This window comes from Oncorhynchus masou, chromosome 10 (genome assembly GCF_036934945.1).
Source record: "Oncorhynchus masou masou isolate Uvic2021 chromosome 10, UVic_Omas_1.1, whole genome shotgun sequence".
Classification (NCBI taxonomy): Eukaryota; Metazoa; Chordata; class Actinopteri; order Salmoniformes; family Salmonidae; genus Oncorhynchus; species Oncorhynchus masou.
Window position 1 is genome coordinate 51,368,415 of NC_088221.1, and position 72,089 is coordinate 51,440,503.

At 44.9% G+C, this 72,089-nt stretch overlaps 2 protein-coding genes across 2 annotated transcripts in view; one reads left to right on the forward strand and one right to left on the reverse strand.

Annotated features, from left to right (window-relative positions):
- Positions 1 to 33,359: 33,359 nt before the first annotated feature.
- On the reverse strand, positions 33,360 to 50,712 carry prkag3b (protein kinase, AMP-activated, gamma 3b non-catalytic subunit). Its single transcript, XM_064975459.1, has 13 exons — positions 50,560 to 50,712; positions 48,465 to 48,501; positions 47,279 to 47,391; positions 46,923 to 47,004; positions 45,360 to 45,418; positions 44,885 to 44,909; positions 44,041 to 44,095; positions 43,796 to 43,922; positions 43,418 to 43,583; positions 42,515 to 42,552; positions 42,245 to 42,391; positions 38,417 to 38,510; positions 33,360 to 33,600 (listed from the first exon to the last, which is right to left on the reverse strand). Exons 1-13 carry the CDS (start codon positions 50,575 to 50,577, stop codon positions 33,548 to 33,550), a joined length of 1,014 nt encoding a protein of 337 aa, XP_064831531.1. The 5' UTR covers positions 50,578 to 50,712; the 3' UTR covers positions 33,360 to 33,547.
- A 21,234-nt stretch (positions 50,713 to 71,946) lies between these two features.
- The window catches only part of si:ch211-67e16.11 (uncharacterized), a 37,971-nt gene continuing 37,828 nt past the window's right edge, over positions 71,947 to 72,089 (forward strand). The window contains exon 1 of the mRNA XM_064976977.1: positions 71,947 to 72,089. This exon is cut by the window's right edge and continues 593 nt beyond it. The gene's annotated coding sequence lies outside the window, so the exon portion shown is untranslated.

Consider the following 72,089-nt stretch of genomic DNA (forward strand, 5'->3'; position numbering starts at 1 on the left):
TATGGACCATTAGAATCTGGAGTCAGGCATGGATTCAGTTCACTATGGACCATTAGAATCTGGAGTCAGACATGGATTCAGTTCACTATGGACCATTATAACCTGGAGTCAGGCATGGATTCAGTTCACTATGGACCAATAGAATCTGGAGTCAGACATGGATTCAGTTCACTCTGGACCATTAGAATCTGGAGTCAGGCATGGATTCAGTTCACTATGGACCATTCGAATCTGGAGTCAGGCAGGTATTCAGTTCACTATGGACCATTCGAATCTGGAGTCAGACATGGATTCAGTTCACTATGGACCATTATAATCTGGAGTCAGGCATGGATTCAGTTCACTATGGACCATTAGAATCTGGAGTCAGACATGGATTCAGTTCACTATGGACCATTAGAATCTGGAGTCAGGCATGGATTCAGTTCACTATGGACCATTCGAATCTGGAGTCAGACATGGATTCAGTTCACTATGGACCATTAGAATCTGGAGTCAGACATTGATTCAGTTCACTATGGACCATTAGAATCTGGAGTCAGGCATGGATTCAGTTCACTCTGGACCATTAGAATCTGGAGTCAGACATGGATTCAGTTCACTATGGACCATTATAATCTGGAGTCAGGCATGGATTCAGTTCACTATGGACCATTAGAATCTGGAGTCAGACATGGATTCAGTTCACTATGGACCATTAGAATCTGGAGTCAGGCATGGATTCAGTTCACTATGGACCATTAGAATCTGTAGTCAGACATGGATTCAGTTCACTATGGACCATTAGAATCTGGAGTCAGGCATGGATTCAGTTCACTCTGGACCATTAGAATCTGGAGTCAGGCATGGATTCAGTTCACTATGGACCATTGAATCTGAGTCAGACATGGATTCAGTTCACTATGGACCATTAGAATCTGGAGTCAGGCATGGATTCAGTTCACTATGGACCATTCGAATCTGTAGTCAGACATGAATTCAGTTCACTATGGACCAATAGAGTCTGGAGTCAGACATGGATTCAGTTCACTCTGGACCATTAGAATCTGGAGTCAGGCATGGATTCAGTTCACTATGGACCATTAGAATCTGGAGTCAGGCATGGATTCAGTTCACTATGGACCATTAGAATCTGGAGTCAGCATGGATTCAGTTCACTATGGACCATTAGAATCTGGAGTCAGACATGGATTCAGTTCACTATGGACCATTAGAATCTGGAGTCAGGCATGGATTCAGTTCACTATGGACCATTCGAATCTGTAGTCAGACATGGATTCAGTTCACTATGGACCATTAGAATCTGGAGTCAGGCATGGATTCAGTTCACTATGGACCATTAGAATCTGGAGTCAGACATGGATTCAGTTCACTATGGACCATTAGAATCTGGAGTCAGGCATGGATTCAGTTCACTCTGGACCATTAGAATCTGGAGTCAGGCATGGATTCAGTTCACTCTGGACCATTAGAATCTGGAGTCAGGCATGGATTCAGTTCACTATGGACCATTAGAATCTGGAGTCAGACATGGATTCAGTTCACTATGGACCATTAGAATCTGGAGTCAGGCATGGATTCAGTTCACTCTGGACCATTAGAATCTGGAGTCAGACATGGATTCAGTTCACAATGGACCATTAGAATCTGGAGTCAGACATGGATTCAGTTCACTATGGACCATTAGAATCTGGAGTCAGGCATGGATTCAGTTCACTCTGGACCATTAGAATCTGGAGTCAGGCATGGATTCAGTTCACTCTGGACCATTAGAATCTGGAGTCAGTCATGGATTCAGTTCACTATGGACCATTAGAATCTGGAGTCATGGATTCAGTTCACTATGGACCATTAGAATCTGGAGTCATGGATTCAGTTCACTATGGACCATTAGAATCTGGAGTCAGACATGGATTCAGTTCACTATGGACCATTAGAATCTGGAGTCAGGCATGGATTCAGTTCACTATGGACCATTAGAATCTGGAGTCAGACATGGATTCAGTTCACTATGGACCATTATAATCTGGAGTCAATCATGGATTCAGTTCACTATGGACCATTAGAATCTGTAATCAGACATGGATTCAGTTCACTCTGGACCATTAGAATCTGGATTCAGGCATGGATTCAGTTCACTATGGACCATTAGAATCTGGAGTCAGACATGTATTCAGTTCACAAAGGCCCATTAAAATCTGGAGTCAGGCATGGATTCAGTTCACTATGGACCATTCGAATCTGTAGTCAGACATGGATTCAGTTCACTATGGACCATTATAATCTGGAGTCAGGCATGGATTCAGTTCACTATGGACCATTAGAATCTGGAGTCAGACATGGATTCAGTTCACTATGGCCCATTAGAATCTGAGACCATGGATTCAGTTCAATCTGAATCTGGAGTCAGACATGGATTCAGTTCACTATGGACCATTAGAATCTGGAGTCAGGCATGGATTCAGTTCACTATGGACCAATAGAATCTGGAGTCAGACATGGATTCAGTTCACTATGGACCATTATAATCTGGAGTCAGGCATGGATTCAGTTCACTATGGACCATTAGAATCTGGAGTCAGACATGGATTCAGTTCACTATGGACCATTAGAATCTGGAGTCAGACATGGATTCAGTTCACTATGGACCATTAGAATCTGGAGTCAGGCATGGATTCAGTTCACTCTGGACCATTAGAATCTGGAGTCAGACATGGATTCAGTTCACTCTGGACCATTAGAATCTGGAGTCAGGCATGGATTCAGTTCACTATGGACCAATAGAATCTGGAGTCAGACATGGATTCAGTTCACTATGGCCCATTAGAATCTGGAGTCAGGCATGGATTCAGTTCACTATGGACCATTCGAATCTGTAGTCAGACATGGATTCAGTTCACTATGGACCATTAGAATCTGGAGTCAGGCATGGATTCAGTTCACTATGGACCATTAGAATCTGTAGTCAGACATGGATTCAGTTCACTATGGACCATTAGAATCTGGAGTCAGGCATGGATTCAGTTCACTCTGGACCATTAGAATCTGGAGTCAAGCATGGATTCAGATCACTATGGAACATTAGAATCTGGAGTCAGTTCACTATGGACCATTAGAATCTGGAGTCAGGCATGGATTCAGTTCACTCTGGACCATTAGAATCTGGAGTCAGGCATGGATTCAGTTCACTCTGGACCATTAGAATCTGGAGTCAGGCATGGATTCAGTTCACTATGGACCATTCGAATCTGGAGTCAGACATGGATTCAGTTCACTATGGACCATTACAATCTGGAGTCAGGCATGGAATCTGGAGTCAGACATGATTCAGTTCACTATGGACCATGGAGTCAGACATGGATTCAGTTCACTCTGGACCATTATAATCTGGAGTCAGGCATGGATTCAGTTCACTATGGACCATTAGAATCTGGAGTCAGGCATGGATTCAGTTCACTATGGACCATTAGAATCTGGAGTCAGGCATGGATTCAGTTCACTATGGACCATTAGAATCTGGAGTCAGACATGGATTCAGTTCACTCTGGACCATTATAATCTGGAGTCAGACATGGATTCAGTTCACTATGGACCAATAGAATCTGGAGTCAGACATGGATTCAGGATTCAGTTCACTGGATTGGACCATTAGAATCTGGAGTCAGGCATGGATTCAGTTCACTATGGACCATTAGAATCTGGAGTCAGACATGGATTCAGTTCACTATGGACCATTAGAATCTGGAGTCAGGCATGGATTCAGTTCACTATGGACCATTAGAATCTGGAGTCAGACATGGATTTAGTTCACTATGGACCATTAGAATCTGGAGTCAGACATGGATTCAGTTCACTATGGACCATTAGAATCTGGAGTCAGACATGGATTCAGTTCACTATGGGACCATTAGAATCTGGAGTCAGTCAGACATGGATTCAGTTCACTATGGACCATTAGAATCTGGAGTCAGACATGGATTCAGTTCACTATGGACCAATAGAATCTGGAGTCAGACATGGATTCAGTTCACTATGGACCATTAGAATCTGGAGTCAGGCATGGATTCAGTTCACTATGGACCATTGGAGTCAGACATGGATTCAGTTCACTATGGACCATTAGAATCTGGAGTCAGGCATGGATTCAGTTCACTATGGACCATTAGAATCTGGAGTCAGGCATGGATTCAGTTCACTATGGACCATTAGAATCTGAGTCAGACATGGATTCAGTTCACTATGGACCATCTGGAGTCAGGCATGGAAGTTCTGGACCATTAGAATCTGGAGTCAGACATGGATTCAGTTCACTATGGACCATTAGAATCTGGAGTCAGGCATGGATTCAGTTCACTATGGCCCATTAGAATCTGGAGTCAGGCATGGATTCAGTTCACTATGGACCATTCGAATCTGTAGTCAGACATGGATTCAGTTCACTATGGACCATTAGAATCTGGAGTCAGGCATGGAAGTTCACTATGGGAATCTGTAGTCAGACATGGATTCAGTTCACTATGGACCATTAGAATCTGGAGTCAGGCATGGATTCAGTTCACTATGGACCATTAGAATCTGGAGTCAGTCATGGATTCAGTTCACTATGGACCATTAGAATCTGGAGTCAGACATGGATTTAGTTCACTATGGACCATTAGAATCTGGAGTCAGGCATGGATTCAGTTCACTATGGACCATTAGAATCTGGAGTCAGACATGGATTCAGTTCACTATGGACCATTAGAATCTGGAGTCAGGCATGGATTCAGTTCACTATGGACCATTATAATCTGGAGTCAGACATGGATTCAGTTCACTATGGACCATTAGAATCTGGAATCTGGATTCAGTTCAGACCATGAATCTGGAGTCATTCATGGATTCACTATGGACCATTAGAATCTGGAGTCAGACATGGATTCAGTTCACTCTGGACCATTAGAATCTGGAGTCAGGCATGGATTCAGTTCACTATAGACCATTATAATCTGGAGTCAGGCATGGATTCAGTTCACTATGGACCATTATAATCTGGAGTCAGGCATGGATTCAGTTCACTATGGACCATTATAATCTGGAGTCAGACATGGATTCAGTTCACTATGGACCATTAGAATCTGGAGTCAGACATTGATTCAGTTCACTATGGACCATTAGAATCTGGAGTCAGGCATGGATTCAGTTCACTCTGGACCATTAGAATCTGGAGTCAGACATGGATTCAGTTCACTATGGACCATTATAATCTGGAGTCAGGCATGGATTCAGTTCACTATGGACCAATTAGAATCTGGAGTCAGACATGGATTCAGTTCACTATGGACCATTAGAATCTGGAGTCAGGCATGGATTCAGTTCACTATGGACCATTAGAATCTGGAGTCAGACATGGATTCAGTTCACTATGGACCATTAGAATCTGGAGAGCATGGATTCAGTTCACTATGGGATCTGTAGTCAGACATGGATTCAGTTCACTATGGACCATTAGAATCTGGAGTCAGGCATGGATTCAGTTCACTATGGACCATTAGAATCTGGAGTCAGACATGGATTCAGTTCACTCTGGACCATTAGAATCTGGAGTCAGGCATGGATGTTCAGTTCACTATGGACCATTAGAATCTGGAGTCAGGCATGGATTCAGTTCACTATGGACCATTAGAATCTGGAGTCAGACATGGATTCAGTTCACTATGGACCATTAGAATCTGGAGTCAGGCATGGATTCAGTTCACTATGGACCATTAGAATCTGGAGTCAGACATGGATTCAGTTCACTATGGACCATTAGAATCTGGAGTCAGACATGGATTCAGTTCACTCTGGACCATTAGAATCTGGAGTCAGACATGGATTCAGTTCACTCTGGACCATTAGAATCTGGAGTCAGGCATGGATTCAGTTCACTATGGACCATTAGAATCTGGAGTCAGACATGGATTCAGTTCACTATGGCCCATTAGAATCTGGAGTCAGGCATGGATTCAGTTCACTATGGACCATTCGAATCTGTAGTCAGACATGGATTCAGTTCACTATGGACCATTAGAATCTGGAGTCAGGCATGGATTCAGTTCACTATGGACCATCTAGTCAGACATGAATCAGTTGGACCAATAGTCTGGAGTCAGACATGGATTCAGTTCACTCTGGACCATTAGAATCTGGAGTCAGGCATGGATTCAGTTCACTATGGACCATTAGAATCTGGAGTCAGGCATGGATTCAGTTCACTATGGACCATTAGAATCTGGAGTCAGCATGGATTCAGTTCACTATGGACCATTAGAATCTGGAGTCAGACATGGATTCAGTTCACTCTGGACCATTAGAATCTGGAGTCAGGCATGGATTCAGTTCACTATGGACCATTCGAATCTGTAGTCAGACATGGATTCAGTTCACTATGGACCATTAGAATCTGGAGTCAGGCATGGATTCAGTTCACTATGGACCATTCGAATCTGGAGTCAGACATGGATTCAGTTCACTATGGACCATTAGAATCTGGAGTCAGGCATGGATTCAGTTCACTCTGGACCATTAGAATCTGGAGTCAGGCATGGATTCAGTTCACTCTGGACCATTAGAATCTGGAGTCAGGCATGGATTCAGTTCACTATGGCCCATTAGAATCTGGAGTCAGACATGGATTCAGTTCACATGGCCCATTAGAATCTGGAGTCAGCAATGGATTCAGTTCAATCTGTATTCAGACATGGATTCAGTTCACTATGGACCAATAGAATCTGGAGTCAGACATGGATTCAGTTCACTCTGGACCATTAGAATCTGGAGTCAGGCATGGATTCAGTTCACTATGGCCCATTAGAATCTGGAGTCAGGCATGGATTCAGTTCACTATGGACCATTCGAATCTGGAGTCAGACATGGATTCAGTTCACTATGGACCATTATAATCTGGAGTCAGGCATGGATTCAGTTCACTATGGACCATTAGAATCTGGAGTCAGACATGGATTCAGTTCACTATGGACCATTAGAATCTGGAGTCAGACATTGATTCAGTTCACTATGGACCATTAGAATCTGGAGTCAGGCATGGATTCAGTTCACTCTGGACCATTAGAATCTGGAGTCAGACATGGATTCAGTTCACTGGACCATTAGAATCTGGAGTCAGGCATGGATTCAGTTCACTATGGACCAATAGAATCTGGAGACAGACATGGATTCAGTTCACTATGGCCCATTAGAATCTGGAGTCAGACATGGATTCAGTTCACTATGGACCATTAGAATCTGGAGTCAGGCATGGATTCAGTTCACTATGGACCATTAGAATCTGGAGTCAGACATGGATTCAGTTCACTATGGACCATTAGAATCTGGAGTCAGACCATGGATTCAGTTCACTATGGACCATTAGAATCTGGAGTCAGGCATGGATTCAGTTCACTCTGGACCATTAGAATCTGGAGTCAGACATGGATTCAGTTCACTCTGGACCATTAGAATCTGGAGTCAGGCATGGATTCAGTTCACTATGGACCAATAGAATCTGGAGTCAGACATGGATTCAGTTCACATGGCCCATTAGAATCTGGAGTCAGGCATGGATTCAGTTCAATGGACCATTGAATCTGTAGTCAGACATGGATTCAGTTCACTATGGACCATTAGAATCTGAGTCAGACATGGATTCAGTTCACTATGGACCATTAGAATCTGGAGTCAGGCATGGATTCAGTTCACTATGGACCATTAGAATCTGGAGTCAGGCATGGATTCAGTTCACTATGGCCCATTAGAATCTGGAGTCAGACATGGATTCAGTTCACTATGGCCCATTAGAATCTGGAGTCAGGCATGGATTCAGTTCACTATGGACCATTAGAATCTGGAGTCAGGCATGGATTCAGTTCACTCTGGACCATTAGAATCTGGAGTCAGGCATGGATTCAGTTCACTATGGACCATTAGAATCTGGAGTCAGGCATGGATTCAGTTCACTATGGACCATTAGAATCTGGAGTCAGACATGGATTCAGTTCACTATGGACCATTAGAATCTGGAGTCAGGCATGGATTCAGTTCACTATGGACCATTAGAATCTGGAGTCAGACATGGATTCAGTTATGGACCATTATAATCTGGACATGGATTCAGTTCACTATGGAATCTGGAGTCAGACATGGATTCAGTTCACTATGGACCATTAGAATCTGGAGTCAGGCATGGATTCAGTTCACTATGGACCATTAGAATCTGGAGTCAGACATGGATTCAGTTCACTATGGACCATTAGAATCTCAGGCATGGATTCAGTTCACTATGGACCAATAGAATCTGGAGTCAGACATGGATTCAGTTCACTATGGCCCATTAGAATCTGGAGTCAGGCATGGATTCAGTTCACTATGGACCATTCGAATCTGGAGTCAGACATGGATTCAGTTCACTATGGACCATTAGAATCTGGAGTCAGGCATGGATTCAGTTCACTATGGACCATTCGAATCTGTAGTCAGACATGGATTCAGTTCACTATGGACCATTAGAATCTGGAGTCAGGCATGGATTCAGTTCACTATGGACCATTAGAATCTGGAGTCAGACATGGATTCAGTTCACTCTGGACCATTAGAATCTGGAGTCAGGCATGGATTCAGTTCACTATGGCCCATTAGAATCTGGAGTCAGGCATGGATTCAGTTCACTATGGACCATTCGAATCTGTAGTCAGACATGGATTCAGTTCACTATGGACCATTAGAATCTGGAGTCAGGCATGGATTCAGTTCACTATGGACCATTCGAATCTGGAGTCAGACATGGATTCAGTTCACTATGGACCATAATCTGGAGTCAGGCATGGATTCAGTTCACTATGGGAGTCAGACATGGATTCAGTTCACTATGGACCATTAGAATCTGGAGTCAGGCATGGATTCAGTTCACTATGGACCATTAGAATCTGGAGTCAGGCATGGATTCAGTTCACTCTGGACCATTAGAATCTGGAGTCAGTCATGGATTCAGTTCACTATGGACCATTAGAATCTGGAGTCAGACATGGATTCAGTTCACTATGGACCATTAGAATCTGGAGTCAGGCATGGATATGGACCATTAGAATCTGGAGTCAGGCATGGATTCAGTTCACTATGGACCATTAGAATCTGGAGTCAGACATGGATTCAGTTCACTATGGACCATTAGAATCTGGAGTCAGACATGGATTCAGTTCACTATGGACCATTAGAATCTGGAGTCAGGCATGGATTCAGTTCACTCTGGACCATTAGAATCTGGAGTCAGGCATGGATTCAGTTCACTATGGACCATTAGAATCTGGAGTCAGACATGGATTCAGTTCACTATGGACCATTAGAATCTGGAGTCAGGCATGGATTCAGTTCACTATGGACCATTCGAATCTGTAGTCAGACATGGATTCAGTTCACTATGGACCATTAGAATCTGGAGTCAGGCATGGATTCAGTTCACTATGGACCATTCGAATCTGTAGTCAGACATGGATTCAGTTCACTATGGACCATTATAATCTGGAGTCAGGCATGGATTCAGTTCACTATGGACCATTAGAATCTGGAGTCAGACATGGATTCAGTTCACTCTGGACCATTAGAATCTGGAGTCAGGCATGGATTCAGATCACTATGGCCCATTAGAATCTGGAGTCAGGCATGGATTCAGTTCACTATGGACGAATCTGGAGTCAGACATGGATTCAGTTCACTATGGACCATTAGAATCTGGAGGCATGGATTCAGTTCTATGGACCATTAGAATCTGGAGTCAGGACAGTTCATTGGACCATTAGAATCTGGAGTCAGGCATGGATTCAGTTCACTATGGACCATTAGAATCTGGAGTCAGACATGGATTCAGTTCACTCTGGACCATTAGAATCTGGAGTCAGGCATGGATTCAGTTCACTATGGACCAATAGAATCTGGAGTCAGACATGGATTCAGTTCACTATGGCCCATTAGAATCTGGAGTCAGGCATGGATTCAGTTCACTATGGACCAGAATCTGTAGTCAGACATGGATTCAGTTCACTATGGACCATTAGAATCTGGAGTCAGGCATGGATTCAGTTCACATGGACCATTCGAGTTCACATGAATTCAGTTCACCATTAGAATCTGGAGTCAGACATGGATTCAGTTCACTCTGGACCATTAGAATCTGGAGTCAGGCATGGATTCAGTTCACTATGGACCATTAGAATCTGGAGTCAGGCATGGATTCAGTTCACTATGGACCATTAGAATCTGGAGTCAGCATGGATTCAGTTCACTATGGACCATTAGAATCTGGAGTCAGACATGGATTCAGTTCACTATGGACCATTAGAATCTTCAGGCAATTCAGTTCTGTGGACCATTCGAATCTGTAGTCAGACATGGATTCAGTTCACTATGGACCATTAGAATCTGGAGTCAGGCATGGATTCAGTTCACTATGGACCATTCGAATCTGGAGTCAGACATGGATTCAGTTCACTATGGACCATTAGAATCTGGAGTCAGACATGGATTCAGTTCACTCTGGACCATTAGAATCTGGAGTCAGGCATGGATTCAGTTCACTCTGGACCATTAGAATCTGGAGTCAGGCATGGATTCAGTTCACTATGGACCATTAGAATCTGGAGTCAGACATGGATTCAGTTCACTATGGCCCATTAGAATCTGGAGTCAGGCATGGATTCAGTTCACTATGGACCATTCGAATCTGTAGTCAGACATGGATTCAGTTCACTATGGACCAATAGAATCTGGAGTCAGACATGGATTCAGTTCACTCTGGACCATTAGAATCTGGAGTCAGGCATGGATTCAGTTCACTATGGCCCATTAGAATCTGGAGTCAGGCATGGATTCAGTTCACTATGGACCATTCGAATCTGGAGTCAGACATGGATTCAGTTCACTATGGACCATTATAATCTGGAGTCAGGCATGGATTCAGTTCACTATGGACCATTAGAATCTGGAGTCAGACATGGATTCAGTTCACTATGGACCATTAGAATCTGGAGTCAGACATTGATTCAGTTCACTATGGACCATTAGAATCTGGAGTCAGTCATGGATTCAGTTCACTATGGACCATTAGAATCTGGAGTCAGACATGGATTCAGTTCACTATGGACCATTAGAATCTGGAGTCAGGCATGGATTCAGTTCACTATGGACCATGGATTCAGAATGGACCATTAGAATCTGGAGTCAGACATGGATTCAGTTCACTATGGACCATTAGAATCTGGAGTCAGGCATGGATTCAGTTCACTATGGACCATTCGAATCTGTAGTCAGACATGGATTCAGTTCACTATGGACCATTAGAATCTGGAGTCAGGCATGGATTCAGTTCACTATGGACCATTAGAATCTGGAGTCAGACATTGATTCAGTTCACTATGGACCATTAGAATCTGGAGTCAGGCATGGATTCAGTTCACTCTGGACCATTAGAATCTGGAGTCAGACATGGATTCAGTTCACTCTGGACCATTAGAATCTGGAGTCAGGCATGGATTCAGTTCACTATGGACCAATAGAATCTGGAGTCAGACATGGATTCAGTTCACTATGGACCATTAGAATCTGGAGTCAGGCATGGATTCAGTTCACTATGGACCATTCGAATCTGTAGTCAGACATGGATTCAGTTCACTATGGACCATTAGAATCTGGAGTCAGACATGGATTCAGTTCACTATGGACCATTAGAATCTGGAGTCAGACATGGATTCAGTTCACTATGGACCATTATAATCTGGAGTCAGGCATGGATTCAGTTCACTATGGACCATTAGAATCTGGAGTCAGACATGGATTCAGTTCACTATGGACCATTAGAATCTGGAGTCAGGCATGGATTCAGTTCACTATGGACCATTCGAATCTGGAGTTAGGCATGGATTCAGTTCACTATGGACCATTAGAATCTGTAATCAGACATGGATTCAGTTCACTCTGGACCATTAGAATCTGGAGTCAGGCATGGATTCAGTTCACTATGGACCATTAGAATCTGGAGTCAGACATGGATTCAGTTCACTCTGGACCATTAGAATCTGGAGTCAGGCATGGATTCAGTTCACTATGGACCATTCGAATCTGTAGTCAGACATGGATTCAGTTCACTATGGACCATAGAATCTGGAGTCATGGATTCAGTTCACTCTGGACCATTAGAATCTGGAGTCAGGCATGGATTCAGTTCACTCTGGACCATTAGAATCTGGAGTCAGACATGGATTCAGTTCACTATGGACCATTAGAATCTGGAGTCAGACATGGATTCAGTTCACTATGGACCATTAGAATCTGGAGTCAGGCATGGATTCAGTTCACTATGGACCATTCGAATCTGTAGTCAGACATGGATTCAGTTCACTATGGACCATTAGAATCTGTAGTCAGACATGGATTCAGTTCACTCTGGACCATTAGAATCTGGAGTCAGGCATGGATTCAGTTCACTATGGACCATTAGAATCTGGAGTCAGGCATGGATTCAGTTCACTATGGACCATTCGAATCTGGAGTCAGACATGGATTCAGTTCACTCTGGACCATTAGAATCTGGAGTCAGACATGGATTCAGTTCACTCTGGACCATTAGAATCTGGAGTCAGGCATGGATTCAGTTCACTATGGACCAATAGAATCTGGAGTCAGACATGGATTCAGTTCACTATGGCCCATTAGAATCTGGAGTCAGGCATGGATTCAGTTCACTATGGACCATTCGAATCTGTAGTCAGACATGGATTCAGTTCACTATGGACCATTAGAATCTGGAGTCAGGCATGGATTCAGTTCACTATGGACCATTCGAATCTGTAGACAGACATGGATTCAGTTCACTATGGACCAATAGAATCTGGAGTCAGACATGGATTCAGTTCACTCTGGACCATTAGAATCTGGAGTCAGGCATGGATTCAGTTCACTATGGCCCATTAGAATCTGGAGTCAGGCATGGATTCAGTTCACTATGGACCATTCGAATCTGGAGTCAGACATGGATTCAGTTCACTATGGACCATTAGAATCTGGAGTCAGGCATGGATTCAGTTCACTCTGGACCATTAGAATCTGGAGTCAGACATGGATTCAGTTCACTATGGCCCATTAGAATCTGGAGTCAGGCATGGATTCAGTTCACTGGCCCATTATGGACATGGATTCATTATGGAATCTGGAGTCAGACATGGATTCAGTTCACTATGGACCATTGGAATCTGGAGTCAGGCATGGATTCAGTTCACTATGGACCATTAGAATCTGGAGTCAGACATGGATTCAGTTCACTATGGACCATTAGAATCTGGAGTCAGACATGGATTCAGTTCACTCTGGACCATTAGAATGGAGTCAGGCATGGATTCAGTTCACTCTGGACCATTAGAATCTGGAGTCAGGCATGGATTCAGTTCACTATGGACCATTAGAATCTGGAGTCAGACATGGATTCAGTTCACTATGGACCATTAGAATCTGGAGTCAGACATGGATTCATTCATTAGTTCACATGGATTCAGTTCAATCTGGACCATTAGAATCTGGAGTCAGGCATGGATTCAGTTCACTATGGACCATTAGAATCTGGAGTCAGGCATGGATTCAGTTCACTATGGACCATTAGAATCTGGAGTCAGACATGGATTCAGTTCACTATGGACCATTAGAATCTGGAGTCAGACATGGATTCAGTTCACTCTGGACCATTAGAATCTGGAGTCAGGCATGGATTCAGTTCACTATGGACCATTAGAATCTGGAGTCAGACATGGATTCAGTTCACTATGGACCATTAGAATCTGGAGTCAGGCATGGATTCAGTTCACTCTGGACCATTAGAATCTGGAGTCAGACATGGATTCAGTTCACTCTGGACCATTAGAATCTGGAGTCAGGCATGGATTCAGTTCACTATGGACCATTAGAATCTGGAGTCAGACATGGATTCAGTTCACTATGGACCATTAGAATCTGGAGTCAGGCATGGATTCAGTTCACTATGGACCATTAGAATCTGGAGTCATGGATTCAGTGGACCATTAGAATCTGGATGACATGGATTCAGTTCACTATGGACCATTAGAATCTGGAGTCAGGCATGGATTCAGTTCATGGATTCAGTTCACTATGGACCATTCGAATCTGTAGTCAGACATGGATTCAGTTCACTATGGACCATTAGAATCTGGATCAGGCATGGATTCAGTTCACTGGACCAGAATCTGTAGTCAGACATGGATTCAGTTCACTCTGGACCATTAGAATCTGGAGTCAGGCATGGATTCAGTTCACTATGGCCCATTAGAATCTGGAGTCAGGCATGGATTCAGTTCACTATGGACCATTCGAATCTGGAGTCAGACATGGATTCAGTTCACTATGGACCATTAGAAGAGTCATGGATTCAGTTCAGGAATCTGTATTCAGACATGGATTCAGTTCACTATGGACCATTAGAATCTGGAGTCAGACATGGATTCAGTTCACTATGGACCATTAGAATCTGGAGTCAGGCATGGATTCAGTTCACTATGGACCATTAGAATCTGGAGTCAGACATGGATTCAGTTCACTATGGACCATTAGAATCTGGAGTCAGGCATGGATTCAGTTCACTCTGGACCATTAGAATCTGGAGTCAGACATGGATTCAGTTCACTATGGACCATTAGAATCTGGAGTCAGACATGGATTCAGTTCACTATGGACCATTAGAATCTGGAGTCAGGCATGGATTCAGTTCACTCTGGACCATTAGAATCTGGAGTCAGGCATGGATTCAGTTCACTATGGCCCATTAGAATCTGGAGTCAGGCATGGATTCAGTTCACTATGGACCATTCGAATCTGTAGTCAGACATGGATTCAGTTCACTATGGACCAATAGAATCTGGAGTCAGACATGGATTCAGTTCACTCTGGACCATTAGAATCTGGAGTCAGGCATGGATTCAGTTCACTATGGCCCATTAGAATCTGGAGTCAGGCATGGATTCAGTTCACTATGGACCATTCGAATCTGGAGTCAGGCTGGACCATTAGAATCTGGAGTCAGACATGGATTCAGTTCACTATGGACCATTATAATCTGGAGTCAGGCATGGATTCAGTTCACTATGGACCATTAGAATCTGGAGTCAGACATGGATTCAGTTCACTATGGCCCATTAGAATCTGGAGTCAGACATGGATTCAGTTCACTATGGACCATTCGAATCTGTAGTCAGACATGGATTCAGTTCACTATGGACCATTAGAATCTGGAGTCAGGCATGGATTCAGTTCACTATGGACCATTCGAATCTGTAGTCAGACATGGATTCAGTTCACTATGGACCATTAGAATCTGGAGTCAGACATGGATTCAGTTCACTCTGGACCATTAGAATCTGGAGTCAGGCATGGATTCAGTTCACTATGGCCCATTAGAATCTGGAGTCAGGCATGGATTCAGTTCACTATGGACCATTCGAATCTGGAGTCAGACATGGATTCAGTTCACTATGGACCAATAGAATCTGGAGTCAGACATGGATTCAGTTCACTATGGACCATTAGAATCTGGAGTCAGGCATGGATTCAGTTCACTCTGGACCATTAGAATCTGGAGTCAGACATGGATTCAGTTCAATCTGGAATCTGGAGTCAGGCATGGATTCAGTTCACTATGGACCATTAGAATCTGGAGTCAGGCATGGATTCAGTTCACTATGGACCATTCGAATCTGGAGTCAGACATGGATTCAGTTCACTCTGGACCATTAGAATCTGGAGTCAGACATGGATTCAGTTCACTCTGGACCATTAGAATCTGGAGTCAGGCATGGATTCAGTTCACTATGGACCATTCGAATCTGTAGTCAGACATGGATTCAGTTCACTATGGACCATTAGAACTGGAGTCAGGCATGGATTCCATTGGACCAGAATCTGGAGTCAGACATGGATTCAGTTCACTATGGACCATTCAGACGAATCTGGACTATTAGTCAGACATGGATTCAGTTCATTAGAACTATGGATCTGTTCAGACATGGATTCAGTTCACTCTGGACCATTAGAATCTGGAGTCAGACATGGATTCAGTTCACTCTGGACCATTAGAATCTGGAGTCAGGCATGGATTCAGTTCACTATGGCCCATTAGAATCTGGAGTCAGGCATGGATTCAGTTCACTATGGACCATTCGAATCTGGAGTCAGACATGGATTCAGTTCACTATGGACCATTAGAATCTGGAGTCAGGCATGGATTCAGTTCACTATGGACCATTCGAATCTGTAGTCAGACATGGATTCAGTTCACTATGGACCATTAGAATCTGGAGTCAGGCATGGATTCAGTTCACTATGGACCATTAGAATCTGGAGTCAGGCATGGATTCAGTTCACTATGGACCATTAGAATCTGGAGTCAGGCATGGATTCAGTTCACTCTGGACCATTGGAATCTGGAGTCAGACATGGATTCAGTTCACTATGGACCATTAGAATCTGGAGTCAGGCATGGATTCAGTTCACTCTGGACCATTAGAATCTGGAGTCAGACATGGATTCAGTTCACTCTGGACCATTAGAATCTGGAGTCAGGCATGGATTCAGTTCACTATGGACCATTCGAATCTGGAGTCAGACATGGATTCAGTTCACTATGGACCATTCGAATCTGTAGTCAGACATGGATTCAGTTCACTATGGACCAATAGAATCTGGAGTCAGACATGGATTCAGTTCACTCTGGACCATTAGAATCTGGAGTCAGGCATGGATTCAGTTCACTATGGACCATTCGAATCTGGAGTCAGACATGGATTCAGTTCACTCTGGACCATTAGAATCTGGAGTCAGGCATGGATTCAGTTCACTATGGACCATTCGAATCTGGAGTCAGACATGGATTCAGTTCACTATGGCCCATTAGAATCTGGAGTCAGGCATGGATTCAGTTCACTATGGACCATTCGAATCTGTAGTCAGACATGGATTCAGTTCACTATGGACCAATAGAATCTGGAGTCAGACATGGATTCAGTTCACTCTGGACCATTAGAATCTGGAGTCAGGCATGGATTCAGTTCACTATGGCCCATTAGAATCTGGAGTCAGGCATGGATTCAGTTCACTATGGACCATTCGAATCTGGAGTCAGGCATGGATTCAGTTCACTCTGGACCATTAGAATCTGGAGTCAGACATGGATTCAGTTCACTCTGGACCATTAGAATCTGGAGTCAGGCATGGATTCAGTTCACTATGGACCATTAGAATCTGGAGTCAGACATGGATTCAGTTCACTCTGGACCATTAGAATCTGGAGTCAGACATGGATTCAGTTCACTCTGGACCATTAGAATCTGGAGTCAGGCATGGATTCAGTTCACTATGGACCATTCGAATCTGTAGTCAGACATGGATTCAGTTCACTATGGACCATTCGAATCTGTAGTCAGACATGGATTCAGTTCACTATGGACCATTAGAATCTGGAGTCAGGCATGGATTCAGTTCACTATGGACCATTCGAATCTGTAGACAGACATGGATTCAGTTCACTATGGACCAATAGAATCTGGAGTCAGACATGGATTCAGTTCACTCTGGACCATTAGAATCTGGAGTCAGGCATGGATTCAGTTCACTATGGCCCATTAGAATCTGGAGTCAGGCATGGATTCAGTTCACTATGGACCATTCGAATCTGGAGTCAGACATGGATTCAGTTCACTATGGACCATTAGAATCTGGAGTCAGGCATGGATTCAGTTCACTCTGGACCATTAGAATCTGGAGTCAGACATGGATTCAGTTCACTCTGGACCATTAGAATCTGGAATCAGACATGGATTCAGTTCACTATGGCCCATTAGAATCTGGAGTCAGGCATGGATTCAGTTCACTATGGACCATTCGAATCTGTATTCAGACATGGATTCAGTTCACTATGGACCATTAGAATCTGGAGTCAGGCATGGATTCAGTTCACTATGGACCATTCGAATCTGGAGTCAGACATGGATTCAGTTCACTATGGACCATTAGAATCTGGAGTCAGACATGGATTCAATTCACTCTGGACTATTAGAATCTGGAGTCAGGCATGGATTCAGTTCACTCTGGACCATTAGAATCTGGAGTCAGGCATGGATTCAGTTCACTATGGACCATTAGAATCTGGAGTCAGGCATGGATTCAGTTCACTATGGACCATTAGAATCTGGAGTCAGACATGGATTCAGTTCACTCTGGACCATTAGAATCTGGAGTCAGACATGGATTCAGTTCACTCTGGACCATTAGAATCTGGAGTCAGGCATGGATTCAGTTCACTATGGACCATTAGAATCTGGTCAGACATGGATTCAGTTGACTATGGACCATTAGAATCTGGAGTCAGGCATGGATTCAGTTCACTATGGACCATTCGAATCTGGAGTCAGACATGGATTCAGTTCACTATGGACCATTAGAATCTGGAGTCAGACATGGATTCAATTCACTCTGGACTATTAGAATCTGGAGTCAGGCATGGATTCAGTTCACTCTGGACCATTAGAATCTGGAGTCAGGCATGGATTCAGTTCACTATGGACCATTCGAATCTGGAGTCAGACATGGATTCAGTTCACTATGGACCATTAGAATCTGTAGTCAGACATGGATTCAGTTCACTCTGGACCATTAGAATCTGGAGTCAGGCATGGATTCAGTTCACTCTGGACCATTAGAATCTGGAGTCAGGCATGGATTCAGTTCACTATGGACCATTCGAATCTGGAGTCAGACATGGATTCAGTTCACTATGGACCATTATAATCTGCAGTCAGACATGGATTCAGTTCACTCTGGACCATTAGAAACAGGAGTCAGACATGGATTCAGTTCACTAATGACCATTTGGACAAACCTTTAGACTAGATAATTTTGTCTTTGGTATGTGAAGTTTGTAAATACAAATAATTTGATGTCACAACGATGTCATCAGTCAAATATTTGACATGTGTATTAGCCAATTCACTCAGGTTACACACAACACAGATAACATGATCTAAAATTGGGGGAAACTGTCAAATGAATGTATTGAAAATGCCTCAAATGTATTTTTCTGCTCACAGGGCAGAGTGGTGCTGGTAGGTAACAACTGGGCTAAAGGCCAATTCACAGAGGGAGCAGAGCTGGTGGACTCTGTTCTGGATGTGGTGAGGAAAGAGGCCCGAGAGCTGTGTCTGTCTACAGGGATTCCAACTCACCCACTCCCTGGGTGGAAGCACAGGATCCTGCATGGTGAACTCTACTGATCAGCAACATCCATGAAGAATAACCCGACCAAAATCATGAAGACTTTTACAGTTGTGCCCTCTACCAAAGTATCGGACACTGTTGTTGAGCCTTACAATGTTACCCTCTCCGTTCACCAGCTTGTAGAGAACAGATGAACAGACTTATTGCCTAGACAATGAAGCCTACGATATCTGCTTCGTGTACCGTGAGGCTGGACGAGACGGAGTTCACTGAGGCAGAGAGCAGCACGAATGGCCTGGTGTCAAGAGTACCAGCATTACCAGGACGCCACCGCTGAGGAGGAAGGATGGTATAGGCTGAAAAGACTATCAACTATCATCTTCATTTTCCTTGGTTCTGTTGTCCAGTTCTATCAGGTTCTGTTGTCCAGTTCTATCTGGTTCTCTTGTCCACTTCTATCAGGTTCTGCTGTCCAGTTCTATCAGGTTCTGTTGTCCAGTTCTATCAGGTTCTGTTGTCCAGTTCTATCAGGTTCTGTTGTCCAGTTCTATCAACAGGGTTCTGTTGTCCAGTTCTATCAGGTTCTGTTGTCCAGTTCTATCAGGTTCTGTTGTCCAGTTCTATCTATAGGGTTATGTTGTCCAGTTCTATCAACAGGGTTATGTTGTCCAGTTCTATCAGGTTCTGTTGTCCAGTTCTATCAGGTTCTGTTTCCAGTTCTATCAACAGGGTTATGTTGTCCAGTTCTATCAGGTTCTGTTGTCCAGTTCTATCAGGTTCTGTTGTCCAGTTCTATCAGGTTCTGTTGTCCAGTTCTATCAGGTTCTGTTGTCCAGTTCTATCAACAGGGTTCTGTTGTCCAGTTCTATCAGGTTCTGTTGTCCAGTTCTATCAGGTTCTGTTGTCCAGTTCTATCTATAGGGTTATGTTGTCCAGTTCTATCAACAGGGTTATGTTGTCCAGTTCTATCAGGTTCTGTTGTCCAGTTCTATCAACAGGGTTATGTTGTCCAGTTCTATCAACAGGGTTCTGTGGTCCAGTTCTATCAGGTTCTGTTGTCCAGTTCTATCAGGTTCTGTTGTCCAGTTCTATCAGGTTCTGTTGACCAGTTCTATCAACAGGGTTATGTTGTCCAGTTCTATCAGGATCTGTTGTCCAGTTCTATCAGGTTCTGTTGTCCAGTTCTATCAACAGGGTTATGTTGTCCAGTTCTATCAGGTTCTGTTTTCCAGTTCTATCAACAGGGTTATGTTGTCCAGTTCTATCAGGTTCTGTTGTCCAGTTCTATCAGTGTTCTGTTGTCCAGTTCTATCAAGTTATGTTGTCCAGTTCTATCAGGTTATGTTGTCCAGTTCTCAGGTTCTGTTGTCCAGTTCTATCAGGTTCTGCTGTCCAGTTCTATCTATAGGGTTCTGTTGTCCAGTTCTATCTATAGGGTTCTGTTGTCCAGTTCTATCAGGTTCTGTTGTCCAGTTCTATCAGGTTCTGTTGTCCAGTTCTATCAGGTTCTGTTGTCCAGTTCTATCAACAGGGTTATGTTGTCCAGTTCTATCAGGTTCTGCTGTCCAGTTCTATCAGGTTCTGTTGTCCAGTTCTATCAGGTTCTGTTGTCCAGTTCTATCAGGTTCTGCTGTCCAGTTCTATCTATAGGGTTCTGTTGTCCAGTTCTATCTATAGGGTTCTGTTGTCCAGTTCTATCAATATCATTCTGTTGTCCAGTTCTATCTATAGGGTTCTGCTGTCCAGTTCTATCAACAGGGTTATGTTGTCCAGTTCTATCAGGTTCTGTTGTCCAGTTCTATCAACAGGGTTATGTTGTCCAGTTCTATCAGGTTCTGTTGTCCAGTTCTATCTGGTTCTCTTGTCCACTTCTATCAGGTTCTGCTGTCCAGTTCTATCAGGTTCTGTTTTCTGTTGACCAGTTCTATCAACAGGGTTATGTTGTCCAGTTCTATCAGGTTCTGTTGTCCAGTTCTATCAGGTTCTGTTTCCAGTTCTATCAACAGGGTTATGTTGTCCAGTTCCATCAGGTTCTGTTTCCAGTTCTATCAACAGGGTTATGTTGTCCAGTTCCATCAGGTTCTGTTGTCCAGTTCTATCAGGTTCTGCTGTCCAGTTCTATCAACAGGGTTATGTTGTCCAGTTCTATCAGGTTCTGCTGTCCAGTTCTATCAGGTTCTGTTGTCCAGTTCTATCAGGTTCTGTTGTCCAGTTCTATCAACAGGGTTCTGTTGTCCAGTTCTATCAACAGGGTTCTGTTGTGCAGTTCTATCAACAGGGTTATGTTGTCCAGTTCTATCAACAGGGTTATGTTGTCCAGTTCTATCAGGTTCTGTTGTCCAGTTCTATCAGGTTCTGTTGTCCAGTTCTATCAACAGGGTTATGTTGTCCAGTTCTATCAGGTTCTGTTGTCCAGTTCTATCAGGTTCTGTTGCCCACTTCTATCAGGTTCTGTTGTCCAGTTTATCAACAGGGTTATGTTGTCCAGTTCTATCAGGTTCTGTAGTCCAGTTTTATCAGGTTCTGTTGTCCAGTTCTATCAACAGGGTTCTGTTGTCCAGTTCTATCAGGTTCTGTTGTCCAGTTCTATCAGGTTCTGTTGTCCAGTTCTATCAGGTTCTGCTGTCCAGTTCTATCAGGTTCTGTTGTCCAGTTCTATCAGGTTCTGTTGTCCAGTTCTATCAGGTTCTGTTGTCCAGTTCTATCAACAGGGTTATGTTGTCCAGTTCTATCAGGTTCTGTAGTCCAGTTTTATCAGGTTCTGTTGTCCAGTTCTATCAGGTTCTGTTGTCCAGTTCTATCAACAGGGTTCTGTTGTCCAGTTCTATCAGGTTCTGTTGTCCAGTTCTATCAATTTCTGCTGTCCAGTTCTATCAGGTTCTGTTGTCCAGTTCTATCAGGTTCTGTTGTCCAGTTCTATCAGGTTCTGCTGTCCAGTTCTATCAGGTTCTGTTGTCCAGTTCTATCAGGTTCTGTTGTCCAGTTCTATCAGGTTCTGTTGTCCAGTTCTATCAACAGGGTTCTGTTGTCCAGTTCTATCAACAGGGTTCTGTTGTGCAGTTCTATCAAGTTATGTTGTCCAGTTCTATCAGGTTATGTTGTCCAGTTCTCAGGTTCTGTTGTCCAGTTCTATCAGGTTCTGTTGTCCAGTTCTATCTATAAGGTTCTGTTGTCCAGTTCTATCTATAAGGTTCTGTTGTCCAGTTCTATCAATATCATTCTGTTGTCCAGTTCTATCTATAGGGTTCTGCTGTCCAGTTCTATCTATAGGATTCTGTTGTCCAGTTCTATCAACAGGGTTCTGTTGTCCAGTTCTATCAACGGGGTTCTGTTGTCCAGTTCTATCAATAGGGTTCTGTTGTCCAGTTCTATCAATTGGGTTCTGTTGTCCAGTTCTATCAATAGGGTTCTGTTGTCCAGTTCTATCAATTGGGTTCTGTTGTCCAGTTCTATCAATAGGGTTCTGTTGTCCAGTTTGATCAACGGGTTCTGTTGTCCAGTTCTATCAATAGGGTTCTGTTGTACAGTTCTATCAATAGGGTTCTATTGTCCAGTTCTAATTCTTGGTTCTGTTTAACACCACCTGTTTTTCTGTGATATTCTGTCCATATGAGCAGCCTAATGCTTGGTGTGTTTACCAAAACACACGGTCTCAGCCTAATGCTTGGTGTGTTTACCAAAACACACGGCCTCAGCCTAATGCTTGGTGTGTTTACCAATACACACGGTCTCAGCCAAATGCTTGGTGTGTTTACCAAAACACACAGTCTCAGCCTAATGCTTGGTGTGTTTACCAAAACACACAGTCTCAGCCAAATGCTTGGTTTATCTACCAAAACACACGGTCTCAGCCTAATGCTTGGTTTATCTACCAAAACACACGGTCTCAGCCTAATGCTTGGTGTGTTTACCAAAACACACGGTCTCAGCCTAATGCTTGGTGTGTTTACCAAAACACACGGTCTCAACCTAATGCTTGGTGTGTTTACCAAAACACACGGTCTCAGCCTAATGCTTGGTGTGTTTACCAAAACACACAGCCTCAGCCTAATGCTTGGTGTGTTTACCAAAACACACGGTCTCAGCCTAATGCTTGGTGTGTTTACCAAAACACACAGTCTCAGCCTAATGCTTGGTGTGTTTACCAAAACACACAGCCTCAGCCTAATGCTTGGTGTGTTTACCAAAACACACGGTCTCAGCCTAATGCTTGGTGTGTTTACCAAAACACACGGTCTCAGCCTAATGCTTGGTGTGTTTACCAAAACACACGGTCTCAGCCTAATGCTTGGTGTGTTTACCAAAACACACGGTCTCAGCCTAATGCTTGGTGTGTTTACCAAAACACACGGTCTCAGCCTAATGCTCGGTGTGTTTACCAAAACACACGGTCTCAGCCTAATGCTCGGTGTGTTTACCAAAACACACGGTCTCAGCCTAATGCTTGGTGTGTTTACCAAAACACACGGTCTCAGCCTAATGCTTGGTGTGTTTACCAAAACACACGGTCTCAGCCTAATGCTTGGTGTGTTTACCAAAACACACGGTCTCAGCCTAATGCTTGGTGTGTTTACCAAAACACACGGTCTCAGCCTAATGCTTGGTGTGTTTACCAAAACACACAGTCTCAGCCTAATGCTTGGTGTGTTTACCAAAACACACGGTCTCAGCCTAATGCTTGGTGTGTTTACCAAAACACACAGTCTCAGCCAAATGCTTGGTTTATCTACCAAAACACACGGTCTCAGCCTAATGCTTGGTTTATCTACCAAAACACACGGTCTCAGCCTAATGCTTGGTTTATCTACCAAAACACACGGTCTCAGCCTAATGCTTGGTGTGTTTACCAAAACACACGGTCTCAGCCTAATGCTTGGTGTGTTTACCAAAACACACGGTCTCAGCCTAATGCTTGGTGTGTTTACCAAAACACACGGTCTCAGCCTAATGCTTGGTGTGTTTACCAAAACACACAGCCTCAGCCTAATGCTTGGTGTGTTTACCAAAACACACGGTCTCAGCCTAATGCTTGGTGTGTTTACCAAAACACACGGTCTCATGCTTGGTGTGTTTACCAAAACACACGGTCTCAGCCTAATGCTTGGTGTGTTTACCAAAACACACGGTCTCAGCCTAATGCTTGGTGTGTTTACCAAAACACACAGCCTCAGCCTAATGCTTGGTGTGTTTACCAAAACACACGGTCTCAGCCTAATGCTTGGTGTGTTTACCAAAACACACAGTCTCAGCCAAATGCTTGGTTTATCTACCAAAACACACGGTCTCAGCCTAATGCTTGGTTTATCTACCAAAACACACGGTCTCAGCCTAATGCTTGGTTTATCTACCAAAACACACGGTCTCAGCCTAATGCTTGGTGTGTTTACCAAAACACACGGTCTCAGCCTAATGCTTGGTGTGTTTACCAAAACACACGGTCTCAGCCTAATGCTTGGTGTGTTTACCAAAACACACGGTCTCAGCCTAATGCTTGGTGTGTTTACCAAAACACACGGCCTCAGCCTAATGCTTGGTGTGTTTACCAAAACACACGGTCTCAGCCTAATGCTTGGCGTGTTTACCAAAACACACGGTCTCAGCCTAATGCTTGGTGTGTTTACCAAAACACACGGTCTCAGCCTAATGCTTGGTTTACCAAAACACACAGCCTCAGCCTAATGCTTGGTTTATCTACCAAAACACACGGTCTCAGCCTAATGCTTGGTGTGTTTACCAAAACACACGGTCTCAGCCTAATGCTTGGTGTGTTTACCAAAACACACGGTCTCAGCCTAATGCTTGGTGTGTTTACCAAAACACACGGTCTCAGCCTAATGCTTGGTGTGTTTACCAAAACACACAGCCTCAGCCTAATGCTTGGTGTGTTTACCAAAACACACGGTCTCAGCCTAATGCTTGGTGTGTTTACCAAAACACACGGTCTCAGCCTAATGCTTGGTGTGTTTACCAAAACACACGGTCTCAGCCTAATGCTTGGTTTATCTACCAAAACACACGGATTCAGCCTAATGCTTGGTGTGTTTACCAAAACACACGGTCTCAGCCTAATGCTTGGTGTGTTTACCAAAACACACAGTCTCAGCCTAATGCTCGGTGTGTTTACCAAAACACACGGTCTCAGCCTAATGCTTGGTGTGTTTACCAAAACACACGGTCTCAGCCTAATGCTTGGTGTGTTTACCAAAACACACGGTCTCAGCCTAATGCTTGGTGTGTTTACCAAAACACACAGTCTCAGCCCAATGCTTGGTGTGTTTACCAAAACACACGGTCTCAGCCTAATGCTTGGTGTGTTTACCAAAACACACGGTCTCAGCCTAATGCTTGGTGTGTTTACCAAAACACACGGTCTCAGCCTAATGCTTGGTGTGTTTACCAAAACACACGGTCTCAGCCCAATGCTTGGTGTGTTTACCAAAACACACGGTCTCAGCCTAATGCTTGGTGTGTTTACCAAAACACACGGTCTCAGCCTAATGCTTGGTGTGTTTACCAAAACACACGGTCTCAGCCTAATGCTTGGTTTATCTACCAAAACACACGGTCTCAGCCTAATGCTTGGTGTGTTTACCAAAACACACGGTCTCAGCCTAATGCTTGGTGTGTTTACCAAAACACACAGTCTCAGCCTAATGCTCGGTGTGTTTACCAAAACACACGGTCTCAGCCTAATGCTTGGTGTGTTTACCAAAACACACGGTCTCAGCCTAATGCTTGGTTTATCTACCAAAACACACGGTCTCAGCCTAATGCTTGGTGTGTTTACCAAAACACACAGTCTCAGCCTAATGCTTGGTGTGTTTACCAAAACACACGGTCTCAGCCTAATGCTTGGTGTGTTTACCAAAACACACGGTCTCAGCCTAATGCTTGGTGTGTTTACCAAAACACACGGTCTCAGCCTAATGCTTGGTTTACCAAAACACATGGTCTCAGCCTAATGCTTGGTTTATCTACCAAAACACACGGTCTCAGCCTAATGCTTGGTTTACCAAAACACACAGCCTCAGCCTAATGCTTGGTTTATCTACCAAAACACACGGTCTCAGCCTAATGCTTGGTGTGTTTACCAAAACACACGGTCTCAGCCTAATGCTTGTAATAAACACTAGATATTCAGAGGTAATAATTTATTACATTTAATTCAGTAGAATGTGAAATCAGTATTTACCACATCAAGCTAATTTTGCACAGGTTTCCGTAAAGTCCGTAAAACCTAGAATTAATTCTCAGTTGTATGTTTTACATACGTTTTCGGCTGACTGGTTTACAATGGATGACTGCAACTGTGTAATTGAATATTGCATGAAGAACAAATAAGATGTAAAGCAGAAACAAATATCACCTAATACTAATGACTACTGCAATCGATTTGTACGCTTTACGTTCCTGAGGGAGAGAGAGACTCAACACCACTACAAACTTAAACGGTTCAATTGTTATGAATATTGCTATGACAATCCAACAATCCAATAAGGCAATTTTAATTTCAGTTTAGTTACATGTTTAATGTTTGTCTGAAAAGACTTTACATTGATCCATGTATTACACCTTTTAAAAAGTTTACATTTCAAGACAGTTATGAGGCACGGACAGTAGCATCCAGGTCAGGGGGTAGGTAGGGTCAGGGGGTAGGCAGGGTCAGGGGGTAGGTAGGGTCAGGGGGTAGGCAGGGTCAGGGGGTAGGTAGGGTCAGGGGGTAGGTAGGGTCAGGGGGTAGGCAGGGTAGGCAGGGTCAGGGGGTAGGCAGGGTCAGGGGTTAGACAGGGTCAGGGGTAGGTAGGGTCAGGGGGTAGGTAGGGTCAGGGGGTAGGGAGGGTCAGGGGGTAGGGAGGGTCAGGGGGTAGGCGGGGTCAGGGGGTAGGCGGGGTCAGGGGTAGGCAGGGTCAGGGTGTAGGTAGGGTCAGGGGGTAGGTAGGGTCAGGGGGTAGGCAGGGTCAGGGGGTAGGCAGGGTCAGGGGTTAGGCAGTGTCAGGGGTAGGTAGGGTCAGGGGGTAGGTAGGGTCATGGGGTAGGCAGGGTCAGGGGTAGGCAGGGTCAGGGGTAGGCAGGGTCAGGGGTAGGCAGGGTCAGGGGGTAGGCAGGGTCAGGGGGTAGGTAGGGTCAGGGGGTAGGCAGGGTCAGGCGGTAGGCAGGGTCAGGGGGTAGGCAGGGTCAGGGGGTAGGCAGGGTCAGGGGTTAGGCAGGGTCAGGGGTAGGCAGGGTCAGGGGGTAGGCAGGGTCAGAGGGTAGGCAGGGTCAGGGGGTAAGCAGGGTCAGGGGGTAGTTAGGGTCAGGAGGTAGGCAGGGTCAGGGATAGGTAGGGTCAGGGGTTAGGTAGGGTCAGGGGGTAGGAGGGTCAGGGGGTAGGCAGGGTCACAGGGTAGGCAGGGTCAGGGGTTAGGCTGTGTCAGGGGGTAGGCAGGGTCAGGGGTTAGGTAGGGTCAGGGGTTAGGTAGAGTCAGGGGGTAGGCAGGGTCAGGGGGTAGGCAAGGTCAAGGGGTAGGTAGGGTCAGGTGGGTAGGTAGAGTCAGGGGGTAGGCAGGGTAAGAGGGTAGGCAGGGTCAGGGGGTAGGCAGGGTCAGAAGGTAGGCAGGGTCAGGGGTAGGTAGGGTCAGGGGGTAGGTAGGGTCAGGGGGTAGGCAGGGTCAGGGGGTAGGCAGGGTCAGGGGTTAAGCAGTGTCAGGGGGTAGGCAGGGTCAGGGGTTAGGTAGGGTCAGGGGTTAGGTAGAGTCAGGGGGTAGGCAGTGTCAGGGGGTAGGCAGGGTCAGGGGGTAGGCAGGGTCAGGGGGTAGGTAGGGTCAGGGGGTATGTAGGGTCAGGGGGTAGGCAGGGTAAGGGGTTAGGCATGGTCAGGGGGTAGGTAGGCTCAGGGGGTAGGCAGGGTCAGGGGGTAGGAGGGTCAGGGGGTAGGTAGGCTCAGGGGGTAGGCAGGGTCAGGGGTTAGGCAGGGTCAGGGGGTAGAAAGGATAAAGAGGGGTATATATATCTGTGTAGCAGGCGAGGCCAGGGTCAGGGTGTAGGTAAGGTCATAGGTGAGGCTCCTTCTTCATCAAGAGACTCCTGTCCTGGCAGCCTCAAGTCCTGACAGACTGCTGTCCTTCCTGGCAGACTGCTGTCCTTCCTGGCAGACTGCTGTCCTTCCTGGCAGACTGCTGTCCTTCCTGACAGTCTCATGTCCTTCCTGGCAGACTCCCTCCCACTCATCCCCCTAACACCTTTCTGTTTCTACTGTTACCAAAGAAAATCTTCTCAGGTTGAAAATATTTGGTATCAGATCCTCAAAAAAATGTATCCAGCTGCATCATTGAGAGCATCTTGACTGACTGCATCACTGCTTGGTACGGTAAGTGCATCACCGTCATCCGCATGGCGCTACAGATGGTGGTGCGGACAGCCCAGTACAGCCCTGGGGTCGAGTTCCTTTCCATTCAGTACCTCCATATCAAAACGGTGGGAAAGGAAGACCTGGACTTAAGCAACTGTTCTCTCTGCTACCGAATGGCAAGAGGGACCGGAGTGCCAAGTCTGATACCAACAGACTGCTGAACAGCTTCTATCCCCAAGCCATCAGACTGCTGAACAGCTTCTATCCCCAAGCCATCAGACTGCTGAACAGCTTCTACCCCGAAGCCACCAGACTGCTGAACAGCTTCTATCCCCAAGCCATCAGACTGCTGAACAGCTTCTATCCCCAAGCCATCAGACTGCTGAACAGCTTCTACCCCGAAGCCACCAGACTGCTGAACAGCTTCTACCCCGAAGCCACCAGACTGCTGAACAGCTTCTACCCCAAAATCATCAGACTGCTGAACAGTTTCTACCCCCAAGCCATCAGACTGCTGAACAGCTTCTACCCCCAAGCCATCAGACTGCTGAACAGCTTCTACCCCCAAGACACCAGACCGCTGAACAGCTTCTACCCCCAAGCCATGAGACTGCTGAACAGCTTCTATACCCAAGCCATCAGACTGCTGAACAGCTTCTATCCCCAAGCCATCAGACTGCTGAACAGCTTCTATCCCCAAGCCATCAGACTGTAGAACAGCTTCTATCCCCAAGCCATCAGACTGCTGACCAGCTTCTACCCCGAAGCCACCAGACTGCTGAACAGCTTCTACCCCCAAGCCACCAGACTGCTGAACAGCTTCTACCCCCAAGCCACCAGACTGATGAACAGCTTCTACCCCCAAGCCATTAGACTGCTGAACAGCTTCTATCCCCAAGCCATCAGACTGCTGAACAGCTTCTACCCCCAAGCCATGAGACTGCTGAACAGCTTCTATCCCCAAGACACCAGACTGCTGAACAGCTTCTATCCCCAAGCCATCAGACTGCTGAACAGCTTCTACCCCCAAGCCATCAGACTGCTGAACAGCTTCTATCCCCAAGCCATCAGACTGCTGAACAGCTATTACCCCCAAGCCATCAGACTGCTGAACAGCTTCTACCCCCAAGCCATCAGACTGCTGAACAGCTTCTACCCCAAGCCATCATACTGGTGAACAGCTTCTATCCCCAAGCCATCAGACTGCTGAACAGCTTCTACCCCCAAGCCATTAGACTGCTGAACAGCTTCTACCTCCAAGCCATCAGACTGCTGAACAGCTTCTAACCCCAAGCCATCATACTGGTGAACAGCTTCTATCCCCAAGCCACCAGACTGCTGAACAGCTTCTACCCCCAAGCCATCAGACTGCTGAACAGCTTCTAACCCCAAGCCATCATACTGGTGAACAGCTTCTATCCCCAAGCCATCAGACTGCTGAACAGCTTCTACCCCCAAGCCATCAGACTGCTGAACAGCTTCTACCCCCAAGCCATCAGACTGCTGAACAGCTTCTAACCCCAAGCCATCATACTGGTGAACAGCTTCTATCCCCAAGCCATCAGACTGCTGAACAGCTTCTACCCCCAAGCCATCAGACTGCTGAACAGCTTCTACCCCCAAGCCATCAGACTGCTGAACAGCTTCTAACCCCAAGCCATCATACTGGTGAACAGCTTCTATCCCCAAGCCATCAGACTGCTGAACAGCTTCTATCCCCAAGCCATCAGACTGCTGAACAGCTTCTACCCCCAAGCCATCAGACTGCTGAACAGCTTCTACCCCCAAGCCATCAGACTGCTGAACAGCTTCTACCCCCAAGCCATCAGACTGCTGAACAGCTTCTAACCCCAAGCCATCAGACTGCTGAACAGCTTCTACCCCCAAGCCATCAGACTGCTGAACATCTAAGAAAAACTGCCTACACGGACTATATGTATTGACCCTTTTATTATTTTTTTTGCAGTGACTCAAAAGGACTCTACACACTCACACTGAGACTCCAACACACATTTGCTCACAAACACATTCATACTGACTCTACACATATGCAGGCATACACACTCCCATAGAATCATCATATACGCTGTTGCTACTCTGTCCCCTTCCCCCTATACATATCTACCTCCATCACTACAGTATCCCTGTCCCCTTCCCCCTATACATATCTACCGCCATCACTCCAGTATCCCTGTCTCCTTCCCCTCTATACATATCTACCTCCATCACTCCAGTATCCCTGTCTCCTTCCCCCTATACATATCTACCTCCATCACTCCAGTATCCCTGTCCCCTTCCCCTTATACATATCTACCTCCATCACTCCAGTATCCCTGTCTCCTTCCCCCTATACATATCTACCTCCATCACTCCAGTATCCCTGTCCCCTTCCCCATATACATATCTACCTCCATCACTCCAGTATCCCTGTCTCCTTCCCCCTATACATATCTACCTCCATCACTCCAGTATCCCTGTCTCCTTCCCCCTATACATATCTACCTCCATCACTCCAGTATCCCTGCCTCCTTGCCCCTATACATATCTACCTCCATCACTCCAGTATCCCTGTCTCCTTCCCCTTATACATATCTGCCTCCATCACTACAGTATCCCTGTCTCCTTCCCCCTATACATATCTACCTCCATCACTCCAGTATCCCTGTCTCCTTCCCCCCTATACATATCTACCTCCATCACTCCAGTATCCCTGTCTCCTTCCCCCTATACATATCTACCTCCATCACTCCAGTATCCCTGTCTCCTTGCCCCTATACATATCTACCTCCATCACTCCAGTATCCCTGCCTCCTTGCCCCTATACATATCTACCTCCATCACTCCAGTATCCCTGTCTCCTTCCCCCTATACATATCTACCTCCATCACTCCAGTATCCCTGTCTCCTTCCCCCTATACATATCTACCTCCATCACTCAAATGTCCCTGTCTCCTTCCCCCTATACATATCTACCTCCATCACTCCAGTATCCCTGTCCCCTTCCCCCTATACATATCTACCTCCATCACTCCAGTATCCCTGTCTCCTTCCCCCTATACATATCTACCTCCATCACTCCAGTATCCCTGTCTCCTTCCCCCTATACATATCTACCCCCAACACTCCAGTATCCCTGTACATTGTTAATATGGTACTGACCCTGTATATAGTGACCTTCCCCCTATACATATCTACCTCCATCACTCCAGTATCCCTGTACATTGTTAATATGGTACTGGGCCTATTAATTAAAGATGACATAATATTTATGGACAAGAAGAACATTATTTAAAGATACATAATATTTACAGTAGTGGTCAAATGTTTGGACACACCTACTCATTCAAGTTATGGTATACAGAAGATAGCCCTATTTGGTAAAAGACCAAGTCCATATTATGGTAAGAACTGCTCAAATAAGCGAAGAGAAATGACAGTCCATCATTACTTTAAGACATGGTCAGTCAATACAGAACATTTTAAGAACTTTGAAAGATTCTTCAGGTACAGTTGCAAAAACCATCCAGCGCTATGATGAAACTGGCTCTCATGAGGACCACCACAGGAAAGGAAGACCCAGAGTTACCTCTGCTGCAGAGGATAAGTTCGGTAGAGTTACCTGTCTCTCATGAGGACCCAGCCTCAGGGATGGAAGACCCAGAGTTACCTCTGCTGCAGAGGATACGTTCATTAGAGTTACCAGCATCAGATTGCAGCCCAAATAAATGCTTCACAGAGTTCAAGTAACAGACACATCTCAACATCAACTGTTCAGAGGAGACTGCATGACCGAGGCCTTCATGGTCAAATTGCTGCAAAGAAACCACTACTAAAGGACACGAATAAGAAAAATATACTTATTTGGGCCAAGAAACACAAGGAATGGACATTGGAAGGGTGGAAATTTGTCCTTTGATCTGATGGGTTCAAATTTGAGATTTTTGGTTCCCACCGCCATGTCTTTGTGAGACAGAGTAGGTGAACGGATGATCTCCGCATGTGTAGTTCCCACCGTGAAGCATGGAGGAGGAGGTGTGATGGTACTTTGCTGGTGACGCTGTCAGTGATTTATTTAGAATTCAAGGCACACTTATCCAGCATGGCTACCACAGCATTCTGTATTGATATGTCATCCCATCTGGTTTGTGCTTAGTGGGATTATCATTGGTTTTTCAACAGGACAATGACCCAAAACACACCTCGAGGCTGTGTAAGGGCTATTTGACCAAAAAGGAGAGTGATGAAGTGCTGCATCAGATGACCTGGCCTCCACAATCACCTGACCTCAACCCAATTGAGATAGTTTGGGATGAGTTGGACCGCAGAGTGAAGGAAAAGCAGCCAACAAGCGCTCAACATAAGTGGGAACTCCTTCAAGACTGTTGAAAAAGCATTCCAGGTGAAACTGGTTAAGAGAATGCCAAGAGTGTGCAAAGCTGTCATCAAGGCAAACGGTGGCTACTTTGAAGAATCTCAAAATATAAAATATATTTTGATTTGTTTAACACTTTTTTTTGGTTACTACATGATTCCATGTTGTTATTTAATAGTTTTTGATGTCTTCACTGTTATTCTACAATGTAGCAAATAGTACAAAATAAAGAAAAACCTTGAATGAGTATGTGTGTCCAAACTATTGACTGGTACTGTATATATATATATATATATATATATATATATATATATATATATATATATATATATATATATATATATATAATAGTTTTATATAGTTTTGAACGGCATAGGAGAGATTTTATAAAAATGTACATTATTTTAAAAAAAAATGTATACAAACAAGTACTAAACAAACACAAGTATGAATATAAAAATATGAATGTATTGGTGTTATCCTGCAGAAAATAATAAACATTTTAAAAAGCATTTTAAAGTTATCGAGCACAATCAAAAAAATATTTACAGAGTTTCTGTCTTCATTCATTATTAGTGTCCCAATTTGTCTTCAGTGGTCAGAGTTTGAGCTCTTCGTGAAATCTCTGTAAAAAAAGAAGCAGATCAACAAATCATTATTTTTGACAGAGACTTTACAAAAATCAAGCATGTCTGTTTTCACCTCCAATATGAAGATGTGCTGTAATAAATGGTTTCATTTTTATCCTCGTTTCATTTCATGCAGTTCGGCAGCTCAGCAAAGATCATTTTTTCATGATCAAAACAAACGCTGTGCAAACAAGAAGAAAGTGGTCAAGCAGATTGGTTTACTGCCTCCCTTACAGCCTTTACAGCCTCCCTCTCACACAGAGCTGACTGACTACAGCCTCCCTCTCACACAGAGCTGACTGACTACAGCCTCCCTCTCACACAGAGCTGACTGACTACAGCCTCCCTCTCACACAGAGCTGACTGACTACAGCCTCCCTCTCACACAGAGCTGACTGACTACAGCCTCCCTCTCACACAGAGCTGACTGACTACAGCCTCCCTCTCACACAGAGCTGACTGACTACAGCCTCCCTCTCACACAGAGCTGACTGACAACAGCCTCCCTCCATACATAGTGCACTACTTTTGACCAGGGCCCATATTTGGTCAAAAGTAGTGAAATATATAGGGAATATGGTCCAATGTAGTGCACTACATAGGGAATAGGGTGCCATTTGGGATGTAGCCGTTCAGAGATAAAATACCATGTTGACTCTACAGAGGTTATTCACAGACACGGAGACAGATATTCTGGGCTCTGGTCTCGAGGTCAACCGATTAAATCGGCATGGCCGATTAATTAGGGCAGATTTGAAGTTTTCATAACAATTGGTATGATGGCCGATTACATTGCGCTCCACAAGGAGACTGCGTGGCAGGCTGACCACCTGTTATGTGAGTCCAGCAAGGAGCCAAGGTAAGGTGCTAGCTAGCATTAAACGTATCTTATAAAAAACAATCAATCTTCACATTATCACTAGTTAACTACACATGGTTGATGATATTACTAGTTTATCTAGCGTGTGCTGCGTTGCATATAATCAATGCGATGCCTGTTAATTTATCATCGAATACTACGCCAAACGGGGGATAATTTAACAAAAACGCATTCGCGGAAAAAGCACAATCGTTGCACGACTGTACCGAACTATAAACATCAATGGCTTTCTTTAAAATCAATACACAGAAGTATGTATTTTTAAACCTGCATATTTAGTTATCCTGTTGCGACTCTAGGGGCCGTATTTTCATTTTTGGAGAAAAAAACGTTCCCGTTTTAAATGGGATATTTTGTCAGGATAAGATGCTAGAATATGCATATAATTGACAGCTTTGAATAGAAAACACTCTAACGTTTCCAAAACTGTAAAGATATTGTCTCTGAGTATAACATAACTAATGTTGCATGCGAAAGCCTGAGAAAAATCCAATCCGGAAGTGCTCCATATTTTGAAAGCGCTGCTCCAATGAGTCCCTTACACTTTCTCCGTATTCCCCAAGGTGTCTACAGCATTGTGACGTAGTTTTACGCATTTATGTTGAGGAATAGCCGTAGGCGGCTACATTGCGTAAGTGGTCACCTGATGGCTCCCAGGGTGACTCTCGGGTAAAATACAGAGGGAGCCATTACTCCAATCGGTCCTACTGAAAAACGAATTGTCCCGACGGATATATTATCGAATAGATATTAGAAAAACACCTTGAGGATTGATTATAAACAACGTTTGCCGTGTTTCTGTCGATATTATGAAACTAATTTGGAATACCTTTCGTGACTGCAATTTCCGGGCGATTTCTCAGCCAAACGTGAAGAACAAACGGAGCTATTTCGCCTACAAAAATAATATTTTGGGAAAAAATGAACTTTGGCTATCTACCTGGGAGTCTTGTGAGTGAAAACATCCGAAGCTCATCAAAGGTAAACGATTTAATTTGATTGCTTTTCTGATTTCTGTGACCAAGTTACCTGCTGCTAGCTGGACAAAATGTAAAGCATATTTTGAAAATCTGAGATGACAGGGTGATTAACAAAAGGCTAAGCTGTGTCTCAATATATTTAATTTGTGATTTTCATGAATAGGAATATTTTCTAGGGATATTTATGTCCATTGCGTTATGCTAATTAGTTTCAGGCGATGATTACGCTCCCGCATGCTGGTTTGGGAGTCACAAGAAGATTTAAAAGAAATCCAGGTTAGCAGGCAATATTAAACTAGGGAAATTGTGTCACTTCTCTTGCGTTCATTGCACGCAGAGTCAGGCTATATGCAACAGTTTGGGCCGCCTAGCTCATTGTGAACTACTTTGCCAGAATTTTACGTAATTATGACACAGCATTGAAGGTTGTGCAATGTAACAGGAATATTTAGACTTATGGATGCCACCCGTTAGATAAAATACAGAACGGTTCCGTATTTCACTGAAAGACTAAGCGTTTTGTTTTCGAGATGATAGTTTCCAGATTTGACCATATTAATGACCTAAGGCTCGAATTTCTGTGTTTATTATACTATAATTAAGTCTTTGATTTGATATTTGATAGGCTCGTAAGCATTCATTTAAACTTTCCTGTGTTTGCCAGCAGCTCTTCGCTGTGCTTAAACCACTGCGCTGTTTATGACTTCAAGCCTATCAACTCCTGAGGCAAAACTAAGGTGCCTATTAGAACATCCAATAGTCAAGGGTGTATTAAATACAAATGGTATAGAGAGAAATAGTCAACACGTCATAATTCCTACAATAACTACAACCTAAAACTTCTTAACTGGGAATATTGAACCAGCTTTCATATGTTCTCATGTTCTGAGCAAGGAACTGAAACGTTAGCTTTCTTACATGGCACATATTACACTTTTACTTTCTTCTCCAACACTTTGTTATGGCATTATTTAAACCAAATTTAACATGTTTCATTATTTATTTGAGACTAAATAGATTTTATGTATTATATCAAGTTATAATAAAAGTGTTCATTGTTCATTCAGTAATGTTGTAATTGTCATTTTTACAAAAAACACAGCCAAACTTGATTGTTTTTTTTGCGGGGTGTATTGAGCGAAGTGAACTGCTTTGAAGACAACGAGCAATGACCTCATTGCGCACCAATAATATTAGCGAAGTTTCGTTGATTGACTGTATTTCTGCCCATTGACCACTGATCTTCTTGAAATCTACCTTGGTAGATAACCAATGAGCTGAGATAGCCAATGAGCTGAGGTAAACAGCAGTATGATATATAAATACATATATATATATATATATATATATATGTATATATATGTATTTGTATATGTATTTATATATATATATATATATCAAATACAAATAAAATATATATATATATAAAATATATATAAAATACAAATAAAATATACATATATACAAATCGGCAGATTCATCAGCATTTTTTGGTCCTCCAATAAATCGGTATCGGTGAAAAATCAGAATCGATCGACCTCTACTCTGGTCAGAGACCATTGCCACTACTCTACTCTGGTCAGAGACCACTGCCGCTACTCTACTCTGGTCAGAGACCACTGCCGCTACTCTACTCTGGTCAGAGACCACTGCCACTACTCTACTCTGGTCAGAGACCACTGCCGCTACTCTACTCTGGTCAGAGACCACTGCCGCTACTCTACTCTGGTCAGAGACCACTGCCGCTACTCTACTCTGGTCAGAGACCACTGCCACTACTCTACTCTGGTCAGAGACCACTGCCGCTACTCTACTCTGGTCAGAGACCACTGCCGCTACTCTACTCTGGTCAGGCCACAGTGAGGAGCATGATGAGCCAAGGCAGATTGAGTCGATGACAGATGCTGGAAAAATGATTGACCAAGAATCATCAAGTTCTGTAGATTCTTGGGGTTGAAAGAATTGTCCCACAGGCCAACAGGGCAGCAGGTGGACAGGGCAGCAGGTGGACAGGGCAGCAGGTGGACAGGGCAGCAGGTGGACAGGGCAGCAGGTGGACAGGGCAGCAGGCGGACAACAGGACAACAAGCCAAGCAGGCAAGCAGGGAAGAAAGAAGGGAGGAGGTGAGTGGAAAGGAGTGGAGAGGAGAGGAGGTGGCAGGGAGGAGTGGAGGGGAGAAGAGGGGATGAGGTGAGAGGAGAAGGGAAAAGGAGGGAAGAGGGGAGTGGAAAGGAGGGGAGAGGAGGGGAGGAGAAGAGAAGGCAGAGAGGAGGGAAGGGAAGAGGAGAGTTATGGAGAGTGGGGGAAAGGGGAGGAGGGATGTAAGGAGAGGGCGAGAGCAGAAGAGAGGAGAGAAGGGGAGGAGGCGAGATGAGAGTGGAGAGGGAAGAGGAGAGGGGCGAAGGGGAAAGGAGGGAGGGGAGAGGAGGAAGAGGGGAGATGGGGAAAGGATGGAGGGGAGAGGAGGAAGAGGGAGAGGGGAGAGGGGAGAAGGGGCTGTGGGGAGGGGTGAAGAGGGGAATGTAGAGAGGAGGAAGGGAGAGGAGGGGAGGAAGCGAGGGGGGGAAGGTAAGGAGGGGAGGAAGCGAGAGGGAGGCGAGAGGAAAGGGGAGGAGGGGAGAGGGAAGGGGAGAGGGGAAAGGAGGGGAGGGGAAAGGGGAAAGGAGGAGAGGGGAGAGTAGAGGAGAGGGGGAAGCGAGGGGAGAGTAGAGGAGAGGGGGAAGCGAGACAAGACAGGGCAAGGCAGGAAAGGACATGGCAAGGCAGTACAGGACAGGGCAGGACAGGACAGGGCAAGGCAGTACAGGACAAGGCAGGACAGGATTAGAGGGCGACCGACAGCCAGTGGGCTTACCTGGGGTTGGGGCTGGGGAGGGGCTGGGAGGTGGTGGGTAGTGATAGATGGACCCCCCAACCCACAGTCAGGTGCTAAGAGAAAAGGGCATCAATACCTGCCGGGGTCAAGACCAGGGCCTGGAGGAGGTCAGAGAGCGAGACGATTCCCCCCACCACGTCATCTTTATCTACCAGCACAAGACGGTGGACCTGGGAGGAAGAGGAGAGAGGGTGAACCTGGGAGGAAGAGGAGAGAGGGTGGAAGAAGAGGAGAGCGGGTGGAAGAAGAGGAGAGAGGGTGGAAGAAGAGGAGAGCGGGTGGAAGAAGAGGAGAGAGGGTGGAGGAAGAGGAGAGAGGGTGAACCTGGGAGGAAGAGGAGAGAGGGTGAACCTGGGAGGAAGAGGAGAGAGGGTGGAAGAAGAGGAGAGTGGGTGGAAGAAGAGGAGCGAGGGTGGAAGAAGAGGAGAGAGGGTGGAAGAAGAGGAGAGCGGGTGGAAGAAGAGGAGAGAGGGTGGAAGAAGAGGAGCGAGGGTGGAAGAAGAGGAGCGAGGGTGGAAGAAGAGGAGAGAGGGTGAGAGAAGAGGAGCAAGGGTGGAAGAAGAGGAGAGAGGGTGGAAGAAGAGGAGCTAGGGTGGAAGAAGAGGAGAGAGGGTGGAAGAAGAGGAGGAAGGGAAGAGACACGACGAAATTGCACCCTATGTAGTTTATTACTTTGGGTCAGAGTCAATAGGTATACTACTGTACTATAATATACTACTGTACTACACTATACTACAGTACTATAATATACTACTGTACTACACTATACTACAGTACTATAATATACTACTGTACTACACTATACTACTGTACTATAATATACTACTGTACTACACTATACTACAGTACTATAATATACTACTGTACTATAATATACTACTGTACTACACTATACTACAGTACTATATTATACTACTGTACTATATTATACTACTGTGCTACACTATACTACTGTACTACACTATACTACAGTACTATAATATACTACTGTACTACAATATACTACTGTACTATAATATACTACTGTACTACACTATACTACAGTACTATAATATACTGCCGTACTATAATATACTACTGTACTACACTATACTACAGTACTATAATATACTACTGTACTCCACTATACTACAGTACTATAATATACTACTGTACTACAATATACTACTGTACTATAATATACTACTGTACTACAATATACTACAGTACTATAATATACTACTGTACCACACTATACTACAGTACTATAATATACTACTGTACTACAATATACTACAGTACTATAATATACTACTGTACTACACTATACTACAGTACTATAATATACTACTGTACTCCACTATACTACAGTACTATAATATACTACTGTACTACAAGATACTACTGTACTATAATATACTACTGTACTACACTATACTACAGTACTATATTATACTACTGTACCATACTATACTACTGTACTACACTATACTACTGTACTACACTATACTACTGTGCTATATCATACTACTGTACTATATCATACTACTGTACTATAATATACTACTGTACTACACTATACTACTGTACTACACTATACTACTGTACTATAATATACTACTGTACTACACTATACTACAGTACTACACTATACTACTGTACTACACTATACTATTGTACTACACTATACTACTGTACTATATTATACTACTGTACTATTCTATACTACTGCACTACACTATACTACTGTACTATACTATACTACTGTACTACACTATACTAATGTACTATATTATACTACTGTACTATACTATACTACTGTACTATATCATACTACTGTACTGTACTATACTACTGTACTACACTATACTACTGTACTACACTGTACTACTGTACTATATCATACTACTGTACTATACTATACTACTGTACTATATTATACTACTGTACTACACTATACTACTGTACTACACTATACTACTGTACTACACTATACTGCTGTACTATAATATACTACTGTACTATTCTATACAACTGTACTATACTATACTACTGTACTATATCATACTACTGTACTATATTATACTACTGTACTATTCTATACTACTGTACTACACTATACTACTGTACTACACTATACTGCTGTACTATAATATACTACTGTACTACACTATACTACTGTACTATATTATGCTAATGTACTATACTATACTGCTGTACTATAATATACTACTGTACTATTCTATACTACTGTACTGTACTATACTACTGTACTATATCATACTACTGTACTACACTATACTACTGTACTATAATATACTACTGTACTACACTATACTGCAATACTACACTATACTACTGTACTACACTATACTACTGTACTATATTATACTACTGTACTATTCTATACTACTGCACTACGCTATACTACTGTACTATACTATACTACTGTACTACACTATACTACTGTACTATATTATACTACTGTACTATACTATACTACTGTACTACACTATACTACTGTACTATATCATACTACTGTACTGTACTATACTACTGTACTACACTATACTACTGTACTACACTGTACTACTGTACTATATCATACTACTGTACTATACTATACTACTGTACTATATTATACTACTGTACTACACTATACTACTGTACTACACTATACTACTGTACTACACTATACTGCTGTACTATAATATACTACTGTACTACACTATACTACTGTACTATATTATACTAATGTACTATACTATACTGCTGTACTATAATATACTACTGTACTATTCTATACTACTGTACTATACTATACTACTGTACTATATCATACTACTGTACTATATTATACTACTGTACTATTCTATACTACTGTACTACACTATACTACTGTACTACACTATACTACTGTACTACAGTATACTACTGTACTATATCATACTACTGTACTATATTATACTACTGTGCTATAATATACTACTGTACTATACTATACTACTGTACTATATCATACTACTGTACTATATTATACTACTGTGCTATAATATACTACTGTACTATTCTATACTACTATACTATTCTATACTACTGTACTATAATATACTACTGTACTATACTATACTACTGTGCTATAATATACTACTGTACTATACTGCTGTACTATAATATACTACTGTACTATACTGCTGTGCTATACTATACTGTTGTACTATACTATGCTATACTACTGTACTATACTACTATAATATACTACTGTACTATACTATACTACTGTACTATCATATACTACTTTACTATACTATACTACTGTACTATGATATACTACTGTAATATACTATACTACTGTACTATAATATACGGCCGTACTCTGCTATACTACTGTACTATACTGTACTCCAATACTATACCACTGTACTCTACTATACTACTGTACTATACTGCTGTACTATACTATACTGCTGTACTATCCTATGTTATACTACTGTACTATACTACTATACTATACTACTGTACTATAATATACTACTGTACTATGCTATACTACTGTACTATGCGACACTACTGTACTATACTATACTACTATACTATAATATACTACTGTACTATACTGCTGTACTATACTATACTGCTGTACTATACTATGCTATACTGCTGTACTATACTACTATACTGTACTGCTGTACTATAATATACTACTATACTATATTATACTACTGTACTCTACTATACTACTATACTATACTACTGTACTCTACTATACTACTGTACTATACTGTACTACTATACTATACTACTGTACTATACTACTATATACAGGACGGTGACAGGAGGGACACAGCGGGGACAGTACACCACGACCAGCAGGGAAACAACTTCAGTAAAGTACCACACTAACTATAAAAAAAGCAGTCTTTACCTCTGCCTTAGCAATACGATCGATGATCGTCTCCAGAGTCTCGTGAGGGTAACACTTCAGCACCCCGTCCACACAGCAGGCCCTGCTACTGATCGCCTCCTGCATGGTCATGTTCAGGTTATTGTAGTTCTTCTGAGCGGCCAGATTCTACAGCAACACAGGGAGGTGGGGGGGGGAGGGGCGGGGCAAATCAAAGGAACATTTCCCATGTGAATCATTTGCATGCTGTTTTCCTTCTCAATGCAGAGTTATTGACATGGTGCCACTTACAATCACATCAAACCTGGAGTACAGGGCCTTGATTTTCCCTGAAAACAGAAGACATACAGATAAGGCTGGCGTTCAAACTAGGGCTAAAGGGCTAACGCTAGCATTAGGCATTTAAACTAGGGCTAAAGGGCTAACCCTAGCATTAGGCATTTAAACTAGGGCTAAAGGGCTAACCCTAGCATTAAGCATTTAAACGAGGGCTAAAGGGCTAACCCTAGCATTAGGCATTTAAACTAGGGCTAAAGGGCTAACGCTAGCATTAGGCATTTAAACTAGGGCTAAAGGGCGAACCCTAGCATTAGGCATTTAAACTAGGACTAAAGGGCTAACCCTAGCATTAGGCATTTAAACTAGGGCTAAAGGGCTAACCCTAGCATTAGGCATTTAAACTAGGGCTAAATGGCTAACGCTAGCATTAGGCATTTAAACTAGTGCTAATTGGCTAACCCTAGCATTAGGCATTCAAACTAGGGCTAAAGGGCTAACACTAGCATAAGGCATTTAAACTAGGGCTAAATGGCTAACCCTAGCATAAGGCATTTAAACTAGGGCTAAAGGGCTAACCCTAGCATTAAGTGTTCAAACTAAAGCTAAAGGGCTAACCATAGCATTTGTCATTAAAACTAAAGCTAAAGAGCTAACCCTAGCATTTGTCATTCAAACTAAAGCTAAAGAGCTAACCCTAGCATTTGTCGTTCAAACTAAAGCTAAAGAGCTAACCCTAGTATTTGTCGTTCAAACTAAAGCTAAAGAGCTAACCCTAGCATTTGTCGTTCAAACTAAAGCTAAAGAGCTAACCCTAGCATTTGGCATCGTAAAACAAAATAGCTCTAATTTTCCTAAATGTTAGTTGAAGTAAATGTTAAAGGTGTTTTCATCTCTGAGGTGAAACCAGACACATACCCTCCTCATTGACCACTGGCAGAGCGGAAACCCTCCGCTGTACGAAGATGGCCAGGGCGTCGTACACCGTGTCTGTCTCCCGGACAGTAGCAATCTGTTTAAATGTTCCAATGTCCACCTCCTCAATCCTCTTCTGGAGGTACCGAGGCTTCGGGATCATGGTGCCCTGGGAGGAAAGAATGGAGGCAGAAAAAGTTTCTAGCCTGGTCCCAGATCAGTTTGAGATGTCTTGTCAACTCCTATATGGTCCTTGTCACAATGGCCATAGAAATTGGAAAGATATGTCAAAAAACAGATCTGGGACCAGGCGATCAAGTGTCCAGAATCATTACATGTTGTTTATCAGATTTATCAGGCTAATGTGAAAGAGGTTCTCACAAAGATATGCAGGAACTTGAGGATGCGTTTGTGGGTGAGGATGTGCAGGACGTTGCCAGACTCTGGGTCGATCACAGGCAGCCGATGGATCTTATACTTCAGCAGAGAATAGATGGCATCAAAAAGGCTGTAGAGAACAAGAGACGGGTTGTCCTGACAACGGCTTAGGAGTTCGCGAGACGGCACAAAGAAATGTGGGGACTAAGCGCCCGAGAAGGTAAGGCTGCAGAGGCACCGCTAGTTACCTGGAGTCAGGTGTGATACTGATCAGAGTATGGTTGGAGTACTTCAGCAATTCCTCTGGATCATGGAGCAGGAGGAAACACACAGAGAGAGAGATTGTAAACAAGACTTTTAATCAATCAAATGGATTTCATAAAGCCTTCTTTATATTACAGAAATTGTTTCAAAGTGGTTAGATGGATACCTAGACTAAAACCCAAGGGGATTCCATGGTGCCATCTATTTCTAGGTAGCTACAGGTTAACAGTCACCTCTACAGGTCTCTAGTCACCTCTACAGGTCTACAGTCACCTCTACAGGTCTACAGTCACCTCTACAGGTCTCTAGTCACCTCTACAGGTCTACAGTCACCTCTACAGGTCTCCAGTCACCTCTACAGGTCTACAGTCACCTCCAGGTGGCAGCATCACCTCTACAGGTCTACAGTCACAGGTCTACAGTCTACAGGTCTACAGTCACCTCTACAGGTCTACAGTCACCTCTACAGGTCTACAGTCACCTCTACAGGTCTACAGTCACCTCTACAGGTCTACAGTCACCTCTACAGGTCTACAGTCACCTCTACAGGTCTACAGTCACCCTCTCACAGGTACAGTCACCTCTACAGGTCTACAGTCACCTCTACAGTCACCTCTACAGGTCTACAGTCACCTCTACAGGTTTACAGTCACCTCTACAGGTGTATAGTCACTACAGGTCTAGTCAGGTTTATAGTCACCTCTACAGGTGTCAGGTCTACAGTCACCTCTACAGTCACAGTCTCTACAGGTCTACAGTCACCTCTACAGGTCTACAGTCACCTCTACAGGTTTACAGTCACCTCTACAGGTCTTCTATCTTGTGCACCTCTACAGTTATAGTAGATCTCTACCTGGAAGACACAAGTGTACAGGTCAGCAGGAGGTTTACCTCTCAGGTCCAGGAACAGGGTTGGAGTTTAAACCTACAGGAGGGTCTACAGGTCTCTCCAGGAACAGGGTTGGAGTTTAAACCTACAGGAGGGTCTCTCTCCAGGAACAGGGTTGGAGTTTAAACCTACAGGAGGGTCTCTCTACAGGGAACAGGGTTGGAGTTTAAACCTACAGGAGGGTCACCTCTCTCCAGGAACAGGGTTAGAGAGCCCTGGTATATACAGGTGTGAGACACACATATATATACCATACAACACACTGGTATACTGTGTGAGACTAGTGTCTAGTGAGACATTAGCAGGGTCCTATATAACTTCTACTTCTGTGGTCCTGCATTACGATGAGCTTCCTGCTTTGTACTCCAGCTCCAGTAATCTGGATGCCAGGTCCAACAACAACAGATCACTCACCAGAGGAGACTGCCAATACCGGTGGAGAATGTTGATAAAGTCTGTGATGGTCAGCATACCTGGATACAAGGAAAGAACGAAGCTTTAAATGGGAATAAACTATGTTGTAGGTAGACAGACAGACAGACAGACAGACAGACAGACAGACAGACAGACAGACAGACAGACAGGCAGGCAGCAGGCAGGCAGGCAGACAGACAGACAGACAGACAGACAGACAGACAGACAGACAGACAGACAAACAGACAGACAGACAGACAGACAGACAGACAGACAGACAGACAGACAGACAGACAGACAGACAGACAGACAGACAGACAGACAGAGACAGACAGACAGACAGGTTCAATCATCTGGTGAGCTCCTGTATGAGGGCCCGGTGACATTCTCAGTGGTGTAGCTGTGTATAAATAACCACAGAAAGGGTGCAGGGGATTATAGGATTCTGTCCCAGATGACACCCTATTCCCTATATAGTACACTTCTTTGACGAGGGAACAAGGTGCCTTTTGGGATGCGGATTAGAGGACAAGTCCCACTAGACACTGGAGCTCAGGTGCTGTGCTATAGTTAGATCTCTGGCACCAAATTCTGCAGAGGGGATGGATCTGGCTCTAACCCAGAAAACAGCCCAGGGCTAAGGTCCAAATGGAATCCCATTCCCTATATAGTGTGCAGGGCCCCTGGTCAAAAGTAGTGCACTAATGTAGGGAACACGGTGTCATTTTGGGACGTAACCTAATCCAGAAACCAGACCAGCCGGGTGGGAAGGGTGGAACGGACCCGGCCCACTTGCCTTTCAAAGGTTTCTTGAAAGGCCACTCAGCAGCGACCCAGCATGGAGCCAGCATTGGTCTAGCTAATTGATGATCTGCATGTAATCATATCAACACCCCTGTTTATTACCCTCCCAGAGACAAGGCTGTTTAGTAGCCTCATAAGGGATTTATATTTTCTAGTCCTGCTAAGCATTAAATATGTAACGAGTACTTTCGGGTGTAGTAAAAAGTACATTATTTTCTTTAGGAATGTAGTGAATTAAAAGTAAAAGTTGTCTGAAATATTAATAGTAAAGTACAGATACCCTTTAAAAAACGACTTAAGTAGTACTTTAAAAGTATTTTTACTTAAGTACTTTACACCACTGCTAATCCCTATATAGTGCACTATTTCTTTTTAAAAAGTACTGCACTACTTAGGGAATAGGGTGCCATTTGAGATGCAGATATATTTATAAGATACTAATGCACAGGAAACACAGTTAGACGTGAATATACAGAGAAACCAAAACCGCACATATACAGTAACGTACACAAACCATCCGGCACTCACTTTATGGTTCAACTACCTACGGTCTAATTTCAGGGACCCTAACCTCTGAACCCAGACTGTCGCCTAGCTGATCCCCAAGCAGGGGAAGCGGAGTTGGGTTGTTGGGGTTTGAGAGGAATGCTGCATTGATATTACAGGGTGTCTGTCTGTAATCTAAACTCATAGCTGACCCATTGGACTTTAAAGGTTAGATGCCGGATTGGGAAATGCTCGGGTTCCAGGTTACCTTACCTACAAAACACTGCAGCTTGTTATCCCACAGAGGCGCCGCCCGAACACCGTTCGCCACCAGAGCAAAGAAAGCTTTTTTTACCTGAAACACACACAAAAAAAACACAGAAACTCTGATACGTCGTGTCGTGTGTCTGGTCGCTCAAAGACATTTCACCGCTTCCTATTTAAGACAAAAAAAAAGGTTTTATGACCCATTAAATAAACAATTTATAAAAATATCTGCCATTTAGCAGACGATTCTATCCAATGTAACTCACAGACATACGTGCGTACGGGGTGGTGCCTCTGGGAATTAAACCCACGAAAAAACATTGCAGTGTTGAAGTAGAGCTTTTGGGGGAGCTTGAATGTACCTGCAAGGTGGTGTCGAAGACGACGAGTTTGGAGCTGGTTGGAATGGCGTCGTAGCAGCAGTGGTCCCTCATGAACTTGGTGTAGACGTTGGCATCTGGGGCCGAGGCTGGGGCTGCAGGGAGGAACAGGGGTGGAGCACCCTGCCACAGGTCCGTCAGTGTCCTGACACAGGGCTTCTCTAACCTCACCCAGGAAAAACCTTAACCCCCCCACCCCCCATGGATTTGATCCATTCCAGAGCCAGTATGTCAACAAATCGTCAAGCCCTTTATAAGTTAATCAGGTAGTTCAGGGTTAGAACAAAAAACTGTGCAACCTTGGTTGGTCCCAGCCCTTTATAAGTTAATCAGGTAGTTCAGGGTTAGAACAAAAAACTGTGCAACCTTGGTTGGTCCCAGAGAAGAGGATTCAGAACCACTGTCCTAACACACTCTCAGAGAGGCTTTTTCACACTACCGAGTCAAACCAAACCTGGCCAAGCCAAACCGAACCAGGCCAAGCCAAACCAAGGTGTACTGAACTGGCCTGGTTGGTTCCACATCCACCGTAGCAGCTGGATCCGTGCTGAAGAAGGACAATGTGAAATTTGAGTGGAGCCAGGACAGGTTGGTTCTGTCGGCACGGTAGAGCCAGGACAGGTTGGTGCTGTCGGCACGGTAGAGCCAGGACAGGTTGGTTCTGTCGGCACGGTAGAGCCAGGATAGGTTGGTTCTGTCGGCACGGTAGAGCCAGGACAGGTTGGTTCTGTCGGCACGGTAGAGCCAGGACAGGTTGGTGCTGTCGGCAGGGGATTATAGGATGTCGGCACGGTAGAGCCAGGACGGGTTGGTGCTGTCGGCACGGTAGAGCCAGGACGGGTTGGTTCTGTCAGCACGGTAGAGCCAGGACAGGTTGGTGCTGTCGGCACAGTAGAGCCAGGACAGGTTGGTTTGTTTCCACGGTAGAACCAGGACGTGTTGGTTCTGTCAGCACGGTAGTGTGAAAAGGTCTGTCTGGTATAGCAGCAATACAACAGTATGGATACAACACACACACACACACGCACACACACACACACACACACACACACACACACACACACACACACACACACACACACACACACACACACACACACACACACACACACACACACACTAAACACACACACACTAAACACACACACACTAAACACATGAGAGTTACCTATCTCCTTCATAGTGAGACCATCCATGAAGGGGACCTGCACAAAGACAGAAGATTCTATAATTACTTGTTCTTCAACTCCCTATGCGTGTCTGTGTGAATTTCATGTCATTTGAGTTACATTTCTGGGTTGAAGATGCATATCTGCATATCTGATGGGCACAGAATATCTCACAGTAGAGCTCAAAGAATATCTCACAGTAGAGTTCACAGAATATCTCACAGTAGAGCTCAAAGAATATCTCACAGTAGAGCTCACAGAATATCTCACAGTAGAGCTCACAGAATATCTCACAGTAGAGCTCACAGAATATCTCACAGTAGAGCTCACAGTAGAGCTCACAGAATATATCACAGAGTAGAACACACAGAATATCTCACATAATATCTCAAAGAGTAGAACTCACAGAGTAGAACACAGAGTAGAACTCAGAGTAGATCTCACAGAATATCTCACAGAGTAGATCTCACAGTGTAGAACTCACAGAGTAGAACTCACAGAGTAGATCTCAGAGTATAACTCACAGAGTAGATCTCACAGAGAATAACTCACAGAGTAGATCTCAGAGTATAACTCACAGAGTATAACTCACAGAGTAGATCTCACAGAGTATAACTCACAGAGTAGATCTCACAGAGTATCTCACAGAGTAGATCTCACAGAGTATAACTCACAGAGTAGAACTCACAGAGTAGATCTCACAGAGTATAACTCACAGAGTAGATCTCACAGAGTATCTCACAGAGTAGATCTCACAGAGTATAACTCACAGAGTAGAACTCACAGAGTAGATCTCAGAGTATCTCACAGAGTAGATCTCACAGAGTTAACTCACAGAGTAGATCTCACAGAGTATAACTCACAGAGTAGATCTCACAGAGTATAACTCACAGTAGAACTCACAGAGTAGATCTAAAATCTCACAGAGTACATGGATCTCAAGAGTATGAACTCACTGAGTATAACTCACAGAGTAGAACTCATTTCTAGAGTAGATCTCAAGAGTATCTCACAGGTAGATCTCACAGATGTAGAACTCACAGAGTAGATCTCACAGAGTATCTCACAGAGTATCTACAGAGTAGAACTCACTGAGTAGAACTCACTGAGTAGATCTCACAGACATTACCCAGTCATTAAAAACATAGATACATGGGTTTTAAGTATGTAGCTGACATAACAGTGACTTATTTCTATAGATGTGCAATACTGTGGCATGGTATGTACTGTATGTACTGTATGTACTGTATGTACTGTATGTATGTACTGTATGTATGTACTGTATGTACTGTATGTACTGTATGTACTGTATGTATGTACTGTATGTACTGTATGTACTGTATGTACTGTATGTACTGTATGTCAACTCATATGGTGTGTTGTAAGGACATACATTGTGCTTAGTTTAACCGTAAAGCAGTCAGGTGTGAGGGTTAGCCACACAGGGCCAGGAAGCTAAATACAAAACAAGAGCTTGTCAACACTGTCAACAGAATGCCTTGACACATATCAAGCAGGGACTGAGAGCTACAAACAAAAGGAATGTATTGGGGTAGAACGACACAGGGTCTTAGCAACAGCTAACAGCTAAGACGTTTAGAGCCCGTTCCAGTTCTCTGAACTATGTCCCCCCCAAAAATGAATGTTGTTCTCGTTTCAACCTCATCAAACTAGTTTTCATATAAACCTTGGCTTCTTCTGCTCTGAGGCAAGCCAATGTCTCCATGAAAAGGGTGAGAGAAAAATGAGGGAAGTATTTGGCTTCGCAGCTTGCAATTCTCTGGAGACCGGGATTGTGACGCTTGGCACTTCTACACTTGAGGTTAGAAGATGTAGGCTACGGTATCAACTCTGATAAGATTTCACAACGTGCTAACAGTTCAACAACAACAACAACAACAACAAGTATATCTATTTACAACAGTCTACTGTACTGGTGTCATCTACAACTGTAGATTCTCACAGTGAAGCAGTCTTCAGTTCCTAACCATCCATGTAGGCGTGCAGCTGTCGTAAAACCTGTTTAACACACTCACACAACACAACAACATGCTTCAGGAGGACAGGTGAGAATGTTCTGCTTCAATGCCTTACCTCATGGGAAGACTCCATGGCTCTGAGGCTGAAGAGAGGCTGGGCTGGATAGAGGGAGAGGAGTGGACGGAGCAGGCTGAGAGAGAGACGGTTTTACTTGGGCTGCTCGTGTCACCTCCTGAGCATGATCCAACTGTGCTCCAGTCCCTGAGAGCAGCGGGGACTAAATTGGGAGCGAGGGAGCGGACTGTTGCATGAGGGGGACTGTCAGAGGGAAGGGGTGTGTGTGTGTGTGAGTGTGTGTGTGTGTGTGTGTGTGTGTGTGTGTGTGTGTGTGTGTGTGTGTGTGTGTGTGTGTGTGTGTGTGTGTGTGTGTGTGTGTGTGTGTGTGTGTGTGTGTGTGTGTGTGTGTGTATACTGGTCCGTAGACCAGCCCTGCTATAAAAAGGGCAAGAAAAGCTACAGCAGCAGGCAAGGAGGTCAGTGCTGCTGAGACAGGCAAAAGGCAGCAGTGACTCAGCTTTAGACAGGTGCAGCAGAGACAGACAGAGACAGACAGAGACAGGCAGAGACATGCCGAGACATGCCGAGACAGGCAGAGACAGGCAGAAACAGACAGAGACAGACAGAGACAGGCAGAGACAGGCAGAGACAGGCAGAAACAGGCCGAGACAGGCAGAGACAGGCAGACAGACATAGACAGGCAGAGACAGACAGAGACAGGCAGAAACAGACAGAGACAGGCAGAGACAGGCAGAGACAAACCGAGACAGACAGAGACAGAGAGAGACAGGCCGAGACAGACAGAGACAGGCCGAGACAGGCGGAGACAGACAGAGACAGGCAGAGACAGACATAGACAGGCAGAGACAGACAGAGACAGGCAGAAACAGGCAGAGACAGGCAGAGACAGGCAGAAACAGGCCGAGACAGGCAGAGACAGGCAGAGACAGACATAGACAGACAGAGACAGACAGAGACAGGCAGAGACAGGCAGAGACAGGCAGAAACAGGCCGAGACAGGCAGAGACAGACAGAGACAGACAGAGACAGGCAGAGACAGGCAGAGACAGGCAGAGACAGGCAGAAACAGGCAGAGACAGGCAGAGACAGACATAGACAGGCAGAGACAGACAGACAGGCAGAAACAGACAGAGACAGGCAGAGACAGGCAGAGACAAACCGAGACAGACAGAGACAGAGAGAGACAGGCCGAGACAGACAGAGACAGGCCGAGACAGGCGGAGACAGACAGAGACAGGCAGAGACAGACATAGACAGGCAGAGACAGACAGAGACAGGCAGAAACAGGCCGAGACAGGCAGAGACAGGCAGAGACAGGCAGAGACAGACAGAGACAGGCAGAGACAGGCAGAGACAAACCGAGACAGACAGAGACAGAGAGAGACAGGCCGAGACAGACAGAGACAGGCCGAGACAGACAGAGACAGGCAGAGACAGACAGAGACAGGCAGACACATGCAGAGACAGGCAGAGACAGGCAGAGCCAGACAGAGACAGGCAGAGACAGGCAGGGACAGGCAGAGCCAGACAGAGACAGGCAGAGACAGGCAGAGACAGACAGAGACAGGCCGAGACAGACAGAGACAGGCCGAGACAGACAGAGACAGGCAGAGACAGGCAGAGACAGGCAGAGACAGACAGAGACAGGCAGAGACAGACAGAGACAGACAGAGACAGGCAGAGACAGACAGAGACAGGCAGAGACAGGCAGAGACAGGCAGAGACAGGCAGAAACAGGCAGAGACAGGCAGAGACAGACATAGACAGGCAGAGACAGACAGAGACAGGCAGAAACAGACAGAGACAGGCAGAGACAGGCAGAGACAAACCGAGACAGACAGAGACAGAGAGAGACAGGCCGAGACAGACAGAGACAGGCCGAGACAGGCGGAGACAGACAGAGACAGGCAGAGACAGACATAGACAGGCAGAGACAGACAGCGACAGGCAGAAACAGGCCGAGACAGGCAGAGACAGGCAGAGACAGGCAGAGACAGACAGAGACAGGCAGAGACAGGCAGAGACAAACCGAGACAGACAGAGACAGAGAGAGACAGGCCGAGACAGACAGAGACAGGCCGAGACAGACAGAGACAGGCAGAGACAGACAGAGACAGGCAGACACATGCAGAGACAGGCAGAGACAGGCAGAGCCAGACAGAGACAGGCAGAGACAGGCAGGGACAGGCAGAGCCAGACAGAGACAGGCAGAGACAGGCAGAGACAGACAGAGACAGGCCGAGACAGACAGAGACAGGCCGAGACAGACAGAGACAGGCAGAGACAGGCAGAGACAGGCAGAGACAGGCAGAGACAGACAGAGACAGGCAGAGACAGACAGAGACAGACAGAGACAGGCAGAGACAGGCATTGATCCAGATGGTATTGGTGTTCGTTTTGTCTACCTGCATTTCTTAAAAGTGTATTAAAATAAACAACTGAGCGATTACATTCACTATCAGTTTTAAAAAGCAAGTGTTTTGGCATCATTACGTTTGCTAAAAGCCGATTGAAGCTGCTTAAAGTAAATGTTAAAGGACATAACTAATATCTGATCAAGCCATTTAGAAATGAGTAGATCAATCAAACAATAGAACCTGGAAAACTAAACATGTGAAGTTCAACACTACAGAAAAATAACGCTCAGTAAAATGAAACTGAAAGCTGACAACTAAAATGTAAAAAAGCGATGACTGTGCAACAACTGGTGTCCTCTTCAACATGTCTTACTTTGTAACTTGTATGGCAGCCTCTCCGGGTGTTAGAAGTTCCCTGCCATGACAGATGAAGCTATTTATACCTACCGTGACCTGACGCTTGTGTGCCCAGTGCCAAATGGCACCTTTTTAGCTATGTAGTGGGATAGTGCTCTGGTCCAAAGTAGAGCACTATATTAGAGCACTATATTAGAGAACGATATAGAGATTAGGGTGCAAGTTGAGACTCATGAACACTGTAATATCCCTCTCTCACTTATCAGGATATGGAATGGCACAGCAGAAGCAGCTGGATAGGTTTATGTGGCACTGAAAAAGACAGAATACAAAAAAATACTTAAATATAATTATTGAAATACATTTTTTCTAAAAAATTTTTTTACCTTTGACATATTTGAAGGATATAATTGAATAGCACTCAGAGACTGCATTTTCACAGACCCACCGGGAAGCCAACTTAACAAAAAGGAGGGAAAATTAACATTTGAAAAGATGATGCCCACAGCGTACCCACAGCGTACCCACAGCGTACCCACAGCGTGCCCACAGCGTACCCACAGCGTACCCACAGCGTGCCCACAGCGTAACCACAGCGTGCCCACAGCGTACCCACAGCGTGCCCACAGCGTACCCACAGCGTTGCACAACGATTGAAGTACCCATGACGTTGCACAACGATTGAAGTCAATAAGCCAACAGTTTTAGTCAAAAGTTTTATATTTTGGGGGGAGGAAGTGGGGACATAGCGGAGAGAAACAACGGCGTGTTCCTCCACTATGAGATGGCGTGTTCCTCCACTATGAGATGGCGTGTTCCTCCACTATGAGATGGCGTGTTCCTCCACTATGAGATGGCGTGTTCCTCCACTATGAGATGGCGTGTTCCTCCACTATGAGATGGCGTGTTCCTCCACTATGAGATGGCGTGTTCCTCCACTATGAGATGGCGTGTTCCTCCACTATGAGATGGCGTGTTCCTCCACTATGAGATGGCGTGCTCCTCCACTATGAGATGGCGTGTTCCTCCACTATGAGATGGCGTGTTCCTCCACTATAAGATGGCGTGTTCCTCCACTATGAGATGGCGTGTTCCTCCACTATGAGATGGCGTGTTCCTCCACTATGAGATGGCGTGTTCCTCCACTATGAGATGGCGTGTTCCTCCACTATGAGATGGCGTGTTCCTCCACTATGAGATGGCGTGTTCCTCCACTATGAGATGGCGTGTTTCTCCACTATGAGATTTCGTGTTTCTCCACTATGAGATGGCGTGTTCCTCCACTATGAGATGGCGTGTTCCTCCACTATGAGATGGCGTGTTCCTCCACTATGAGATGGCGTGTTCCTCCACTATGAGATGGCGTGTTCCTCCACTATGAGATGGCGTGTTCCTCCACTATGAGATGGCCTGTTCCTCCACTATGAGATGGCGTGTTCCTCCACTATGAGATGGCGTGTTCCTCCACTATGAGATGGCGTGTTCCTCCACTATGAGATGGCGTGTTCCTCCACTATGAGATGGCGTGTTCCTCCACTATGAGATGGCGTGTTCCTCCACTATGAGATGGCGTGTTCCTCCACTACGAGATGGCGTGTTCCTCCACTATGAGATGGCGTGTTCCTCCACTACGAGATGGCGTGTTCCTCCACTATGAGATGGCGTGCTCCTCCACTATGAGATGGCGTGCTCCTCCACTATGAGATGGCGTGCTCCTCCACTATGAGATGGCGTGTTTCTCCACTATGAGATGGCGTGCTCCTCCACTATGAGATGGCGTGCTCCTCCACTATGAGATGGCGTGTTTCTCCACTATGAGATGGCGTGCTAATACTTTTCAGTTTGGGCTTTACTGGCTGCCACCCACCAGCAAGGCTGTTAATTCATCAGAAACACCTGCTAAAAATCTTCCCCCTTTGCAAGTAGCGACTGAGCTGAGCCAAACAGATTTTCGCCAAAGCCAAACACTTGGCCCCTTGAGAAAATTAAAACACGGATGAATTACTCTGTACCGGAGGGGTGGCCAGTCCTCTTCTGGCTGTGCCGGGTGGCGATTATAACAGAACATGGCCAAGATGTTCAAATGTTCAAAAATGACAAGCATGGTCCAATAATAATAAGGCAGAACAGTTGAAACTGGAGCAGCAGCACGGCCAGGTGGACTGGGGACAGCAAGGAGTCATCATGTCAGGTAGTCCTGAGGCATGGTCCTAGGGCTCAGGTCCTCCGAGAGAGAGAAAGAAAGCGAGAAAGGGAGAGGCCCCCTGTATATAGCCTCCACATTGACTCTGTACCAGTACCCCCTGTATATAGCCTCCACATTGACTCTGTACCGGTACCCCCTGTATATAGCCTCCACATTGACTCTGTACCGGTACCCCCTGTATACAGCCTCCACATTGACTCTGTCCCGGTACCCCCTGTATATAGCCTCCACATTGACTCTGTCCTGGTACCCCTTGTATTTTGCCTCATTATTGTTATTTACTGCTGCTCTTTAATAATTTGTTATCTCTCTTTTGTTTTAGTTATTTTTAATCAAACTGCATTGTTGGTTAATTAAGGGCTTGTAAGTAAGCATTTCAATGTAAGGTCTACTACACCTGTTGTATTCAGCATTTCACTGTCAGTTCTACTACAACTGTTGTATTCAGCATTTCACTGTCAGGTCTACTACACCTGTTGTATTCAGCATTTCACTGTAAGGTCTACTACACCTGTTGTATTCAGCCTTTCACTGTCAGGTCTACTACACCTGTTGTATTCAGCATTTCACTGTAAGGTCTACTACACCTGTTCTATTCAGCATTTCACTGTCAGGTCTACTACACCTGTTGTATTCAGCATTTCACTGTAAAGTCTACTACACCTGTTGTATTCAGCACTTCACTGTAAGGTCTACTACATCTGTTGTATTCAGCATTTCACTGTCAGGTCTACTACACCTGTTGTATTCAGCATTTCACTGTAAGGTCTACAACACCTGTTGTATTCAGCATTTCACTGTCAGGTCTACTACACCTGTTGTATTCAGCATTTCACTGTAAGGTCTACAACACCTGTTGTATTCAGCATTTCACTGTGAGGTCTACTACACCTGTTGTATTCAGGTCTACTACACCTGTTGTATCCAGGTCTACTACACCTGTTGTATCCAGGTCTACTACACATGTTGTATTCAGGTCTACTACACCTGTTGTATTCAGGTCTACTACACCTGTTGTATTCAGGTTGACTACACCTGTTGTATCCAGGTCTACGACACCTGTTGTATTCAGGTCTACTACACCTGTTGTATTCAGGTCTACTACACCTGTTGTATTCAGGTTGACTACACCTGTTGTATCCAGGTCTACGACACCTGTTGTATTCAGGTCTCCTACACCTGTTGTATTCAGATCGACTACACCTGTTGTATTCAGGTCGACTACACCTGTTGTATTCGGCGGCATTTGACAAACAAAATGTGATTTTAATTTGAAGTGTCTATCCTGTAATGAACAGGCACCTACACTTCTCCTCTGTCATGCTGTTGTTCAGCCACGGGGCAGATCCATTTGTCTCCCCCCCCGCCACTCACATCACTCCTCTCCGCCCCCACACATGCAGGCTGACATGTTTCCCAAGTCAGCCTGCGTGCCCAGCGTGCCCAGGGGCATTCCACACAGCCTTTTCTCAAGCATCCGGGGGTGGGGGTGTGGGGTCAACATTGGCACAGTGTTTCCTCAAAAGCACTGACCCACTTCCTATCCAGCCCCATGATGTTTAGTCTTAAAATAGGCATTTAACTATTGCTTGGTCATTGTGTTTTAGTAATTTAGCGTCTATCCAAAGTGACTAACAGGAACATTTAGGTTTAAGTGCCTTGCACAAGGGCACAAGGGCACCGACAGACTATTATTTTTCTCCCCACCTCGGTCGGTTCTGGGATTCAAACCAGCAACCTTTCAGTTACCGGCCAGACAAACAGTCTTCAAAATGGACATTTAACTATTGCTTGGTTTTTGGTAGATCGTTGTGGAAAATCTAATATACCAAACCAGACCTTTCGTTATAATATCAAATACAAATACAATTTCTCATGGATATGTTAAAACTATCTGCACGGTCGCAATTTACGTTTAATATGCACATCAGATTTCTTCAATTGTAATTCAAGGAATAGACGTCAATTAGTATTCTTTAAGTACCAGTTTTAATATGAAAACTTGAACCAGTTACTTCCCATTCTGAGACTCATTTTATCATTTTAACACAATTGAAAGAAACACCTCTTACTTACTTAAACAATTATTACAATTTAAATTATGCTCAAAAACTCACAGATATACTTTATAAATATATAAAATTACCAGTCAAATGAATGCAGATAGACAACAGTCCCATAGTAACAAGGCTGAATGCAGATAGATACCCATCCCATAGTAACAAGGCTGAATGCAGATAGATACCCATCCCATAGTAACACGGCTGAATGCAGATAGATACCCATCCCATAGTAACAAGGCTGAATGCAGATAGATACCCATCCCATAGTAACAAGGCTGAATGCAGATAGATAACCATCCCATAGTAACAAGGCTGAATGCAGATAGACAACCGTCCCAGAGTAACAAGGCTGAATGCTGATAGATACCCATCCCAGAGTAACAAGGCTGAATGCAGATAGATAACCATCCCATAGTAACAAGGCTGAATGCAGATAGACACCCGTCCCAGAGTAACAAGGCTGAATGCAGATAGACACCCATCCCAGAGTAACAAGGCTGAATGCAGATAGATAACCATCCCATAGTAACAAGGCTGAATGCAGATAGACACCCATCCCATAGTAACAAGCCTGAATGCAGATAGATAACCATCCCATAGTAACAAGGCTGAATGCAGATGCAGTATCAAGGCAGAATGCAGAACAGTCCCAGAGTAACAAGGCTGAATGCAGATAGATACCCATCCCATAGTAACAAGGCTGAATGCAGATAGACACCCATCCCATAGTAAACAAGGCTGAATGCAGATAGATAACCATCCCATAGTAACAAGGCTGAATCAGATAGACACCCATCCCATAGTAACAAGGCTGAATGCAGATAGATAACCATCCCATAGTAACAAGGCTGAATGCAGATAGACACCCATCCCAGAGTAACAAGGCTGAATGCAGATAGATACCCATCCCATAGTAACAAGGCTGAATGCAGATAGATACCCATCCCATAGTAGCAAGGCTGAATGCAGATAGACACCCGTCCCAGAGTAACAAGGCTGAATGCAGATAGATACCCATCCCATAGTAACAAGGCTGAATGCAGATAGATACCCATCCCATAGTAACCAGGCTAAATGCAGATAGATGACCCATACCATAGTACAAGGCTGAATACAGATAGATACACATCCCATAGTAACCAGGCTAAATGCAGATAGACACCCATCCCATAGTAACAAGGCTGAATGCAGATAGATACCCATCCCATAGTTAGTAACAAGGCTGAATGCAGATAGATACCCATCCCATAGTAACAAGGCTGAATGCAGATAGACACCCATCCCATAGTAGCAAGTCTGAATGCAGATAGACAAGTCCCAGATTAACAAGGCTGAATGCAGATAGATACCCATCCCATAGTAACAAGGCTGAATGCAGATAGATACCCATCCCAATAGCAAGGCAATGAAGATAGATACCCGTCCCAGAGTAACAAGGCTGAATGCAGATAGATACCCATCCCATAGTAACAAGGCTGAATGCAGATAGATACACATCCCATAGTAACAAGGCTGAATGCTGATAGATACCCATCCCATAGTAACAAGGCTGAATGCAGATAGACAACCATCCCATAGTAACAAGGCTGAATGCTGATAGATACCCATCCCATAGTAACAAGGCTGAATGCAGATAGATACCCATCCCATAGTAACAAGGCTGAATGCAGATAGATACCCATCCCATAGTAACAAGGCTGAATGCAGATAGATACCCATCCCATAGTAACAAGGCTGAATGCAGATAGACAACAGTCCCATAGTAACAAGGCTGAATGCAGATAGATACCCATCCCAGAGTAACAAGGCTGAATGCAGATAGACACCCATCCCAGAGTAACAAGGCTGAATGCAGATAGATAACCATCCCATAGTAACAAGGCTGAATGCAGATAGACACCCGTCCCAGAGTAACAAGGCTGAATGCAGATAGATAACCATCCCATAGTAACAAGGCTGAATGCAGACAGATACCCATCCATAGTAACAAGGCTGAATGCAGATAGACAACCATCCCAGAGTAACAAGGCTGAATGCAGATAGATACCCATCCCATAGTAACAAGGCTGAATGATACCAGCATAGTAGCAAGGCTGAATGCAGATAGACAACCATCCCATAGTAACAAGGCTGAATGCAGATAGATACCCATCCCCTAGTAACCAGGCTAAATGCAGATAGATGACCCATACCATAGTACAAGGCTGAATGCAGATAGATACCCATCCCATAGTAACCAGGCTAAATGCAGATAGAGACCCATCCCATAGTAACAAGGCTGAATGCAGATAGATACCCACCCCATAGTTAGTAACAAGGCTGAATGCAGATAGATACCCATCCCATAGTAACAAGGCTGAATGCAGATAGATACCCATCCCATAGTAACAAGGCTGAATGCAGATAGATACCCATCCCATAGTAACAAGGCTGAATGCAGATAGATACCCACCCCATAGTTAGTAACAAGGCTGAATGCAGATAGATACCCATCCCATAGTAACAAGGCTGAATGCAGATAGATACCAATCCCATAGTAACAAGGCTGAATGCAGATAGATACCCATCCCATAGTAACAAGGCTGAATGCAGATAGATACCCATTCCCCTGAATGGAGATAGTAACAAGGCTGAATGCAGATAGATGACCCATCCCATAGTAGCAAGGCTGAATACAGATAGATACCCATCCCATAGTAACAAGGCTGAATGCAGATAGAGACCCATCCCATAGTAACAAGGCTGAATGCAGATAGATACCCATCCCATAGTAACAAGGCTGAATGCAGATAGACACCCATACCAGAGTAACAAGGCTGAATGCAGATAGACACCCATCCCATAGTAACAAGGTTGAATGCAGATAGACAACGTCCCAGAGTAACAAGGCTGAATGCAGATAGACACCCATCCCATAGTAACAAGGATGAATGCAGATAGACAACCCTCCCAGAGTCAAGGCTGAATGCAGATAGATACCCATCCCATAGTAACAAGGCTGAATGCAGATAGATACCCATCCCATAGTAGCAAGGCATAGACAACCGTCCCAGAGTAACAAGGCTGAATGCATACCATCCCATAGTAACAAGGCTGAATGCAGATAGATACCCATCCCAGAGTAACAAGGCTGAATCAGATAGATACCCATCCCATAGTTACAGGCTGAATGCAGATAGATACCCATCCCATAGTAACAAGGCTGAATCAGATAGATACCCATCCCATAGTTCACTGAAGCAGCATACCATCCCATAGTTAGTAACAAGAATGAACTGTAATCACACCTAGGGGTGGCATTGGAACACACCACACTGAAATGGCCATAAGTGGGTGGGGGCAGCAGCATAACCACCCTGTTGTCCACGCGGTCCAGCAGCATACCCCCTTTCCTCCCCACCCAGCTCCAACACTCCACAGCATGGAAACACCATCAGAAAGCGAACTAAACAGTCATTAATCACCAGATCAGCATGCTCTCCATTTCTCCCGTATTCCCAATCAGTTAGGACTATAGAGTGAAAACAGCATACCGAAAACCAAGAGAAGGGAGCTTTGCATCACCAGCTGCATACCAGCCCTGAGTCATCTTGGGTATGTAGGTATCAGCTTTGATACGTCTTGGGTATGTCTGTATCAGCAGTCGTCTTGGGTATGTCCAGCATGTCTGCATCACCACGTCTTGGGTATGTCTGAATCAGCAGTCATGTCTGTGTCAGCACGTCTTGGGCATGTCATCAGCGTTGAGCATATGTCTGTGTCAGCTTTGAGTCGTCTTGGGTATGTCTGTATCAGCTCTGAGTCGTCATGTCTGTATCAGCCCTGAGTCGTCATGTCTGGATCAGCAGTCGTCTTGGGTATGTCTGTATCATCAGTCAGCATGTCTGTATCAGCTTTGAGTCATATGTCTGGATCAGCTCATACCATGTCTGCATCAGCTCAGCAGCATGTCCAGCCAGTCTTGGGCATGTCATCAGCTCAGCAGCATATGTCCACTTTGAGTCCTTGCATGTCTGTATCAGCTTTGAGTCATACCTGGATCCCCTGAGTCGCATCTGTATCAGCTCTGAGCATATGTCTGGATCACTTTGCAGTCAGCATATCAGCTCTGCATCGTCTTGGGTATGTCTGTATCAGCATGAGTCGTCATGTCTGTATCAGCTTTGAGCATATTGGGCAGCTGGATCACCACCCTTGGGTATGTCATCAGCTCAGTCGTCAGCATATGTCTGGATCAGCTTTACAGTCTTGGGTATGTCATCAGCTCAGTCGTCATGTCTGTATCAGCCCTTGGGCATGTCTGTATCAGCAGCATACCTGTATCAGCTCTGAGTCGTCATGTCTGTATCAGCAGTCGTCTTGGGTATGTCTGTATCAGCTCTGAGTCGTCTTGGGTATGTCTGGATCAGCATACCTTGGGTATGTCTGTGTCATCAGTCCAGCATGTCTGTATCAGCTCCAGTCGTCTTGCATCTGTGTCAGCAGCATGTCTGTATCACCCTTGGGCATCTGTATCCAGTTGTCATGCATCACCACGTCTTGGGTATGTCTGAATCAGCAGCATGTCCAGCTTTGAGTTGTCATATGTCTGTATCAGCGTTGAGTCCCTTGGGTATGTCTGTGTCAGCTTTGAGTTGTCATGTCATCAGCCAGTCCCTTGGGTATGTCTGAATCAGCTTTACAGTCTTGGGTATGCATACCAGCTCTGAGTCGTCTTGGGTATGTCTGGATCAGCTTTGAGTCGTCACCCTGGATCACCAGTCATGTCATCAGCTCAGTCGTCCTGTATCAGCTTTCAGTCAGTATGTCTGTATCAGCTCAGTCGTCTTGGCATGTCTGGATCAGCAGCATACCACCAGTCTATGTCTGTATCAGCTCAGTCATGTCTGTATCAGCTTTACAGTCTTGGGTTTGTCATCAGCGTTGAGTCGTCATGTCTGGATCAGCATACCATGTCTGTATCCTTTGAGTCATCTTGGGTATGTCTCTGTCAGCAGTCATACTGGATCAGCTCTGAGTTGTCTGGGGCATGTCTGTATCAGCTTTACCATGTCTGTATCAGCTTTGTCATCATGTCTCTGTCAGCAGCATATGTCCACCCTGGGGCATCTGTATCCAGTCAGCTGGATACCACCCTGTATCAGCAGTCGTCTTGGGTATGTCTCATCAGCAGTCATACCACCCACATCACTGCAGCATACCACCCTGCATCACCAGCAGCATACCACCCTGTCATTGACAGGGACTAGGGCATTTTGGGGGATAAAAAGCATACCAGTCAAAATCCTGGTTCAGTCTGCTTTCCAACAGACATTGGGATACCACCTCTCACCAGGACATAACCTAAAACACAAGGCCATCACCAGCAGCATACCACCCTGGTCAGTTCAGTTTTGACAGCAGCATAGACCACCCTGCATCACCAGCTTGAATATTTTTTTTAGGTGCATACCACAATCCAAGGGTGCAAAGCTCTTGCATCACCAGCAGCATACCACCCTGCATCACCAGCATTGCATGCGAATACTTAGGTAAATTACATATTTCTGTATTTCATTTTCAATAAATGCGAAAAAAATGTCTAAAAACATGTTTTCACTTTGTCATTGTGGGGTATTGTGATGTCATACCACCCTGCATCACCAGCAGCATACCACATTCAGGCATCACAATGTGGACAGTCAGCATACTTTCCACCCAAGGGTTGCATCACCAGCAGCATGACAATGTCCATCTTCCCTAGCATCACCACTCCCTTAGAGCCTGCATCAGTGCCAGCAGCATACCACCCATGACATCACCAGCACACACACCCGGACAAACACACACACACACTCATTACCATCTGTCCAATGAAAAAAAAAGCCCTGTGACAGCAGCATAAACCACCCTTGTTCATCACCAGCAGCATTCCATTGTTCTGATATTCAGAGTTCTTCTTGTTCACCAGTTTGTCAGGTGCATGAACTTGTTGCAGGCTTTTCCCAGCAAACCACCCCAATCAGTTATAAAGCAGCATAACAACCTTCCGGCTTCAGCAGCATACCACCCTGCAACATAGCATGATTCCACCCTGCATCATGCTGGCAGCGGACAAGTCCGTCATACCACCCTGCATCACCAGCAGGTCATACCACCCTGCATCACCAGATCAGCATACCATCATAATCCTGTCCATGGTCAATCACACTAGCCTGGTCCCAGCAGAATCATACCATACCTGCATCACCAGCAGCAAGATACCAACAGCATCACCAGGCTTCAAGCATTCCACCACTAGAAGCAGTGTTTGTCATTCCCAGGCAGTGGATGTACTTCTGCACCGGTATCTGCATCACCAGCAGCATACCACCAGAACTGCATCACAGGAGAGAAAGTCTTGTTGCAGCATTCCAGGTTCTGCATCATTCAGCAGCATACCACCCATTTCACGGCATCACCAGCAGCATACCACCCTGCATCGGCATTTCAGCAGCATACCACCCAGTTGCATCACCAGCAGCATACCACCGGTAAGGTTCTACATCATTCAGCAGCATACCAGGTTCTACAGTTGTTGTAATCAGCAGCATAAAGTCCAGTTGTTGTATTCCGCATTTCACGGCCATCTACACTTGTTGTAGCAGCATAGGTTCCACTTGTTGTATTCGGCATTTCAGTCAGGTTCAGCTTGTTACCACCCACGGTAAGGTTCATTCCGCACGGTAGGTTCTACAGTTGTTCTATTCCGCATTTCACGGTAAAGTCTACAGTTGTTGTACGCATTTCACCAGCTTGTTGTATTCCATTTCCTGCATCACACAGCAGCATTCCACTTGTTGCATCATTTCACAGCAGCATAATCAGCATCACGGTAAAGTCTAGCATACCATTTCCCAGCACTTGTTGTATTCAGTATTTCACGGTAAATACACCATTCAGCATACCACGGTAAGGTTCTACACTTGTTGTATTCGGCGCATGTCACAAATAAACCGATTTAATTTATGTGACATCATTTTACCATTCTTGTTTACAATCACTTCAGAATACCACCTTTCTTGTACATTTATTTTTGTTATGTATATATCTATCAGTATATTGTAGTTTAAACTTTAACTTTATTTTCCCGTAACATTAGATCATTAGCAGATATATAAAGTTTTTTACCATCTTCCAGCATGAATCAATCACCCGTGAGTTATGAAGATCACTAAATCAGCATACTAAACCCTGCATCACCAGCATTGCTCTATTCACCCTGATTCAGAATCAACCATACTTCACCCTGCATCACCAGCAGCATACCACCCTGCATCACCAAATTTAAAACTAATTTTACCTTGGTGATCCTATACTGTTTCACATGCAAATAGCTCTTAATTTCCATGTAAGCAATGGTACATACTCATTGCATGAGCATAATATGCATCACCAGCCAGCATACCACCCAAATAGATTCAGTGAAATGTGTTGTTTTACAAGGTCAGCATACCACCCTGCATCACCAGCTAAAGGGCATATACCCAGCATACCACCCTGCATCACCAGCAGCATACCACCCTGCATCACCAGCAGCATACCACCCTGCATCACCAGCAGCATACCACCCTGCATCACCAGCAGCATACCACCCTGCATCACCAGCAGCATACCACCCTGCATCACCAGCAGCATACCACCCTGCATCACCAGCAGCATACCACCCTGCATCACCAGCAGCATACCACCCTGCATCACCAGCAGCATACCACCCTGCATCACCAGCAGCATACCACCCTGCATCACCAGCAGCATACCACCCTGCATCACCAGCAGCATACCACCCTGCATCACCAGCAGCATACCACCCTGCATCACCAGCAGCATACCACCCTGCATCGTCAGCAGCATACCACCCCATACCATCACCAGCAGCATTCCACCCTGCATCATCAGCAGCATACCACCCAGCATCACCAGCAGCATACCACCCTGCATCACCAGCAGCATACCACCCAGCATCACCAGCAGCATTCCACCCTGCATCACCAGCAGCATACCACCCTGCATCACCAGCAGCATACCACCCTGCATCATCAGCAGCATACCACCCAGCATCACCAGCAGCATACCACCCTGCATCACCAGCAGCATACCACCCTGCATCACCAGCATACCACCCTGCATCACCCAGCATACCACCCTGCATCACCAGCAGCATTCCACCCAGCATCACCAGCAGCATACCACCCTGCATCACCAGCATACCACCCATGCATCCACCCTGCATCATCAGCAGCATACCACCCTGCATCACCAGCAGCATACCACCCTGCATCACCAGCATACCACCCTGCATCACCAGCAGCATTCCACCCTGCATCATCAGCAGCATACCACCCTGCATCACCAGCAGCATACCACCCTGCATCACCAGCAGCATACCACCCTGCATCATCAGCAGCATACCACCCTGCATCACCAGCTGCATCCCTCCCAGCATTCCACCCTGCATCACCAGCAGCATACCACCCTGCATCACCAGCAGCATACCACCCTGCATCACCAACAGCATACCACCCTGCATCACCAGCAGCATACCACCCTGCATCACCAGCAGCATACCACCCAGCATCACCAGCAGCATACCACCCTGCATCACCAGCAGCATACCACCCTGCATCAGCAGCATACCCCTGCATCACCAGCAGCATACCACTCTGCATCACCAACAGCATACCACTCTGCATCGTCAGCAGCATACCACCCTGCATCACCAGCAGCATACCACCCTGCATCACCAGCAGCATACCACCCTGCATCGTCAGCAGCATACCACCCTGCATCGTCAGCAGCATACCACCCTGCATCACCAGCAGCACACCACCCTGCATCACCAGCAGCATACCACCCTGCATCACCAGCAGCATACCACCCTGCATCCCACTGTTGACTTGCTTCTGAAGCTATAACAGGGTTGGTCCTGGTCACTCCCTGGATGGGAGACCAGATGCTGCTGGAAGTGGTGTTGGAGGGCCAGTAGGAGGCACTCTTTCCTCTGGTCTAAAAAAATATCCCAATGCCTCAAGGCAGTGATTGGGGACATTGCCCTGTGTTGGGTGTTGTCTTTCGGATGGGATGTTAACCCTGGTGTCCTGGCTAAATTCCCAATCTGGCCCTCAAACCATCATGGCCACCAAATCATCCCCAGTTTACAATTGGCTCATTCATCCCCCTCCTCTCCCCTGTAACTATTCCCCAGGTCGTTGCTGTAAATGAGAACGTGTTCTCAGTCAACTTACCTGGTAAGATGTTTAAATCAACAGATTTTTCACCTTGTTAGCTCGGGTATTCAAACCTGCAACCTTTCGGTTACTGGCCCGACGCGTTAAATGCCACCCTACCTACTTACCTGCCAACTAATGCAGAATTGTGTAGTAGGCCCGAATGGGGTTGTAAGTTTTACATGCCTGACCTACAAGCACTTCTGCACACAAACAATAGCAAAACAAAGTTGACAGTCTTCTCCAGTTCACTGCAACATAGTCAAGGCTTAGTGTCATGTTTGGAGCTCTCGGCTCGTCATCAAAACAACTCCAATAGCCCGCCTGGTCAATGTATACTCTCCTTTACAACGGAACCACGTAACGAACCTCACCTCTATCGTCTCACATTCAGTCAGGATTAAATATGCATAGTGACAAACCACCTGTAATTCACACTGATAGCAGGCCACTTTGTCCCAAATGGTTCCTTATATAGTACACTACCCGTAGGGCCCTGGTCAAAAGGAGTGCACTATATAGGGAATAGGGTGCCACGGCCAATAGGGCTCTGGTCAAAAGTAGTGCACTATATAGGGAATAGGGTGCCATTTGGGATGTTGCATGTAATGCCACTACTGTAACAATTGATGCACACTCTGCTCTGTCTCTGGTTGCCTGGTGATCTGTCATCATAGACTTCCATAGACTGCTACAGTATAATCAGTCATCATAGGCTGCTACAGTATAATCTGTCATCATAGACTGTTGCAATATAATCAGTCAAAGACTGTCCTACATTATTTTTATATTTCTACAGACTTCAAAGAGTTTTCTTTCCAATGGTATCAATGATATGCATATCCTGGCTTCAGGGCCTGAGCAACAGGAAGTTTACTTTGGGCACGTCATTCAGACAGCAAGTGGAGAAAAAAGGGGCTTAGCTTCTGTCTGCGCCCAGCAGGTAACACATCAGGATACTCAAAATGGCAGGTGAAGTGCCCTCACAAAGTACAGGCATAGAGGGCTGAAAAACACATTATGGCTGACCTCCCCTGTTTAAACAAGTGTTGCAAAGTCACCCAAACGGACACAACTAGGACTTTAGCTTTACGGGAAGCATAGAAGAAACATCACACAACAAATACTGTTATACTTCCCTTCTGCTAGTTGAAGCATATGAATAATAAGTGACTGGTGAATTAGTCCAATCAGGGCTAATCGTGGTGCAAAATTCTGGCAACTTTCCCAAAATACACGTGTTTTCCCCCCCAAAAAAACCTGATTGGAAGATTCCCGGGATCAGGAGGGAATAAGCAGGAAATCCAGAATACTCTAACCAGGATAAGAAATGAGTTGTAAAGAAAATCAGGATTTCTTTGGGTAAGTGAACCCGAATTTTGACAGCATATATATATATGTAGTCTTTAACTCAAGCTGTGGTCACTGCGACAGGTCAGCGTCCTGGCAGCTGTTCTCTTTTAACTTTGACAACGGGGACCCTTAGTGGACACTGAATGAACTGAGCGTTTGATGCGGTTGGAGTGTGTTGTAGGTTACCCATAGCCACTAGATGGTACTAGCTTCAAGCAGAGCCATGTATTTAAAGAGTAACGGCCGATGCAGTCTATGTTATGATGCATTTACATCACACTTCAACAGTCTATGGCAGCCATGTTACCCCCCCCCCCCCCCATTGACATAACATGGAGAATATTTAAACCATGATATGTAACTGAAATGTCTACAATTAGAACAATATAAACCTTAAAACTCTAAATATATTGCTGTGGTTTCGAGGTGTATTAGTCATATGTATAGGATACACCTGGTAGTACACAGAGCTGGACAGAGACAGCCATGTTCTTCCATCATCCAATTTGTGGCTTTAGGCATGGGTATGGGCCGAGTTCAGAGCTAACGGTGGTATAACTACGTTATAAGTATGTATCGAAGTCGAAGGGGAAGTTGAAGTTGGAACAATAACAAAGCATACACACTCTCACTGTTTCGGTAAAAAGCTGAGGGATGAAACTTAATCATTGTAATCACTCTCAAATTCATAGACAGAGCTATGTGTGTAAGGACTGACCACCCATTATATCCAAATAATTAACCCTATTATGAGGCTATACCATGTTTGTTTACATTTATTTTGTTTACAAACATCGGAGTAAAACGAGCTTATAATTTGGGGGTTTTGATGGGGCTGTGACAGTTGAAGCTTGTATGGTACATTCTTCCAGAATCAATGGGTGCATATCAATCATTCAATTTAGTCAACAACAACAAAAAAATGGATGTGGCAACAATAGACTGCCTCTTTAGGGATCATCTGCAACTCTGTATGACGAACCATCAAACAGGCAAAAAGCGTCAATAAGGACTAAGATTGAAACGTAATACACCGGCTCCGACGCTCGTTGTAAACTATTACAGACTACAACGGGAAGCACAGCCGAGAGCTGCCCAGTGACACGAGCCTACCAGACAAGCTAAATAACCTATGATCGCTTCGAGGCAAGTAACACTGAAACATGCATGAGAGCACCAGCTGTTTCAGGCGACTGTGTGATCACGCTCTCCGCACCCGATGTGAGTAAAACCTTTAAACAAGCCATGAAATGCTTTGAAAGGCTGGTAATGGTTCATATCAACACCATCATCCCAGAAACCCTAGACCCACTCCAATTTGCATACCGCACCACCAACAGATACACAGATGATGCAATCTCTATTGCACTCCACACTGCCCTTTCCCACCTGGACAAAAGGAACACCGATTTGAGAATGCTATTCATTGACTACAGCTCAGCATTCAACACTATAGTGCCCTCAAAGCTCATCACTGAGCTAAGGACCCTGGGACTCAACACCTCCCTCTGCAACTGGATCCTGGACTTCCTGACGGGCCACCCCCAGGACATAAGGGTAGGTAACAACACATCCGCCACGCTGATCCTCAACACGGGGGCCAGTCCCCTCCTGTACTCCCTGTTCACTCGTGACTGCATGGCGTGTGGTGCCAGGACAACAACCTCTCCCTCAACGTGATAAAGACAAAGGAGATGATTGTGGACTACAGGAAAAGGAGGACCGAGCACAACCCCATTGTCATCGGTGGGACTGTAGTGGAGCAGGTTGAGAGCTTCAAGTTCCTTGGCATCCACATCACCAACAAACTAACATGGTCCAAACACACCAAGACAGTCGTGAAGAGGGTACGACAAAACCTATTCCCCCTCAGGAGACTGAAAATATGTGGCATGGGTCCTCAGATCCTCAAAAAGTTCTACAGCTGCACCATCGAGAGCATCCTGACGGGTTGCATCACTGCCTGGTATGGCAACTGCTCGGCCTCCGACCGTAAGCTACTACAGAGGGTAGTGCGTACGACCCAGTACATCACTGGGGCCAAGCTTCCTGCCATCCAGGACCTCTATACCAGGTGGTGTCAGAGGAAGGCCCTAACAATTGTCAAAGGCTCCAGCCACCCCAGTCATAGACTGTTCCCTCTGCTACCGCACGGCAAGTGGTACCGGAGCGTCAAGTCTAGGACCAAGAGGCTTCTAAACAGCTTCTTCCCCCAATCCATGAGACTCCTGAACATCAAATCAACCTATCAAGCTACCCAGACTATTTGCATCCCCCCCACGCTCCTGCTACTCTCTGTGTTTTTCTATGCATACCCACTTTAATAATTCTACCAACATGTACATAATTACCTCAATTACCTCGACACCGGTGCCCCCCGCACATTGACACATTGATTTTGGTACCCCCTGTATATAGCCTCAACATTGACTCTGTACCGGTACCCCTGTATATAGCCTCCACATTGACTCTGTACCGGTACCCCTGTATATAGCCTCCACATTGACTCTCTACCGGTACCCTCTGTACATAGCCTCCACATTGACTCTGTACCGGTACCCCTGTATATAGCCTCCACATTGACTCTGTACCGGTACCCCTGTATATAGCCTCAACATTGACTCTGTACTGGTACCTCCTGTACATAGCCTCCACATTGACTCTGTACCGGTACCCCCTGTATATAGCCTCCACATTGACTCTGTACCGGTACCCCTGTATATAGCCTCCACATTGACTCTGTACCTGTACCCCCTGTATATAGCCTCCACATTGACTCTGTACCGGTACCTCCTGTATATAGCCTCCACATTGACTCTGTACCGGTACCCCCTGTATATAGCCTCCACATTGACTCTGTACCGGTACCCCTGTATATAGCCTCCACATTGACTCTGTACCGGTACCCCTGTATATAGCCTCCACATTGTCTCTGTACCTGTACCCCCTGTATATAGCCTCCACATTGACTCTGTACCGGTACCCCCTGTATATAGCCTCCACATTGACTTTGTACCGTAATACCCTGTATATAGCCTCCACATTGTCTCTGTACCTGTACCCCCTGTATATAGCCTCCACATTGACTCTGTACCGTAACACCCTGTATATAGCCTCCACATTGACTCTGTACCGGTACCCCCTGTATATAGCCTCCACATTGACTCTGTACCGGTACCCCCTGTATATAGCCTCCACATTGACTCTGTACCTGTACCCCCTGTATATAGCCCCTCTCTTTAATTATTACTTATTCTTGTCTCTTACTTTTTTAGGGATTTTCTTAAAACATTATTGGTTAAGGGCTTGTAAGTAAGCATTTCACTGTAAGGTCTACCTACACCTGTTGTATTCAGCATTTCACTGTAAGGTCTACCTACACCTGTTGTATTCAGCATTTCACTGTAAGGTCTACCTACACCTGTTGTATTCGGGGCATGTGACAAATAACATGTTATTTGACGATGTCTTCCCAGTGAACAACCTGTGGAAAACATACAGACATAACGTTTTGTTTTTTAAGATACAGCAGATATTGCTTAAAAGCATATTGGTTTATTTCATAATCAATAGGACTATATTTTTTACGTGAATCACCCTTTCCAGTATTGACTCCTGCTCAGCATTCTTTGGAACAAAAGTGGACGCGCCGTGCGTCTATGATGCGCTCGTCCTGCCGTTGACAGCCAGGTCGCCTCTTATCCCCATCCTCATGCTGCACCGGGTTCCTTTAGAGCCCCCCCCCCCCTCCCCACTCTCTAACGCCCACTCTCCCCCTTTGTTTACCGGCGTGTCAGAGCCTGTGGGATGGAGTTGCTGTTGCACAGTACTCTCCATCAGGCCGCCGCTCTGAGCCCTTTGAAGTCCTCATTTAATGTAGAGAGCTGCATCTCTCACATTTGATAAGACAGTTGGGAGCCGTCGAGTAAGCGTCTACAGATAGTTAATATTCCAAAGTAAACATTACATTAAAGTTTTGGAAAGT

Excerpts from the sequence above, each read along its gene's own strand:
- prkag3b (XM_064975459.1), bottom strand. Across the intron at positions 45,419-46,922 it reads CAAGCTGCAGTGTTTTGTAG|GTATGCTGACCATCACAGAC; the intron begins GTAAGGTAACCT and ends CCTTGTATCCAG. Across the intron at positions 43,584-43,795 it reads TCAAGTTCCTGCATATCTTT|GGCACCATGATCCCGAAGCC; the intron begins GTGAGAACCTCT and ends CTTTCCTCCCAG.